The following is a 60,948-nucleotide window of genomic DNA, read 5'->3' as shown; positions in this document are numbered from 1 at the left end:
CTTCTTAACAAACAATACCAGGGCACCCCAAGGTGACACATTGGGCCTGATAAAGCCTTTATCTAATAATTCTTCCAATTGTTGTTTCAGTTCCTTAAGTTTTGCAGGTGCCATTCTGTAAGGTGCCTTAGAAATTGGGGCTATACCTGGCAATAATTCAATAGAGAATTCAATTTCCCTGTCAGGCGGTAATCCTGACGATTCTTCAGGAAAAACGTCAGGAAATTCTCAGATAACCGGAGTGGTATCCAAATTTATCTCTTTCTTCCTATCTTCTTTGGTATAGGCAAGAAAGCCTAGACACCCTTTTCGAAGGAGGCGATTAGCTCGAATACAAGAGATTAAATATGATGGAGAGTCTTCTTTGATGCTATTGAAGTAAAATACTAGTTGATCCAGAATACTAAAGGTAACCATTTTCTTGCAACAATAAATACTTGCATGTTATACAAAATGCCAATCCACGCCTAAGATTACATCAAAATCTTGAATTTCTTGGAGTATTAAATCAACGAACAGTTCCTTTTCTTCTATCTTTATTACACAGGATTTGTACACTATATTGGTGTCACTTGAATTTCTCATCGGTGTGGCTACCTCTAGAATGTATTCTAATTGTTCTGGTTTTACCTTTAAGTGGCATGCAAAGTGTGGTGATACGAATGAATGAGTAGATCCAGGATCAATCAAAACATGTTGTCACACTAAATTATTAGTGGAGAAGGTAAAACAATGTGCAAATATTTGAAAAGCATGTGAATCCAGTACAACTCGTCATCAGTGTGAGCCAAAGATCTCTATTCCAATTCTGCATCCACCTAGCAATAGTGGACTTCTTCTTCGCACTCCATAATACTAGGTTGCTATCAAAGTATACACAATAGCCACTTGTCGACCGGTGATCATCCGGACTACCAACCCAGTCCACATCAGAATAATCAATAAGGTTTAGTTGCTTTGGCTAAAAGTGAATACCATAATCAATCGTACCTTTAAGATATTGCAAAATGCATTTAAGAGCTACCCAGTGTGTCATGGTGGGGCTATGCATAAGCTAGCATACTTGATTGACAAGAAAAGCAATGTCGAGCCATGCTATCGATAAATATTGGAGACCACCGACAATACTGCGATACTCAGTACCATCAGGGAGTCAATCGCATGTGTCCTTAGATAATTTGCTACTAGCGATAGCAGAAGTCATGTAGGCCCAACTCATTTTGGATCGTGCAAGTAAGTCCGCAATATATTTAGATTGACATAAAGTCAGTTCTTTAGATGAACGATGTGCCTCGATGACCAAAAAATAATGTAAGGGCCCAAGGTCATTAGCGAAGAGGCGCCCAAGATCGTGGATCAAAATATTTAAGTGGATGTCATTATTGCCAGTAATAAGAATGTTGTCAACATAAATTAGAACAATGGTGATAGTACCATCGATCACACAGACAAATAAAGAGGAATCGGCATTGGATCCCACAAACCCGAGACCAATATTGTATTGTGGGAACCTCTCAAACCAGGCTTGAGGAACCTATTTGAGACCATACACTGTTTTTCAAAGGCGGCAAACATGAGTAGGAAATTTGGGATCAATGAACCCTTGTGGTTGCTGCATATATACTTCATCAGAGAGAACCCCATGCAAAAATGCATTTTGGACATCAAGTTGTCGAATTGGCCAATTATGATTGACAGCAAGCGAGAGAACCACTTTAATGGTCGTAGATTTGACAATTGGGTTGAATGTCTCTTAGTAATATATACCAGGTTGCTAATGAAAACCCTTGGCTACGAGGCAGACTTTATACCTTTCAATAGTCCCATTTGCTTTGTGTTTGATTTTATATATCCATCGACATCCAACCACATTTTGGTTAGACTTAGGTAGTACAAGTACCCACGTTTCCATTTTTAATGAGCACATCAAATTCACAAGCCATAGCCACCTTCCATTTTGGTAACTTTGACGCTTGAGTGTAGCAGGTGGGCTCGCTAGGAGTAGTAGATGTAGCATGGGCAGCTGGCATACGGTACAGTGTGGATAGAAGCACGTGTTTACAACGTGTCCCATCTTTACATCAGTTTATCATTGAGTAAGTGGATGATGCATTAGTGGTATTTAGAGGTACAAGTGGTTGGGTGGATGAGGGAAGGGATATGTTAGAGGAAGTGGTGTTAGAGGGATCATGTGAGGTGGAAGCGATGGGTTGTAAAGAGGGGGAATGAAGTGTCGAAGGAAGGTTGTTAGAAGTAGAGTTAGTGGGGGGAGAATGTGAGGTATTAAGGGGATTGGGTGGAGATGGAGGGGTTGTAGGGACAAGAGAGAAATTATGGGCAGGTGATGGAGAAGATCTATGAGGCACACGAAGTGGGCCAATGACCACAGACGAGGTGGGACTAGTGTGTGTATGAGAACTAGTGGAAATCAATGATGCACTTGGTGTAAAAGGAAACCACGACTCATCAAATACTACATGCCAAGAGAGAAAAATGTGTCATGTACCTGGATCAAAACACTGATAACCTTGACAGTTTAAGCTATATCCGGCAATAAACACATGAAATTGACCAAAAGGCCAATTTGTGTGTTATATGGTCGGGTATAGGGAAAACAAGTACAACCAAATGAGCGCAGAATTCTATAATCGAGTTGTTGCCGGAATAATTTTTCATATGGAGAAATATTGCCAATTACTTTATAGGAAGACAATTAATTAGAAAAAGGCAGTGCGGAATGCCTCCAACCAATATTGTTGTGGCATATTAGCATGGGCTAATAAAGAGAGCCATACTTCTATCATATGACGATGTTTGCATTCTACAGTGCCATCTTGTTCTAGCGTGTACGGGCATGATAGGCGATGAGAGGTGCCATTAGTAGAAAAAAATTGTTTGAAGTGGGAATTTGTAAATTCGCCCCCTCTATCGAATTGTAGGCTCTTAATTTTAGTTGCAAACATATTTTCCACCATATTTTTAAAAGCAACAAACACATCAAAAGCATGAGATTTGGGGACCAAAGGATAAAATCAACAATATCGACTATAATCATCAATAAAAACAATATAATAGCGATATCCACTTATGGACATAATTGGGGAGGAACCCCATATATATGTGTGAATAAGTTGTAGTGGTTGAGAGGCAATCGATGGAGATAGAGTAAATAGTAATCGCTTACTTTTACCCATTTGCCAATAAGTGCAAATAAATGACGGTGGACGAGAACCTTCAATTGGTAGTCCATGAGAGAGAATGTGTTGTAAGGTAGATGCCTCTAATAAATGTTCACACGTGCACATTAAGCTCTTTTTAGACTCATGTTTGTTACATGTGTGAAAACAAATCACACATGTGGGTGTTTTATTTGATTTTTATCTCTTTTATTTTGGGTCATTGGATTGCATCTAATCCAATGGTTGTGATATCGTAGGAACTTTAGAAACTAAAGGGATTAAAACCCTTAAAACTATTTTGTTTAGAGAGATAAAAGAATGAGAAAAAGATAGAGAGATTGGGTTGCAATTGAGTTTTCTTTTGAGGGCTAGCGTATGCTCTATTTTAGAGAGAGAAAGTGAGCAAAAACTTGAGCGCATTGTGGGTCTCTTGTGTACCTTGTTTTAGTGCGAGAATGTGTCAAAGAGAACCTATTTTTCTTGGTGCGTTGTTTCTAAGCCATATTTAGAGTGAGAAAGGGCTGCTGGAAATTGATGTTTTGAGGTTGATTTCACCATGTAATCTTCCCAAATCAGTAAGTAAAATCTCGTGTCATTCTCCCGTGGATGTAGGGCACGATTTTTACCGAACCACGTTAAATTGTTGTACTATGTGAATGCATGTTGCTAGATTTTTCATTCCATGTTCTTGCTTTGATATTGTGCAGTCTCTATTACTTGTTTATACTAATACGAATGCACAATGCCTGTAAATGTTATAAACCCATGCTGATTTTTTACCGATTAATCCCAACAACTAGAATCAAAGCTTAGGGTTTGCTCCTCACTCGATCTGTGAATAAAGGGTTTTTTGCTATTATGGTTATTTGCTATATTTTTCCTTAAAATAGAAAGGGTAATGGAATTCAAAAAATTAAACCAAAACAATTGGTCAATATGGAAAATGATGATAGAATATTATCTTATTGGAAAAGAATTGGATAGACCAATTCAAGAAAAAGAGGCTATGCCCAATGGAATGGAAGATCGAGAATGAGATATTCTTGATCGAAAATGTTTGGCAGTTATTAAACCATGTATTTCACCATCAATTTTTTATGTTTGTTAATGTAAAACATCTGTAGAGCTTTGGTAATCTTTAGAGAAATCTTTTGAGCAACTATTTGGTGCAAATAAAATGCATGTGATGAAAAAATTATTTCTTTTGAAAATGAAAGAAGATGCTACAATTAGATCGCATGTGAGTGAATTTAATTCAATTTTTACACAATTGATGTCTTTGAAGGTGAATTTGGATGAAGAAATTTTATGTTTGCTTGTGCTGAGTTCTTTACCTGCTAGTTGGGATACCTTGGTTTCTACTGTGACCAATATAATGGGTAACAAGTTTAATTTGAAAGATGTTGTGGCTTCATTGTTGAATGAGTAGACTAGAAAGATATCCACACAAATGCTTGCTAAGTCAAATCGAGCATCGGCAACAAGAGATAGAGGAAGAACCCAACAGAGAGATTAACCTTATGGATTTAAAAGGGATAAATCTAATAGTAGAGGTAGGTCCAAGTCATAAGACAAGACAGTTACTTGTTGGTATTGCAAGAAACCTGGTCTTACAAAAAAAAATGTTATGCTCTGAAAAATAAGCAAAAGGCCAAGGGTAAGGATGGTCATGCCGAAGGAAGTATAGTTTCAGATGGTGAAGATGTGGTCACTTTTAGTGTTGCATGCACATCACTATCTATTACAGAAACTTGGAATTTAGACTCTGGTATTTCATTTCATGTTTGCTTAGAAATATCATGATTTTCATCCTGCACAGATGTGGATGGTCGTTTGGTTTATCTTGGTGATGATAGGGCTTGCAAAATTTTAAGCACTGGAAATATTGTTATCTAGCAATCAGATTGAGAGATGTACACATTAGAAATAATGTTATCAAGCAATCAGATGGAGAGAGCACACATTCATAAATGTCATGGATGATTTTAAGAGGTTGTATGACAATGTTGAAAGGGCAAAAAGATCGGAGTCTCTCTGCTCTTTATGGCGCAACTCAAAGTAATGATGCTACATAGAAGATCGTTGTTACAGCTAGTAAGCAAGAGGACATGAAAATTTGGCATAGTCGATTGGGTCATCTCAGTGAGCATGGTATGAAGGTATTGCAAATTCAAAATCTTATTCTTATTTTTAAGCATTCTTTTTTTAATTTTGTGATAATTGTGACATGGGTAAGCAGTGTAGAGCTAGTTTTTTAAAAAATGAATATCATAGAAAAATCAAGCATTATAATTGATTTATTCTGATGTTTGTGACCCTGTTAATGTTAAATATCTTGGTGTAGCTTCTTATTTTGTCACTTTTTTAGATGATTATTTTAAAAAATGCTGGTTGTATTCATTGGCATCTAAGGATCAAGTTTTTAAAGTTTTCAAAGCTAAGGTTGAAAAAGAAACAAATAGATTTATAAATTACTTGCAAACTGATAATGGTGGTGACTATTGCTAGAATGCCTTTGATACTTTTTATAGAGAAAATTTTATTTGCAACGTAAAGACTGTTCTTAGGACACCACAACAAATTGGTGTCATTGAGAGAATAAATAGGACCATCATTGAAAGAGTAAGAAGCATGTTATTACAATCTAGTCTTGATAAGTAATTTTGGGTTGAAGTTGCTAGTACAACTTATATTTGATCAATAGATCTCCCAGTGCACCCTTGAATGGTGAAATACTTGAAATTCTGTGGAGAGGTAAAAGTGTGTCATATGAATACTTGAGAACATTAGGGTGTGAAGCTTATGTTTAAATGCTCAGTGAAAATAGAGCCAAGCTGGATGCCAAGTCAAGAATATGTATTTTTTTTGTGTATGATGGTGATGATATAGGTTATAGGATTTGGGATTATATTGCAAAAAAAGCCATCAAAAGTTCGGATGTTCTTTGCAATGAGAATGTAATGTTTGCTGAAAAGAAGCTGAAAGAGCCAAAACAAAAAAGGCTTGTTATGGATATACAAGAACCAAATCTCATTTTCACCTCGACAAATGTAAGAGAGTCAATCTTAAGCTCAAGACAGTTTTGATGGAGGTGATACTAGTTATAAGGACAATACTAAATTAATTCAAGATGAAGCAGGACTACCAGTTACACCTAAGCCAGAATTGAGAAGATTCACACGCCCTTTCAAGCCCACACAAAGGTATTCTCTTTCCCTATAATATACTTTGTATACTGATAATGCTGAACTTGAGTCTTTTCAGGATGCTATTTATTACCCTAATGCTGAAAAGTGGCATAAGGCAATGGAGGATGAGATTGATGGTTTGCATAAGAATGATACATGGGAGTTAGTGGAACTTCCATATGTGAAGAAAGCATTGAAGAATATATGAGTATATGCAATTAAGTGGGAGGCAAATGGTCTTATGCGGTATAAGGCCAGGCTTGTGGTGAAAGGTTATAGTAAAAATCCAGGTGTTAATTTTAAGCATAGCACTATTAGAATTGTTTTATCTTTGGTTGCTAAATTGAATTTGGAGCTAGAACAACTTGATATTAAGACTGCCTTCTTGCATGGTGATCTTGATGAAAAAATTTATATGTATAAACCTGAAGGTTTTGAGAACAAAGTCAATCCTAACTAGATTTGCAAGTTGAAAAAGGGATTGTATGGCTTGAAAAAAACATCTAGGTAATGGTATATGAAATTTGACAGCTTTATGCTGAGTGAAAGTTATTCTAGATGTGATTTTGATCATTGTGTATACTTCAAGGATTCAGCATATGATTCTTTTACTGTTTTGTAGCTTTATGTTGATGATATGCTTGTTGCTAGCAATAATCAAAGTAAAATCAAGCGTTTAAAGCTTGATATGTCCAAACATTTTGCCACTAAGGATCTTAGACCAGCCAAGAAGCTTTTGGGCATGCACATCCATAGAGACAGAAAGCAAGATAAGCTTTGTTTAAGTCAATCTAAATATATTTTTTAAGTTCTTGAGCACTTCAATATGATTGACTGTAAACTTATTTCTACACCATTAGCTGCATAGTTCAAGTTGGCTAAAAGGGGACTCCCCAATGAATGAGGTAGATAAAATTAAAATGAAGAATGTTCTATATACTTCTGCAGTTGGTAGTTTGGTGTATGGAATAGTTTGTGCTATAACTGATATTGCCCATGCAGTGGGAGTTGTTTCCAAATTTATGTCTAATCCAGGTTGGGAACATTGGCAGGTAGTTAAGTGGTCCTTCAGCATTTGAAGGGGACACGAAATATATGATTGTATTTTGGAAATTCATCATTGGAAGTTGTTAGATTCGTAGATGTAGATTAAGCAGGATATCGTAATATTAGAAGGTCTACCATTGGATACATTTTCAATATTGGTGGTGGTGCAGTCAACTGGATGTCAAGGTTGAAGGATATTGTTACATTGTCATCAACTGAAGCTAAGTATGTGGCATTGACTGAGGCAATGAAAGAAATGATTTGGTTGGGGAGGTTACTTGACCAGTTTGGGATGAAGCAGGATAAATATGTTGTGCATCGTGATAACTAGAGTATTATTCATCTGGCTAAAAATGCAGCTTCATGTAGAGGTCAGATACCCTTTTATTCGTTTGGCCCTCGAGTATAGAGATTTGCAGGTGGACAAGATTCACACTGGGAAGAACCTTACTAATGTGTTAACAAAGGTTATCTCAATTGAAAAAAATGCGATGTATAGAAGACATTCAAGGTTGGAGGAGACGTAACCTCGAGTAGATGGAGAATGGTGCATTAATGATTATTTCAGAGACTTTGTGATTTATCTTTAAATGGGAGATTGTTATATGTGTGAAAACAAATCACACATGTAGGTGTTTTATTTGACTTTTATGTCTTTTATTTTGGACCATTGGATTGCATCTAATCTAATGGTTATGATGTTATAGGAACTTTAGAAAATAAAGGGATTAAAACCCTTTTGCTTAGAGATAGAAAAGAGTGAAAAGAAGATAGAGAGATTGAGCTGCAATTGCATTTTCTCTTGAGGGTTGTTGTTTACTCTGTTTTAGATAGAGAAAGTCAGCAAAAGCTTAAACCCATTGTGGATTTGTTGTGTGTCATAGTTTAGTAAGTGAAGTATCAAAGAGAACCAATTTTTTGGTATTCTTGGTGCTTTTGGTATTCTTGGTGCCTTGTTTTTTGGCCATATTTAGAGTGAGAATGGCCGCTGGAAATTAATGTTTTGAGGTCGATTTCACTTTGTAATCTTCCAAAATCAGCAAGTAAAGCCTCGCGTCATTCTCCCGTGGATGTAAGTCATGATTTGTGACCGAACCACATTAAATTGTTGTGCTCTATGAATGCATGTTGCTGGACTTTTCATTTCATGTCCTTACTTTGATATTGTGTAGTTTTCATTGCTTGTTTATATTAATACGAATGCACAATAGTTGTGAATATTATAAACCCTAGCTGATTTTTCACTGATTAATTCCAACAACCGGTATCAGAGCCTTGGGTTTGTTCTTCATTATGTTATAAAGAAAGGGTTTTTTGTTATTGTGGTTATTTGTTGTATTTTTATTTAAAAGATAAAGGGCAATAGAATTTGAAAAATTAAATCAAAGCAATTGACCAATATGGAAAATGATGATAGAAGATTATCTTGTTGGAAAAGAACTAAATAGGTCAATTCAAGGAAAAGAGGTTGTGCCTAATGGAATGGAAGATCGGGAATGGGATATTCTTGATCGAAAATAAGCTATTAGACCATGTATTTTACCATCAATTTTATTTGATGTTTGTCAATGTAAAACATATGCAAAGCTTCGGCAATTTTTAAAGCAATCTTTTGAGCAACCATCTAGTTCAAATAAAATGCAAGCGATGAAAAAATTATTTCTTTTGACAATGAAATACGGTGTTACAATTAGATCGCATGTGAGTGAATATTATTCGATTTCTGCACAATTGAGGTCTTTGAAAATGAATTTGGTTGAAGAAGTTTTAAGGTTCTCAATAACCCCTAGCTTGTGGAATCGGGAGTCCCAAATGTCGGGATATCACCCAAGATCGTGTACATAATTGGCTAAATGTGATGTAGATAAATACAATTATAAATCAGGTGCAAGAAATAGAGCAAACATAAAAATCATATCACAACAACATACGATTTACATGGTTCACCCCATATGGCTAAATCCACGGCTTCGACAAGTAGAAATCTCATATCTCAATGAAGATTACAATTTGGGGTTACAAGAGATAATACTTATCTCTAAACATCGGTAAAATGCCATCATCGATCTAAACCCGCTCTCTCGATTGAGCAACACTGTCAATTAATACCTTCTTTCCCAACGCAATACCACAATCAGAATGATAACTTCGAGAGCAACCGAGAGATTTTTTCTCTCTAGAATTTGAAGCCTTATCAACCCAAAACTCATGGGAATATAGCCTCTCTCTGAGGCCATGTCTCTCTCTGTTTTGGAGACCCATCTCCACATTGGAGATCCATTCCTATGACCCCCAAAGGAGTGACCCTCAAAAGTATGGGTATTATGTCTTCTTTGATTCCTTTATATAAATTTTACTTTCTTGCTTCTCAAGAAACCCCTTCTCTTTTTACCATAATACCCTTAATATTTTAGTAAAAACATAGTTTTGATGATTTTAACTATCACCAAGCCTAACAATCTCCACCTTGATAGTAAATCACCATATTATCCTATCGACCTTCATTGAATAAATTTCTTGATTTCATTCTCACTTGCCTCCATTGTGGAATTTTCACAAACACTTTACCTCCATATTTCTCTACTTCAAACCATGTACCCATCTAACTTCCCCATTCATCTTTTTTTATATATACATACTTTGCCTCCATATTTCTCCACTTCAAACCATGTACCCATCTAATTTCCCCATTCATCTTTTTTTTTTATACAAGCCTTAGCCCCGTACACACCTTATCCTCTAATACCAATTGTAGGATTCTCAAGAACCCCTAGCTTGCGGAACTGGGAATCCCAAATACCAAGATCCCACCCAAGATCGTGTACATAATTGGCTAAATGTGAAGTAGATGAATACAACTGTAACTCGAGTGCAAGAAATAGAGCAAACATAAAAATCACAACACAACAACACACGATTTACGTGATTCACCCCATAGGGCTACATTCACAGCTTCGGCAAGTAGAAATCCTATATCTCAATGAAGATTACAATTTTGGGTTCTAAGAGATAATACTTATCTCTAAACATTGGTAAAATGTCATCATCGATCTTCCCTTCTAAATCCGCTCTCCAGATTGAGCAACACTGTCGATTAATACCTTCTTTCCCAACGTAATACCGCTATCAGAATGATAACCTCGAGAGCAACTGAGAGATTTTTTCTCTCTAGAAATGGAATTCTTACCAACCCAAAACTCATAGGAATATCGTATTTCTCTCTCTCTAAGGCCATGTCTCTCTCTCTCTCTCTCTTGGAGACCCATCTCCATATTGAAGATCCATTCCCATAACCCCCAAATGGGTGACCCTCAAAAGGATAGGTATTATGTCTTCTTTGATTCCCTTATATAAATTTCACTTTCCTGTTTATCAAAAGACCCCTTCACTTTTTATCATAATACCCTTAATCTTTTAATAAAAACATAGATATGGTGATTTTGACTATCACCAAACCTAACAGTGTTATCACTAAGGTCATATTTTTTTTTTTTATAAGTTAGTGGGGGAGAAGGCCCCTACCCATTTGTCATTAATAAGAGAAAATAAAGAAGTTACAGCTCATTACTTTACAACCCTATAATAAGGCACTTGGGACAAATCATGAGTTAAAGCAAGGGTAATAAAATCTGGTAGATGAGATCACCAAACTGTAGCTTCAGAATGGGTTGTGGCCCTCTTAGCAAGAGTATCTACCACCATATTGGCCTCACGAAAAATATACGAAATGGACCACCCATGCCTTGATAGTTGGTGTCGGCAATTTGCTGCAACCGTATACAACGTCCATGAAGGTCGGCAGCGGTCATGAATAATATTAATGAGCAAGGCTGAGTCACTTTCAATTTGAAGAAAGAAACATTGTAACTGATTGACAAGGATCATACCTTCTTCCAAAGCAAAGCATTCTATATAATTATTAGAGGCTATTTCGAAGGGTTTAGTGAACGTAGCAATAAACGCACTATCACAATATTTAATAACACCACCACCACCTGCTCGGCCTGTGTTATGTAAGGAAGCACCATCAATATTTAACTTGAAATGATGAGGACTAGGAAAGGACCATGCCACTGGGATAAGAGATTTAGCCTTTTGTTGATACCATGTGATCTGCAAGTTACCAATGATAGCTTTCCGACAAATGAAAAGCCCAGGTTTTAGCATCAGCTAACTCCTGAACATGAAAAATGATATGTCTAAGTAATTGTTCCCTTTTGATTCATCTTTATTGAAAAACTCTCTGATTACACTCCGTCCATAAGAACTATATTGTTGTGAAAAATAAAGAAGTCTAAATATTAGGAAAACCATCTGATCTGAATCTGAAAGATAACCAATTTCTGAACATAATAGGAATAAAAGTGCATAAATGAAACGCTTGCAACTCTCCCATGCAACCGACAATTTAATCATAAATGCTACTATTTTCTCACTATTGCCTATTAGTGAATAGCTTCAGGCACTATTTGGTTCCTCCAGCTATTCATTACATGTGGTTCTCTAACATGCCTATTGTCAAAAGGCCCCAAAAACCCTCACTCATCCACTAAAGAACTTTGATTTGCCCTAATTTCCTAATTAATCTACCCAAAAACAAAATGACAGTAGTCTGCAAAATGGGCATAAGTAGGCGCTCATGCGAATTGACTTAGTGTGTGTGGCACAAAGAGAGGGTTCGCACCTTGTCTGTAAGTGTTTGCTCAGTGTTCGTGTCACTGTTAGGAGGGGTTAGCAACAAAGTATGCGAGCACGCCGACTAGGGGAGCATTGATGTAAGTCGTGGGCTCTGAGAGGCGGAAGGCAGCACGGTCATCATTGTACTTGTCATCCTTCCCGGGGCCACCTACGACAGCCCCAACGTGCATGTTAGGGTTGGGGCCTGATGAACTGAAATACACAAAGCCCTCCTTGCATGCAATGAGCTGAGGGTGGTCTACAATCGATGGCAACGACGATCCACGGTGGTGTATCTTTAGGGGGTACCGATCACCGTATCCCACCATATACGACATGTTCATTGGGTTGTCACCCAGAATGTAGTCGACCTAGATATGAAAAAACTCAGATATATCAATGCTTAGAATTTGAGAGTGTGTTGTGTGACCCACTAGAATATAGTTATATGTTACAAGATTCGATGTGTTGTTTTTTATTGTAATAGTTGGCGGGGTTTTTTTAAAATGGGGCTCTTAAGAGCATTCGTTAGGGATGGCAAAGGGTCAGGCCTGGGGCTGGCCCACCCTTGGCCCTAGCCCGACCCTAGTACCTATAGCGCCGGCCCATGGCTGGCCCACCCTTGGGCCTAGCTCGGCCCTTGTACCATAGTGCTGGAATAGGCCTGGCCCAGTCTGGCCTTGATCAAGCCAAAAATGCCATGGCCAAGCCCTATCAAGACCGGGCTGAGCTAAATACAATAAGAAAAAATGAAAGAAAAATAACAAGAAAAAGAGGGCCGAATCACCCAATAGCCCCGTCTCGTACCTACCCTTGAACCATGTTGCCCAGCCCTTGGGCCACATTTCATGGCTTAGGCCATAATTTTTTTAGGGCAGGCCTAGATGGGCCACCTAGCCCATTGCCACCCCTACTCAACATTGGACAACGAGACTAAATGGTGGATGATACTTTGGAGTACCATTTTCCAAAGTTGAATCATGTTATAGCTTGTTTGGATTTCCATGATCTCACAAAGGAGTTTATGTGAATAGGTCGGTTCAACACATCATTTTACTTAGGAAAATTTTTCATGCGATGGGGACCGCATTTCTACATTTGTGGTCCCCAAAGTATAAAGCATTCATCTTAAAAATAGATGCAAAAAAACAATTGAAACTAATGGTCCCAATATCCTCTTGGTAAAATTATTTCTTTAATTTTCAAAATATTTTTATTTTTTCATATTCATGATCTCCACGTTAGAAATTACATGTATTTAAATATTAAGTCCAAAAATCCATCTCAAAAATAGTTTCTTAAGAGGTGGCTCATTTCTACAGGGACTCATAAAAGCTGTCCTTTTACTTATTTGTTGGTAGAGGGTTTGTTATAAGTATCAATAGTGTTGAGAGATAAATGACTAAAGAACTAAGGAAAATTATGCACCCCACCTCCTTCCCCCCCCCCCACGTCCCCAAATACAAAATTAATAAAATAAATTTTGTTGAAATTTTATCTCCCAATACTTTTAGTGTGGCACCCATGACCCAATTATTGCTTTTCTTGTTTTTACTCTCTACGTCAAAAAGTCATTATTTTAAAGACGAAACTATCCTTCCCTTCTTAACTCTACCCATTAAATGTTTCTCTCTCTACCTGTCCTCTCTCTTTTTACCCTCTCTCTATCTGCATCTGCCCTCCCTCTTTCTATACTCTTTATCTACCCTCTTTCTCTATCCATTCAGTCTCTACCCACCCTCTCTCTCTTCCTGGATAGAAATAGAGGGCAGGTAGAGAGAGAAAGAGAGAAGGCGGGTAGAGATAGAAAGACAGGTACGGAGAGAAAGAGAGAAGGTGGGTAGAGAGAAAGAGATAGAGAGAGGGTGGGTAGAGAGAAAAAGAGATAGAGAGAGAAAGAGAGAGAGAGAGTAGATAGAGAGAGATTTAATGGGTAGGATAAAGAAAGAGAATGACAGTTTAGTCTTTGAAACAATGACTTTTTAACTGAGTAAAAGCAAAAAAAAAAATAGTAATTAGGTCATGGGTGTTATACTAAAGAAGTCATGCACGTTGATGACAAAGAAAGAATGAGAACCACTACCATACACGACTGCAATGGTGGTTCGAACTCTCTATCCATCACCCTATGAATACGGTTGTTAAGACAGGGACAATCACCTCGAGAGAGAGAGAGAGAGAGCTTTCTCTGAATTGGCGAATAATTTTTATACATCAAAGGCCTAGGTTAGGCCAACACTGACTCTAGCCTGAAGACGGTCCTATAGACTGGGTCAGACCCTGACTCGGTCTTATAGACCTAAAGAAAATAAGAATAAGGAAAATGAAAAGGCTTTTCCTAAGGCTGTGCCGGGCCAGCCTAAGTGAGGTCCTACTCCAGGCCAGACATAGCCTTGCGTTGATACCAAGCCACATTTTGTGGTTCAAGCCTTAGTTTTTCATGGCCAGGCTAGGTAGGGCTACTCCGCCCATTGCACGCCCAACCGAATGGGTATGAAAGAGGGAGAGACGTTTACAATCAAAGAGAAAGAGAAAGAAGGTTACTTGTCTCTTGGCTTGGGCTCGTAGAGCGGCAGGCCCGACCATGAGAGTCCCACAGGGGAGGGTTTGAGAGGAGAGAGAGAGGTAGTTGGCATAAGCGAGGAGGAGGAAAGCGATGGCAGAGACGTGTTGCATGTTGCTGCCACCGGGCCTGTAGATGAGACCCCCGGGGGTGTATTGGATGTGGGGGAAGGTAGATTTGGAGATTAGGGTGCATATGAAGCTGTCTGCGTGCTCCTTGTACGATTGAAGAGACGTCACATTCCCTACAAGGTATTCCTATAACCAACACCATCAATGCATTTTTATTAGGAGAGAGAGAAAAGAGAGGGAGCTGGCTCACGTACGTGAATCGAATTACCTAAAGCTAAATCTAAATGTGTGCGTGCATGAGAGAGAGGGATTCATGTAAGGGAGAAGTTTATGTAGAGCCTAGGCTCTAAACAATTAAATTAACTCTATCTCTAAAATTTCACTAAAAGAGATTGTTTTGATGCTCAAATATCCTCAAATTAATCATCTCGACATCAAGATGCATTGACATGAGAAAAAAATGGATTTCAAGTTTTAGAAATAATGCATCTTGTAACGCATTTTTGGACCATCAATTTTCAAGATTTTCAAGTTTTTATAGATCTGCTTAACCTATACTATTTTTAAAGCTTTAAATTTTATAATTAAATATAGAAATATATTTTAAGTCTATCACAAAGATTTCTAGTGTAGAAACCATATTTTTCAACACTATTTGAAAGTGGGTTGTACTTTGATTGTTTAGGGCTCTCTCTATATAAACCACACCCTTCATGTAAACCTAGTGTTTTAAAATTTGGGCAGATTGTTTACCTACAAATCCATATTGAATCGCTAGATCAGCGATCTGGATCGTGTTTGAATCGGTTTAAATTGATGATCCAAAAAAAATTTAAAAATAAATGAAATAAAATAAAAATTTATGGGGTCGAGATTTAGAAGGGATGTAAGGAAACATTAGATAAGCATAAAAGTACAGAGAAAACAATTTATAACAAAAAGTTTTAGGGGGGAAGGCTGCCGGACTCATACCATCTCAAAACTAATTTTCCTATCAATTTTCATCCAGATCAACAATTCCTACCAGAAATTGGGTCTTAAAACACGATGTAAAACCAAATGGGCGAATGGCAACTCCAAGTCGGGCCCAATCATGAGAGGGAGATGGGCGGGGAGCATGTCTTTATTGTTTCTCAAGCGTTCTTTGACGGTTGAAAAACAAATACCAAAGCAGTGAGAATGGATATTACTGTAGTTTTGATAAATATAAATGAGAAAAAAAAAATAACAAAAAATAAAAAAAATTTTGAATTCCATAAAAAAAAATGGAAAAGGTTTCTATATTTCCTTTACAATATAGAAGTTCCATCCTCCCCCTACCATCCAGCCGTCTAATTTTGATCAAGAGAGCTACTCACCTTTTGATCTTAGATCCAACGTCTCAAAATATTTTTTGTAATATTTTTTATAAAAATTTTGTGAATGAAATTTGGTATATGTCATCTTCTCATTGAGGCACACCTATAAAAAATATTAAAAATAAGTTTTTTGATAAAATATAATGACCAAAATACCCCTTGAAACTTTCAGGGGGTATTTTGGTCATTTTATTTTATTGAAAATATTTTTTTTATAATTTTCGCTAGTGCGAGTTTAATAGAAAAATGGATGTCCAAAATTTCGTGTCAAAATAGTTTATAGAAAAATAAAATAAAAATAAAATAGTGTAGAAACGTGACATTGTGATTGGGGCAATCTTAGCCCTCCATTCAGAATGGAAGATTGGATAAGGGGGAGGATAGAACTTCTATACTGTAGGGGAAGCATAAAAAGCTTGCCCAAAAAAAATTATCTTGTTTTAGTGTCAAAAGATCCTAAAATTCATAACCTCCTCAACAATTATGGATTCGAAATATAAATCCAAGAAAATCAATGGATTTTCAATATCAAGGATTTTTGTCATAGATTGCTCAAATATCTTGTTAGGATAAACTATATAAAATTCATGGGTTCCTTGCGATCACTTCCATAACCATTGTTTGGTAACAAAACTTGATGCATTTTTTCTCTCTAAAATTTTAATATACTTTCTCGCTCTAAAACTCAAAATTTGGTACAATGTGTCTAAAATTTTTTGAGATTGTGTCTCTCTAAAATTTGATGTAATTTCTATCTCTAAAATTTTAATATATTTTCTCTCTCTAAATCTCCAAATTCGATATAGTTTATCTCTAAAACTCAAAATTCCATATAGTTTCTCTCTCTAAAAACTTGAGATATTTCTTTCTTGAATTTATTTTTGGCAGTTTCTCTTTCTAAAATTTATAATAATTTCTCTCTCTAAAAGTTTAAGAATATTTTCTCTCTCTAAAATTTTAAGAATACTTTCTCTCTCTAAAACTTAAGATTTGATATAGTTATTCTCTCTAAAAATTTTGAAGTAGTTTCTATCTCTAAAACTTTCTAGGTAAAATTTGATATAGTATCTTTCTCTAAAAATTAAAATTTGAGATTGTTTTTCTCTCTAACAATTTTGAAATAATTTTTCTCTCAAAAATATGATAGTTTATCTCTAAAACTTAAAATTTGAGATAGTTTCTCTCTCTAAAATTTTGAAAAAATTTCTCTCTCTAAAAACAATTTGATTCTTTTGCTCTCTAAAATTTTAGCATACTTTCTCTCTCTAAAATTTTAACATACTTTTTCTCGTTAAAAGTTAAAATTTGAGATAGCTTTTTTCTCTAAAAATTTTGAGATAGTTTCTCTCTTTAAAAAAATTTAGTACTTTCTCTCTCTAAAATTTTCATATCTACCAAATGCTCCCTATGTTTTGGGTTGAGGGAGCCAATGAGTGAAACTAGGAAATTCAAAAAAACAGGTTTTGGGGTGGAAATAAAATCATGGAAAGTAGGTCTTATTTTTATGATTTTGATTTTTTTGATTTTAAGTATCCTAATTATTAAATAATTCAAACAGTAGATTTTAACAATATCCAAGATATTAAAAATCCATGCTTTAAAATCCATGTACCCAAATAGGCCCTTTGGGATTTCCCATGCCCCAAACTCTCTGGGTAAAATTTCGAAATGAGGCTTCACTTTTTCTCATAAAGCTTAGGCCTTATAGAATCTATAAAAACTATATCCAAAAAAAAAAATATGTGCTCACGTAAACATCCTTGGTTCTAAAATTTGTTTGTTTTTTAAAGTTAAGAATCAAAATCCAATTTGAGATTGTAAATCACTCACTTTAAGTTAAAAAGAAGGTGAGTATTAGAGCTAGCAACGAGCAAGACAAGCACCGGTCCTAGCCTGCTTGGGACTACACCAGACGGTTGATGTCTTAGCCCTGTCCAGGACAAGCCAGGCCTGGACAGGTATAATAGAGCTAAGAAGAAAAAACAAAAAACCAAAAAAAAAGAAGAGAAAAAAAAAAACAACGGAAAAAAGAACCAGCTAGTAGCCCTTTCAACGCACTGACGACCCGGGGACCGTGGTGCCCTATCCCTCAGGCAACATTTATAACCCCAACTCCAGTTTTTTAAGGTTAGGATGACCGGGCCAGGCCGGGCTACCGAGCTCATTGCCAATACTAGTGGGTAGTTTAGTTGAGGTCATCAAAACTCATATAACGGACCTGGGAGATGAGAACATTGAACCCAGCGTGCTTATTATCCCAACCAAACTCGTTGATATTTTCATCCGCACCAAGGATCTTTCTATTATTTTGAATGTAATTGAGGTATGTCTCGTTTCCGGTTGCCCTTCCAAGCCATGCAGCTCCCCATAACAACTCATCCTACCACACAAAAACAAAAGGACATTTTCAAAAGGATATTAAATAAATTTATCTTGTGAATTTTAAATAGATTTTATATTTTTTTTAAAATATGGTTCCATACTTCCTTTGTTGTATGAAATTTGTTGTATGTAACAAAAAAAAAAGAATGAACTAAATAGACAATTCCTTTAAGGGCATGCTTTAATTAGATGGAGTTTATCAAATTATCTATCAGAGATGAAAAATTTAATACTTTATCCATATTTTTTATTTAATTTCAAAATGCTCATAAAATAACAATTACACAGTCTAGAATTGAAATAGTTCCAAAATAGTAATAAATTTCGCATAAATAAATGAATCATAGAAGTAACAATAAGTGGACAATTGGGGCATGCCTGATAGCCACTAAAGTCACAGTAAAAAGGGCAGACTGCAGATTTCAAGCTCGGATTATCACTATAAGCTCCTCTATGATTGTCAGCAAATTCAAACACTCGGACGGCATTTTGGAGCAATGTCTGTGAGTATGCCGAGTCTGAGGAACGGAAAGCAATGGAGGCGGCAGCTAATGCTGCAGCTGTCTCTGCGGCCACCTCTGACCCAGGATTCGCAGCATCGACACTGTATACAGTTCGAGGGGTGTCCATGTCCTCTGGTCTCTCCCAGCAATTGTGGTCCTTAGCTGGATCACCAACCTGTCACATACTAATAGGGTTTTTTTTTTCACTTTCACTTAGCCTTAAATTTCTATCCAAAAGGCCTGAGTAATCTTTTCCTTAGTTGAATAATGCAAAGTAATCAAAATATTGAGCAGGGGCTCAGCCTAGTTGAGTAGGGGCTCAGCCTAGTGCTCGGACTTGACCTAGGGTGAGGTGAAGTACCTCTGAGTTGTGTGCACAACTCGGGGGCATTTAAAAAAATTTAAAATTCAAGAAAAACATTAAAAGATACAGATATGTTACACAAATTTTTCTCTCATATGATTTGGAGGTACTTAGCACAAACTGTGAGTGTTTTTTTGCCATAATCTCTATTTTTCCTTTTTGGATTTTTTTAAGTGTCTTAATATATAAATCAGGTTCTTTAAAATCTATTTTATCTCTACTTTTTTCAACTTATTTTAAATTTTTAAAGTTGTTTTAGGTTTGACTATACTTCTGAGTTATATTTTTTATTTTAAAAAATTTTATTAATTTATTTATATTTTTTGAGAGCCTTTTTAACCTTATACTAGACTTGACCTAGTCCTAAGGAACTCACCTCGACCGGGGCCAATGTTGTTGTTTACGGAGACAGTAACGTATAAAGCGATGGCACATGCCTTCTTGGATAACTATTGAAAACCGATAAGATACATCAAATTTTAGAAAATGACCCAAAAACATCCTTAATTTGGGATTCCGTGATGCTTTGATTAATTAAAAACTCTCAATTACTAAATCTTGGGTTACTCGCAATAAAAAACAATCGATGCAATGTTAATCCTTAAAAGGAAAAGTTTATATAGAGCCTAGGCTCTAAACGATGAAATTAGAGCCTGCCTAAAAAATCCTATTAGAAAAGATTGTTTTAATGCTCAAATATCATCAAATTGATCATCTCCACATCAATATATATGAATACGAGAAAAAAATAGATTTCAAGTTTTGAAAATAGTATATCTTGTAACATATTTTTTTACCATCAATTTTCAAGTTTTCATAGATCTGCACTACTTTTTATAATTTAAAGCCTAGGCTCTATACAAACCGTGCCCCACTTTAAAAGGGTAAGAAAAGCGAGTGCTTTTCCGGATTAAGATATCCATATAACTATTTACTAAATGTGGGTTTAGGAGCCATAAGGGAGACCAGCAAACCTTTCTAATGAGGGAAAAGTTTATACAGGCACAATTAAATTTGAGCCTACTTCAAAACATTTACTAGAAGAGGTTGTTTTGATGCCCGAATATCATCAAATTGATCATCTCCACATCAAGATGTAAGGGCCTGAGAAAAAAATGAATTTCAAGTTTTGGAAATAGTGCATCTTGTAACATATTTTTCGACCGTCAATTTTTAAGATTTTCAAGTTTTTATAGATCTGATTGATCTACATTATTTTTTAAGCTTTAAATTTTATAACGAAAGATGAAAATATAATTTAAGGCTATCACCAAACTTTCCCATATTGAACCCTATTTCTCGATACTATTTGAAGGTGGACTCAAATTTGATTGCTTAGAGCCTCAGCTCTATACAAACCGCACCTTTCTAAATAAGTCTAAAGATTTCCTAATTATATAGCTTCCATTTACTCCCTTTCGTATAACACATGTTAGGAATATTTTTAAATCTCAAATTTAAGGGATGTAATCTCTACGACTCATGAACTAGTCTCAATAATAAAAAATTCAAACAAAAACTATTTATGTACTAGAAAAATAACAATGCTTCAAGATTGAATAGAAACTATCCAGTTTTTTAAACGACTCATAAATTAATCTCAATTAAAAAAATTCAGTAAGAAACTCTACATGTACTAAAAAAATAAGAGTGCATAAAGATTGAATAGAAACCATTCAATTTTTAAAGTGCTTAAATTAAATGTCACAAAACTTGAAATTCATATTTTTCTTACAACACAGAATATCTATGTTTCACCTACCATCCAACCGTTCAATTTTGATCAAATGAGCCACTCACCGTTTGATTTAGATCCAATGCTTCATAGTATTTTATTTGCAATTTTGTTTTGCACAGATTGTATGGATATGAAATTTGGTAATGCCATATTCTCATTAGGGTACATTGAAAAAAAAATATTAAAAGAATTTTTCGATAAACTATAATGACCAAAATACCTTTTGAATCTTTCAAAGGTATTTTGGTCATTTTATTTATTAGAAATATTTCATAAAATTTTGTACTCGTACGAATTTCAGGTAGGATTGGATGTCCAAATTTGGTGTTAAAATATTTTATAAAAAAAAATAAAAATAAACTAGTGTAGAGATGTGAGATTGTGATTGAGGCCACAGACACTGGGTTGGATAAATATATATATATATATATATATATATATATATATATATAAATTTTATGCTATAGGGGAAACAAAAGAAAAGCTTGCCCCAAACAAACACCCACACATTTGAAGAGATACACCAAAATGGGGTTTAGAGAGAGACAAATTTGGAGAGACATTAAATGAAATGGGGGTTTAGAGAGAGAGAAGGGGGTATAGCGGGAGAGAGAGAGAGTAGTAGGAGTAAGGGTATTGTGTGTGAGAGAGAGTAGATAAAAGAGCAAAACGTAGTGCGATAGAGAGAGAAGTTGCAGAGAGAAAAAAGGACAATTGCGAGTTTGATAGAGAGAGTTTGGATAGAGTGTGTATGTCAAAGAGAGAAGAAGAGAATAACAAACGTACAAAGAGAGACAATAAGAAAAGGGAGAGAGACCGGCCGACCGACCTACCTGCACGAACACCCGGCCAGGCTGCGAGACTGCCTTGAGGAGGTAGTCTGTGGCCCAGCGTATTGCGGCCATGGCATTGTCGACCTCACCGGGGGCCCCGAACTCACTCATCCCCCATGCCAACATCGTCGTCGTGAAGGCCAAAGGAAACCCAAACTTGACATTGTCCCCCGCATCGTAATAGCCTCCTTCCAGATCGACCCCGCCCGCCTGCCCATCAGACAACGCTGAATCGCCCCTCCACCGGACCCGTTGCCTTGCGGGCAGGCGCCCTGAACGTTGCCCCTCGAAGAACAGGATGCATTTCGACAATGCATCAGCATAGTCGTGGCCGGCGCCCAGTACATGGTGAAGAGAGAGAAGGAGAAGAGAGAGAAAAAGTGGGGAATGGTGGCAGTGAAGTTGGGGCATGTTTTGTGTCCAAGAAAGAAGGGAGACAGAGCTAAGGGGTGAAGATCAATTTCCCTTTATTTGGTTTTTGCTTTCCATTTATTTATAGAGAGAGGGAGAGTTAGTTTTGGAAAAGTAGAGAGAGAGACAGAGCAGTTATTAGTGCGGATTGGTTTTATTTGCCTTCGTGGGAGTGTTCATAAAATCAGGCCGAATAACAAAATTATGTAAGGTTTATATTATAGGTGTGGTTTGTATAGGGCCGAGGCTCTAAACAGTCAAAGTAGAGCGCACCTTTATATAGTGCTGAGGAATGTGTTTTTTGGATTGAAAATCTTTGTGATAGCCTTAAAATATATTTTCATCTCTAATTATAAGAAGGTGAAAAAAGCTTAGATAAGGTTGCAACTTTAAAATGTAGAATTATAGATGCACCACAAAATCCATCGGAAAATGTTAGTTTTAATGTTGAAAAACATCTAAACATAAAGATGTATGGATATAAAAAACAAAAGATTTTGAGCTCCAGAAATAGTGCATCTTGCAACACATTATCTAGACCGTCTATTTTCAAGATTTTCACATGTTTATGGATCTATTTGATTTTAACCATTTTTGGAGTTTAAAATTTTATAATTAAATATAAAAATAGATTTTCAGATAATCCTAAGATATTTTTATACCAAAATTGTACGTTATGATAAAATCTGGAAGTGCACCTTAATTTGATTGTTTAAGGTTGCAACCTCATAGAAACCGCACCCTTTTAAGATTTAAAGCTTCAATATGAAAACTTGAAAATCTTAAAAATTGACAGTCCAAAAATGCATTACAAGATATACTATTTTCAAAACTTAAAATCCATTTTTTTTTATGTTCCTGCATCTTGATATCGAGATGATCAGTTCGAGAATATTTGGGCATCAAAACAACCTTTCTAATGAAATTTTTGAGATGAGCTCTAATTTGATTGTTTAGAGCCTCGGTTCTACATCAAAATTTTATCCTACATATAGATAAGAGTGCGGTTTGTATAGAGCCTAGGCCCTAAACAATCAAAGTAGAACGTATCTTCAAATAGTATCGAGAAATGTGGTTTCAATACTGAAAATCTTTGTGATAGTCTTAAAATATATTTTCATATTTATTTATAAAGTTTAAAGCTCCAAAAATGGTGTAGATCGACGATAAATCTAGTAAAACTTGAAAATCTTGACAATTGACGGTCAAAAATACATTACTTCCAAAACTTGAAATTCATTTTTTTCTTATGTTCATGCATCTTGATGTCGAGATTATCAATTTCAGGATATTTGAGCATCAAAATATCCCTATTCAACAAAAATTTAAAATTTTTAGAGGCACGCTCAAATTTGTTTCTTTAGAGCCTCGCTCTATATAAACTTTACGAGCATTTAAGTCGCTTATTGCAAAAGGCTTGGTATCTCAACAAGAGGTTAAAGCATAAAATTCTGCCTGCACATTATTTTGTGACTGCGTTAGTTTTCAATTAAAAAAAGGTACTCCCCATCAAATCCTGCCTGCACGTCATTTTGTAACTGCATTTTTTTTTAAAAAAAAAGGATCCTCGTTTGAAGCATGGTTTATTTTTATATTTTCAATAAAATAAGAAATGAACCAATTTAATTGCACGTCAGACTGTATATTTTTTAATGAGAAAAAAAACCCCTTTAATTGTTAAGAAAAGGACCCGGTTTACGTACGTCCAGGCCCGCATATATAGAAATGCAAGCCTTTTAATAAATCTATTTTTTAGATAGATCTTTTGACTTAATTTTTAAGGACATGTAATCTCAAATATGGAGATCATGAATATGAAAAAATAAATAAATTTTGAAAACTAAAAATAATATTTCTAGTAAAAAAACATTTGAACTATTAGTTTTCATTGTTTATAGATAAAACACCAACTTGCATCCATCTTTAAGATGATGCTTTACACTTTTTGGACCGCATATGCAGTCGTGCGGTCCAACCCGCACGAAACAATTTTCCTTAAAAAAAAGAAACCCCCTTTAAGGTGGGGCTTTCTTTTTTAAAAAAATATGCATATTTTTTTAAAGAAAATGGTCTTACGAAATAAATTATTTTGGGCCGGACAAGGCATGGACTCATGAACGTAGTACCGGACCATGAGAAAAAAGTGTCAGACCCGCATGAAGACAACCTTAGGCCAATATTGCCATATCGGGACATGGTTATGTCAGACCGCGTGAACATATTACCGGACCCTAAGGTCCATGTGCCAAACCGTAGGCATATCACGTCGACTTGCCAAACCGAGAAAAGGACATGCCAACATGTCTGCCTGCCTTTAACATTTGCCGGACTCGAAATATGCGAGAATCAAAATGTGCTAGACCGCATGTATAATATGCCGGACCCAATATTTTTCCAAAACCCCTGTTGTCGGACCATCTTTAAGAATTGCCAGACCCCTTAGTTTTCCATAAACAATTAGTGTCGGACCGTCTTGATAAATTACCAGGCCCATTTTTTTTTTTCAGAACGCCATTGCCCGAGAGAGAGAGGGAGAGAGAGAGAGAGAGAGAGAGGCGTTTTATCTAAGGGAAGCGCATTTTGGACATTTTTTTCTAAAAAAACAAAGTAGGGGGGTATTTGTTAAAAAAGTATATTTTGGGGTAAATGTTGTAAAAAAATAACAAAAATAAAATAAAAATTGGGGGATGTTGTCTAGACAGCCTAAGTTTAACAAAATAAAAAAAGTCTATTGTTAAAAAAAAAATGAGACCAGAATCAAAGACATCAAGCTGCAAGGAGATCAATAATACCCAACAAGTCAATTACACACTAAATAAATAAGTATGTGGATAAATTATATCATACAAACAAGATAAATTATATTATATAAACAATCGTTACATAGTATTGGATTTCACCCTGAGATCGAGGTCGAGTAACTCGGCCGAGTCTGAGTCTCCTCTACCAACTCCAAAAACACTAGATACATGTTATTAGGGCTGGCAATGGGTCGAGCGACGTAGCCCAGCCCTGAAAAATAGGACCCAAGCCACAAACAATGGCCCGAGACCCTGGTTACGGCCAATGCCCACCAGGCCCTCTTTTTTTCCTTATTTTCTTTTTAAGTTTTATTCATTTCTTTCGGGCCTCGCCCGTTGCCACCCTTAGTTATTACTAGAGAGAAAAGAAGGAAAAGCAGTAATGTGGGTGTTTTCTATGGGCTAAGTTATTTACTTTTGTGAGAGTTTTGCAAGGGCCATCTGTTTTTTATGGATGTATATGTATTTGTGGTTATTTGTTGAAAGCGGTGTGGGGATCACGAGGCGGGGGGAGTTTAGAGAGAGAGAAAAAGCTGTGGGATTGTCAGTCACATGTTGTACAGTGCACCCACTTTTGGTGGACTCGGTGTTGATTGGGTTAAGAGTTGAGAGGAGGTGAAATGGTGATGATGGTTTGTTATTAGGTTGGTTGATTGTGGTCATGGCAAATGGTTAAGATGTTAGATTAATTGGATGCAATTTCAAACCTCTTTGGAAAAGGGGTGGGGTTGGGGTTGGGGTTGGGGTTGTGGTGGTAGCACCGCACATCTAACATGACCCCTACTAATGTTTTGAAATAACTCTTAATCTATTTAAAAAACAAGTAGGCCCGTCTTCTCCACTGAATTATTCAAAAACAAAATTTCAAACCTCTTTACAATAACTTTTCCTAACAACGCAATTTAACCAACCCTCTCTCTCAATTAGCCTTTGCTCACTTAACCTCACAACTAAGGTTGGCAATGAGCCGGGCCAGGGCCAACATCGCCGGGCCAGGGCCAGGTTGGCCCTGGTCCTCGCTCGTCCCCTTAGGGCCAGCTCAGGCCCAAATCTAACCCTATTCATTGTTGGGTTAATGTGTCTTTTAAAGCCTTGCGAGAGCTTGTATGAGCATTGTATATAGTGAAACATAAACTCTGTGGGAGTGTGGTTCTCTTATGGACCATATTAGGCAAATGCAATTTGCCGATACTCAGACTAGGCTTGACGTGTTAGGCCAGCCGACTTGGGAAACCCAAAGTACTTGGGCATAGAGATGAAACCGATGAGGGTTTAGCGGGCTAGCCCTTGATGAGGTTGGAGTTTGCCCGAATGATAGCCAAGGGACTGTGTTACCCTTGTGTGTGATGAATAGTCTATAGAGACAGGACTAAAACTTCATCGTTTTATCATTACATAGCATGTATATAGATAGTCGTAATGAGATAATAATTCACTATCGAAAGTGGAACGTGTACATGTGCGAGAGATTACCCCTATACACATAAATAAGATGGCTATCACTTGCTATCACTAAGAACAATCAACTTTATTAAATAAAGAGAATAGTAAAACAAGATTGAGAAATAATGGACTACATGAATAAAAATAAGAATGTCGAAATATTACCTCAACCGGTCTTTGAACACTCCACCGAGTCTCCTCCTCTAATGATGCGTGGGATCAAAAAATTAATCTCAAATCAGGAAAGCTTTAGCTATCTCCTGAGCGTGCCACCCCATACAATTTAATTTATAAGAGAGAATATTTAGGAGAGAAAAAGAAGAGAGCCTAGAGTGGGGCATGGCCCCTAGAGAGAAGGTAGGAAGAGAGAAGAGAAGGCATGAAGAGAATAGAAGAAGAGACCCCTATTGATAGGGTTTCTCATAGGAGATAAGGTTCTATAGAGATAGCCATGAACAAAATTTGATCTTGATATTCTAATCTTTAAGACCTGTGGGGTAAAAGATCTAAGCCATCCATTCTTCAGATCAACCATCATGATTAAAATGAATAGGCTAGAACCCTTATCAGGCTAAGCCGAATGGCCCATTGCTAGCCGTACTCCTGACGTACCTCCCCCCTTTGTCTCTCCTCATTCCTGTGCAAAAATATATGCCTTGGAAAATAAACGCTATGAATCCCAAGAAATATGTTTATTCCTCCAAAAAATGAAAGAGAGAACCATTTACTAAATATGGGGGGTAAAACAAAAGCTCGCTTGAGTGATATGAAGTATGGTTTTCATGGGCTTAGAGAACTAATGTCAATGCAATTCTTGCCTTTGTAGTTTATTTTTCAGCTATTGACACAACCACTGAAAACCCTACAAATCCAGCGTGAAAGAAATAAATGCTTTAAATCCTACTATGTTTAGCCCCCCGTGTTCAATAACTCAGACTCGGCCAAAGACTCGGCCCTTGCCCTAACCAAGTGGACTTGGCCGAGTCCTACGCAACCCCAAAATAGCTAAAATAAGGAAAAAAACATAAAAGAGGCAATAGAAATCATTACACGTTTAAAACGATAGGAAAAAAAAAAGCTATATAAAAAATAGATTATTGAAAATTTAGATTAGATCTTAAATATTTCTGAAATTAAAAAAATAAAATGAAATTCCCAAATTACCTTAAAAACTCAAATAATCCAAAAAACTAATTGTAAGTAATAAAGAATTGTTTTTCAATTTTTTATAAATTTTAAGTTTATATTTTTTTTTCCGAGGTGAGGCGAGCTACCATGGAACTCACCCCTACTCAGCCTCGCCAGTAGGGCGAGTCCAAATAACCCTTTCAAGTCCAAGTAGATACGGCCGAGTCTAGAAACACTGGTTTGACCACCATCATTCCTTCATTAGATGGACAGCATTGATGAATATATGGTATGACATACCATACAATAATGAAAAATGAGAATACTGGCGTTATCTCACAAAGCTCTGTACATTTGAAGGCATCTCCCTCCTATGTCGAATATACAAAAAGGGTGCAGCCGAAGCTGTAGTGGTAATGTGCACCTTCAAATTTTATCATGGTATACAATTTTGATGTAAAATGTTCTTAGGAATATCTCAAAATCTATTTTTATATCTAATTATAAAATTTTAAATTTCAAAAATGATTAAAATCAAGTAGATCTATAAACATATGAAAATCTTGAAAATGGACGGTGTAGATAATATGTTGTAAAATGCACTATTTATGAGACTTAAAATCTTTTTATTTTTCATGGTCATACATCTCGATGTTAAGATAATCAATCAAAAGGTTTTTCAACATTAAAACTACCCTTTCCGATAGATTTTTTGAGGTGCATCCATAGTTCTACATTATAAGGTTGCATCCTTATATAAACTTTTTCCTTACAAAAAAAACATTAATTAATTGAAAAGATTAGCACAAACCCGCAGGTTTCCAAAATTGTGGTTTAAATCTCATTGGACTTTGATGTCTCGGCACATGAAAAGCATCAAATTGATCACATGGACCATCTATTTTCAAGTGCTTGCATACCGGTTGGAGATGAGAATGGTGAAATGGGAAGATGAGAAAGGAAGTTAATAAACGCTTTGAAGAATTAAGATCTTTTTATTTTTGGGCAACTATTTATCAAGACAGTATTCGTCTTTTACTAATAAAAATTAATATATATCTAAATTCTCTTGGCAAATTGATCCTCAGAACACATAAAAACAAAAGATCTTGCGCTTTACTAATAAAAATCAATTTAAAAAGGTCAAATGCACAAGTTCAACAAGATTTAAAGCATGAAGTAGCCTTTTAGTCCTAGAGAACATGATACTTGCAACATCGTTTGGAACTTGGAATGCGAACCTCATAGCATCGTTGAGACAGGGCGACAGAAGCGAACCATTGTCCATCTATCAAGGGTGTTTTGGACAAATAAAGCTGGAACCGTGTTCTGAGACTCAGGCCGAGGTCACTCGGATGAGGCCAAGTAACTCGGCCTTGCCCAATGCCTGAGGCGAATATTAGGCGAGTAGATTGTACAGCATATTTTTTAAGTTTAATTATATAACTACCTCAAATTTATATCAAATGTGCTCCAATGATTTAGTAGTTAAGCTTGATGTTGCTCCAGTCGAGGTTCAAATCCCTCTAAAGTCACTTTTAAATACATAAATTTATTAATTAGTTTTTTTAGAGTTCCAAAATAAACATAGCCCATGCTAGGATGGAACCCATTTTGCTCCAGTCAGGGTTCGAATCCCTCTAAAGCCACTTTTAAATACGTCAATTTTTAAATTATTTTTTTAGAGTTCCAAACAAAACATAGCCCCTACTAGGGTGGAATCCAAGTATTACATTTATACAAGGGAGACTAACCAACACACTAGACTACCACTTTGTTAATAAAAGTATTGCTCATATTATATGTATGTAATTATTTTTTAGCTTTTTTTAAAAAAAAAAAAATGAGCTAGACTCGGGTGAGTTACTCAGCCAGGGCGCGAATGCCTTGGCCGAGTCAATTTTCTGAACATTGAGCTGGAATTTGAAAAGTCTTAAAATTTACATACCGAAAGATTTGTATTTGAATTTCTAAAATACGGTGTTTGATAATTTGTTTAAAATTTGAAAGGACTATAGAAGCTAGTATTTCATAAACTTGGGAGTTATCAAATGTTAAGTGTTTTAGTTTTGATAGCATGTCTAAGTATTTCGGTTTTTCTTTTGCCTTTTTTTTTTTTTTTTTTTTTTTTTTTTATGTTGGATTGAGCGAAAAAATTGGTTATATTCTCACCAACACGCACTTGTAAAAAATACATTAAAAATAAAATGATTAAAATACCCTTAAAACGTTAGGGGCATTTTGTTTATTTACTTTTTGTGAATTATGTTCTATAATTTTTTTTAGATGCACAAACCGTCATTACTTGATTGAAAAACAAAAGGACAAGGGTGAGCTTGTCATTCAATGAGAAGCTCACACTTCCATAGGGGAATGGAGTTACGAACTTCTCATTTTTTAGAAATGTGCACCTTTATGTTGGTGTATAAGGGTAGCAATAGGATGGGCTTGGGCTAGGCAGGGTCACCGCTAGCCCTAGCTCAATCTTTTTCCGCACAATGCCAAGCCGGACCAAACCTATCCGCAGTGGCCTTAGTCTAGCCTTCGGACCACAGTTTGTGGCCCAAGCCCTACTTTTTTAATACTGGCCTAGCAGGGCCACCCAACTCATGGCCAGCCCTAGTGTTGCAATACCTAATTGTCAAACTAGGAACTACTAAAACACATTGCAAGTTCCAGCTTTTAATGCCAAAACTTCTAGTCGTTAAACACGCCATAAAAATAGTCTTTGCAAAATTCTGTCCTCAATTGGTCCAACGCTCACATACACCCCAATAGCATTGTTTTAAGACCTGAAACTAGGTTATGAATCATCCGATACCGATCCAGATCAACAACATATGAATATATAAATGATATCATAATGAGAGGAGAGGGAAGATCCAAATCATCCACCTACCACACATCGGCAATTTCCGACCCAGACAGGCACCTAACCACACTTTTCTTTAGGACAAGACCCTTTTAGTGAGAAGAGAATGAATGCCCATGCACGAGTGTGTGTGAGAGAGAGAGAGAGAGAGAGAGAGAGAGAGGAGGTGGGATGATTCCAAAGGCTTCTAATGGCTCCTGTGGAGAGTGTGTTACTTCTTTGCCATGTTACTTTTAAAATGCCTATCCTACCCCTTACAGAGACCATCTCTTTGGCATCCACCATTAACCTTTGCTCCTTTTCCGAACCTTTGATCTATCTTTTGAAAACTGCCATGAACCTTGTTTCCCTTTGCAAAAACCAACAATGGGAAGGAGGGAGCTCTCTACTCCACACATTATGGGGGCATCCACCATTCATTCCCTGTGAAGGAGGGTTGACATTCCTCATAATTCTCGATGTTCCGAATTCACTCCTCTATGATTAACCTCTTCAACCCATCCATTAAATTTAATAAAAATAAAAGTCCTAATTGCACTTTTTATGTACTTAAAAAAAAAAAATGTCTTGAGATTGAATAGAGACCTTCCAATATTTAGATGGTGAAATCTAAGTGCTGAAAAATTCAAATTTAAAATTTCTTTTAATAATCATCTAATAATTCTTAAGTGGTTCCCAAACTTTTAGACTGAAAAAACCCTCCCAAGTAGGTCTTGGGACTGAGTGAGTGGAAGTAAACTATGCTCCCTCAGGAGCATAGTATATGTGGTGAAGAGTATATGCTCACGCAGGGCAATATTGTACACTTGCTCCCTTGGGTAAAAGAACTTTGTAGTAGTTTTTTGTTTTGTTTTTTTTTTTGTTTAATCTAAGGGTCTAAGATCCACGCGAGAATCTCTAGAAGATTATTTTTAAAAAAAAAATAATTAGCTTTCAAGTTCTTAAATACTTAGATTTAACCATCCCAAAATAGGGACAAATCTTTTCAAACTTATGGCATTTTTAAACATCGATATTTGTACTTTCATTTTCTCTTTTTTATAACTACTCTCAAGTGAGTATTAGAGTGAATGCTCCCACGGGTGCACAGAACCTCTTGAATAACTCTTGTTTTCTCGTGATGATGTCGGACTCATCAGGCTTTTCACAAGTGGGAGGAGAGAGTGAGCGGTGGAAGAGTTGAGAGGGCAATTGAAGAAGTAGGATAATATTAAATAAAAGACACGGATAGCATGCGGCCAGCCCGTATATCGTAGAAAGATGGGTTTGGCAATAAATATACTTTTTAAATACAATTTGATCTTAATTTTCAGATAATATATAATCTTTAATATGAAGATCATAAGAGTAATGATCTTATGAGACCCGCCTATATCTATGTGCATAAGATTTTAAAAGATCATCATTAAATTTGAGACCCTCCTATATCTATGTGCATAAGATTCTAAAAGATCACCATTAAATTTGAGACCCTCCTATATCTATGTGCATAAGATTCTAAAAGATCACCATTAAATTTGAGACAGATCTCTAAAAAAGTTATCACATGGTGTGGGATTTGATTTTTTTAGATATCTGTGCCAAATTTAATGAAGACCCTTTGGAATCCTACACACATGGGTATGGGAGGGTCTCATAGGATCATTACTCATATCTCATAAATATAGAAAAAAAATTGAAAACTAGAAATAATAATCATATTAAGAAAACGTTAAATCATTAGTTACCATTGTTTTTAGACGGACCACCTATTTGCATCCATCTTTAAGATGGATGTTTTATACCTCTGGACCGCTTATTGTAGAAATGCGGTCCAGCCCGACATGAAACAATTGTTCTTAAATAAATTCACCCAAAAAAAGGAGAATATTAAATAAAAATAACCAATATATTTAGTTAAATTGGGTGGTAGAAATAAATGCATGTTGAGAGGTGGGTTTGTTGTAGTGTAGTGCTGTGTTGGATCTCGTTTTGGTACACTTTTTTGACCTTTTCTCTCAAGCCAAGGGCCCGTGCATGGAGATAAATGTAGCTTGGACTCCTTATCTTTGTTTTCTCACTTTTAGAACCTATAACCAAAAAAAATAGTGATTCTCACACTCATTCATTGCAAGGCTAGGCACTCAGAGAGAGACAGTGGTGCTCGGAAGGGGGAAGAAAGAGAGGGCCAATTTTGAAGGAGATTTACTTAACGTCATCAATTAGTGTAATAAGGTATCTAAACCATTATGACGATTTAGATCTTTTTGCCTACAAATAATGGATATAACATCATCTTGGTAGGTCAGTTTTAATCATATGTATAGAGAGACAAATGACATTGCTGACTGGTTGGCGAAGAAAGGAGTGGATACTTTGTTATTTTCATCTATATTGTAAAAAAGAAAGAGGAACAATTTTGCCAGTGGTGCTTGGAAGGGGAACATTTGGTCTCACTGTTTCCAATATTATTTAATAAGTGAAGTTTACTACCACCACCCGAATTCGGGCTTATTGTTTTTAACAATGTTCAAAAAATTGTCGATTCCGGATCGGAATTGCCTGATTTTAGACTGACTTACAGTAGCCCAATCTAGATCATTTAAGACTGATCCACAATTCCCCAACAGAATTTTTAAAATCAAACAATTTCACCCAAATCACAAGATCAAAACAGGCTTTCTTTCCCTTGCAAACTCCGACCCAAAAGGTTTTGTCATTCTCTCTAGTTTTTTTTTCTTTTTTCTCTCATAATTGTTGCATTCTTATCTGCTCTAGTTGCACTACAAGACCGACAGCAAAATTCTTAGGATCAAGACCCATAATCATTGAAATCGAAAGATCAAAACACCGGGCTTTCGCCTTGTCCTAACCCCCACCCTTGATCTTCCTCTCGGTTTTCATATATTTTCTTTTGATTTTGTATCACTTTGATCATCTCTCGTTGATCTGTAAGATTCATATTAAAGTTTTAGTATCAAAACCCCCTAATCACGTATATCATAATTCGTATGATGTTGATGATCTCTCATTGATATTTTCCTATTTAAAATTTTAGTGTCAAAACACCCTAATCACAAATAGCAGATAAATAATTGTAAAACAAACTATGTAGTTCGAAATATGAACATCTATATCAATTGTTTTTCAGCTAATTTTGCTAAAATAGCATAAATTTCAATCTTTTTTGCTTTTTAACTTAAATTTCAGACATTTTTCTGATTTACACTAACTGAAAAGAATTCAAAACAATTGTTGAATCAATAGTTTTATTTTCCTACCTTCAGCTGTTTTTCCATTAGTTTTTTATTCAAATTGGTAAATTACCCAATCCATTCCACCATTCCGCATATTGTTATGCTGGTTTTCAATATTATTTTCACTTGTGAAATTTGAGGTGGCTCATAATTGCATGAGGACAATTTAATGTAAGGCGAATTCAAGACCTCCACTGACTCTAGGGCTCATATGGAACGAGTCAAAAGTATACGTGCATAATAACTTTAAGGTATTGCTGGATTGCCTTTTTTGCACACTGTATAACTGTTAAAGTAGTAGGATCCCAACCCCTTAAATATAATGCAAAATGCTGCATATTAGCAGAGCTTTTACATTAAAAGTGTGGTATTCTAGAAGCTTTCCCAACACACCCTTACAAACGGCTACTTTTACTGCAATAACTCGGACCAGGTCCTTTCAGCTGTAGGACCTATGATCCCAAGCCGCTTTGTACTGAGACTCTTCCAGTAAGTGAGTCTCACCTAATCTGCCCCACATTTTTCATCCCATAATAATAGGGTGCTTTACACCAAAGATAATCGGCTCCCTAGGTTTCAACTGCCATTTAGTTTCCCCATTCAGTTAGAAGTAAAAATAACAAAATCAAAAACTAAATAGAGATTTATTTTGGAGTAATATAGATCAACAAGAAACTGCGGTTTGGAACCTCCGATGCTTCAACCACCACCTGATAAGTTTATATACACAATTTTTAATATAACTATGCAATGACTGCATGCTCAGTTGCCATAATCAGGCCTTTTAATAGCTTAATTTATCATCTGATAAAGATGTAGGGATAAATTATTGTACAAACTACAAACTCCAATCTGTATTCATGTAACTCCTACAAAATTTCAAGCCAACAGAGGATAATAGAGAAGAGGTGGTTGTTCAATTATTTTATCCACTCGCCCCAGCTGCAGTCCTCTCTTGCTCTCCTTGTTGCCCCTCCTTTGCAAATTCCTCAATCAGCATGCGCTGCCTATGAGTCAGATTCCTGAAAGGAGAGATGCAAAAGATCAATACTCAAGATCAATACTCTCTCTCTCTCTCTCTCTCTCTCTCTCTCTCTCTCTCTCGCACAAATTCAGGTCATAAAAGCTGAAGATCAGTATTCTGACAAAAATACTTACATCGGGATGGTTACTCTAAAATTGACATATTGATTCCCATATAATGATGAGCCCCGGGACTTTATACCTGCATGAGTAAAATTAATTCATACAAAGTAGAATTAATTGACACGGGCACATGAATCCAGCAGAACCAAACTAAAAATAATACATATAAATCCCTACAAACAATCATTTTTTGAGCATAAAGACCCATAGTCAATGCTTCACAGGGATTGGTAGAACTTAACTGCACAATCAGAAACTCAAAAACGACGACTTTGCAGGACTAATAAATTACTAGAAAGTTTATGCCATTTTATACCTTTCCCTTTCAGGACAACTTTCTGACCATGTTGAGTGCCTTGACGAACCTAAAGACAAATTTGCAAAAACAAAAGACCATTGTCATAACACCAGCAATTTATAGAAAAAAAGTCTAACTGCAAAGAATTAAAGAGGAAAAACAAGAAAGAGACCTTCAGAACAACATCTCCGGTTAGAGTTGGGACCTGAATGGTTCCACCCAAAATTGCCTGTTTGTGAACAACAAAGAGTTCAGTAAAAATCACTATAGAACATGCAACAGAATCATAAAGAATGATTTCCAGGACGCAATCCACATTTGACTCGTTATAAGAAAATACAACATTTATAATGAGAATTAGGAAACACAATATGACTACATATATCTACTAGTCATCATGTTTGGGCCTAGCACAAGCTATTCATAGAAGGAAATAGTTCCCAAAAACATGTCGCTTTGTTACATTTTCTTCTTTTTTTTGACAAGGTTACAAAGGAATGGAACTTGAGACGTTGTGCTATGAAAACCCATGTCAATTGTTACATTTATCATTCCCTAAATGCTTCTAGATCTCAACACAAAAAGTGAGGATTTCAGTTCTTTTGCTTCAAGATAAGAAAAATTCAGCATGCGGAAAGAAATAACAATGAAAGAAGCCACAAACCTGAGTGAAGCTGATAACTGCATCAACATGAATGTCAGGGCCCTCCCTCCGAAAAACTGGGTCCTCACGGACCTGCAAAAAGTCCACACAGTAATATGATAATCCCAAGCTCATGTGATATCTCCCTCCCTCACACATGCCTACACACACGTGCATGTGCACACACGCAGTCGCATGCATGCATACACATGTATAAAACTGGTTGTCAACTACATACGACACACACACGCACATGTCTAAAACTGGTTATCAACTACATATGCATGGGAAAGGTCATTACTGAGATGTTACCTTGATGGTTACATAGAGGTCCCCAGGTTGATTGCCTTCAGGATCAGCACCACCACTTCTAAAAATCCTCAAAGTTTCATTATCCTCAATTCCTGCATGTTTTAAATATAGGGGAATAAACAAAACCGGAAAACTTTTTACCAGCTGGCATCTTAAAAATATCAGTCTTTAGGAACAAGAAAGAACAGGGGTTCCTCATTTCATATACTTAACTATGTTAATGTATAAACAGTGTTTCAAAAACGCTAAGTGGCACCTAGGCAGCCGGAGGGGTCCAGGCCACCCATCACCTAGGCGGGCACCTAGAACCTGAGCAGCCCAGTGCCCAGTAAAAAGAAAAATGTTTGTAGTCCAAGTGTCTAAGTCTAACGGTACAACTATGTAACACATAAAGCATCAGCCATATTTCCACGAATGAGAAGAATTTAGATAGTCCATAATCCATATACAATGCTAGAACCATACAAGCATACCCACAAGAGTTAGATAGCATAAACTAGAAACTAAAAATTAAGAGAAATAAAATATACAGCCTAAGACTCAATAGTCAACACCAAGAATCAAGCGTCTTCATTCTTCAATCATCATCATCAGGAGTAGGGTAAGCCTCATCATATGCATCAGATGCAAGGCCACATCATTAGAGTCATCTCCCTCTTCAACGTAACACTTGTCCTCCTCTGTTTCTTTTGAATCTGCCTCTTCCTCCTCTTCTTCTACCTCCCTCCTGATTTGTGCAAATGAGCCTCTAGGAGTCTTGGTTGTTCTACCTAGTGCCTCTTCACCCTTTTCTTTCTTTTTGTACTTCCCTGAACTCAAATATTGTAAAATCTCCTCTTTAGTAGCCTAAAGAACATTTTAACATAGGGCAACATCCCCCTTAATACCAGTAAGGTATTTCTTAAACCGATAAATACCCCTTCAGTATCATTTCCACAATAATTACACCAATACGATTTGTCATTCGGATTCGGGTTATGACCATACTTCCAACTTGGATCACCACTTCTAAAAGAACCTGGAGAAGATATTTCCATAGAACAACACTCATTTTCTTCCTTTTTTGGTTCTACTAAATTCAAACTGTCTAATTTCATCCCGAATAGCTCCAGGAACCTTTTTACAAGAAGAAACATTCCCTTTAATACCAACAAGGTGTTTCTTGAATCGATTAATACCACCATTGGTATTTTTTTACAAAAATTATACCTTATACAATTTTTATCGTTTGGTTTCGGGTTATAACTATACTTCCAACCTAGAATACGTCTTCTAGTAGAACCAGAAATAGACCTATCCAAATGACCAAGGATATTCCTGTTTATGTTTTACTGAACCCATATATCAGTTAAATCCGCTCTCTGATAGCTTCAGGAACATTTTTACAAAAGGCAACATTCCCCTTAATACTGGCAAGATGTTTCTTAAACTGATTTATGCCCCCTTTTGTATTCTTTTCACAATAATTGCATCTGATGCAATTTTTATCCAAACAATTCGGGTTATATCCATATTTCCAACCCGAATCACCACTTTGAATAGATCCTGAAGAAGACGTCTCAAAATAATACAAGCAATCTAAAAAATAAAATTTTGCACTTACTTTGATTGCTTGATCTCCAAACTTCCACCTCTGAGATTATTCTAGTGTTAAAATCAACAAAAACACCCTATAATAGGCTTAAAAAAACTCCAAAACTAAATCTAATCATAACGTGTGATGTTTGAATCCATTTCCCATAACTTTGAGAAACACTTCAATCCAATGAAAATCACAAAATCTAGTTTTCTTTAGGTTACTCTCTCTATAAAATAGGCTCTAATGGGTTTAGGTTTCAAATGAACCTAAAACCCACTTTTGAAAACCATTGTTTTTCAAAAAAAATAAACCAAAAAAAACCCCTCGACAAAGGGCATTTCCGCCCCTGGGCGGGGCGCAGCCCAGGGCTAGGCGCTAGTCGCCCGCCTAGGCAGGTGCCCTACCGCCTAGGCGGCTGCCTAGGGACAACCCGACTAATTTGGCCACCTAGGCCAGGGAGATGCAGCCAGGCCTTCTGGACCGCCTAGGCGCTGGGTGGTCCGCTTTTTAAAACATTGTGTATAAACTGTAAAAATGATATCTAAATAACTTCATAATGTTGAATGCAATTCAATGGGCAATAAAGAGGCAGCAGTTCCTCAGAAAGTTGTCAATTAGTCGCAGAAGTTATGGAATTGAGTGGACATGGAAATGCAATATTTTGCCCTTTTTTTGGGTGGGGGGGGAGATTGACAGGCCTTGTAATGCCAATGAGGTGGCAGATATGTTTGCAAGGTGAGGTTCTCCTCCATTTCAGTTTGTGAAGATGTGTTCGCAAGGTGTGCTTCTCCATTTCAATTTGCTTTTCCACTTCTTAGTTGTAAACATGACTCTCAAGTGATTGAATGGCAACGTCCTACAATCAGCAAAGCTTCTAACACTGGAGATTCCACTAACTCTGTGCAGGTAACAAGGGTACTATGTCGACAAAGGCATTTCATTCGAGTGTTAAAAAAATCTAGGCAGCCAAGGGCTGTAGACTCATCGCCTATGGCCAGGCAGGTGCCCATGGTAGAGGGGCCTCTAGGCACCCACCTTGGTAGCCAAGGTATGCTTAGGTGGGCCAGGCCAAGAAGAAGAAGAGAAAAGGCACTGCTTTGACATGATTTATTTGCCCAAACGGAGCTGGGAGTACTATTGACATTTAACAAGAGAAAAAAGGGAAGAGTGTACCATGATTTGCAAGCTACAAAGGGAAAGGGAGTGCTGCTTGACGTGATTTGCAAGAAAGAAAGGGGTGGGAGTATGATGAAATGTCACAAGAGACAACAGGGGAAGAAGGTAACGGTGGAAAACGAGACAAAAGGGGAAGGGAGCATGATGATTCGTAAAAGAGACAAAGGGAAGGAAAGTACATTCATGTGGCACAAGAGAGAGTGGAAGGGAATACAAAGATGTTGCATACTCTCAGCCCCACACCACACACACACCCTCCAAATGGCCTTTTAGTCAAGGCGCCTTAGTCATGAGGCACCTGCTTAGGCGGGTAAGGCCCCACCTAGGCAGTCAGGACCCCTGCCACCAGCAGCCCATCTCCGCATTTTTTAACGCTTTCATTTCTATTTCACATTTACAATAGAAGCCCATGTATCAGCAGTCTATATCACAAGTTCAAAATTGATAAAATGAAAAACTCCAAGTACAAACCTGTTGAAAGTGTTTTATGTTTCTTTTGTTTTTCAAAAGAATACAAAGAAATATCAATGTGAAGCATAAAAAGAAATTACTTACAAAAAAATTATAAATAGAACTTCTAAAAGCAATAGAAATTCTAAAGTACACAACATGTTGCTTAATCCATTGGGATATTCATCAAGGCATACCTGGAATCACATCTAGTCTCACTGTCTTAGATCCCTTTACCACTCTATCCCCCTTGCATGACTTGCAAAATTCCTAACGAAGAAGGAATCATGAGAAATATAACAAAGAAGCCTCAAAAGTACATAAATGAAGGACCACTACTGGTGATCAAATGTAGCAGATCATATGGGAACACATATAATCAAGGTTACATCAACCAAATATGCTGATAAAATACTAACTCCTCTGGTTTTGATCCAATTGGACTTTGTTTAAAATGTTATGTTTAATTGTTCTTGTTTACATGTTACATTATTATTCTACTATAGAAGGTATAGTATTAATTATACTAGGATTTGTGTATTTTTGGCAATTGCATATTTATAGAGTTTGAATGCTCAACATTTTGCTCACAGTATTGAAGCTATATAACAATAGTCACATTGTCAATTTGTTGGTCTTTAAATTTAGTATCTAAAGTAGTTAGTGTGTATAACTCTATATACCTTATGCACCACCAAGTATACTCTCAAATGAATTGGGTCTGCAAAACAGAAAAAGAGGTGTATGCTTGCTTCATAATTTCTTTTAGTTCATGAAGAACATGATTTTCAAAAGTTTTAAAAACATAATACAGAATCACATTATCAATGATAAGAAATAAAACTGCTAGCTTTGGCTCGAACTGAGAGTCATAGGGGAGAAAACATATATATCAAGTTGCAACACATGACACAAACAAACAAACATGCATATGAGAGGGAGACCAAAATAACAATAGAAAGAGACCACCATATACACTAACCAAGCTAGACTGTATAATCTATAGATGACATAATAACATTTCCTTTTCCTAGAGTAAAGAAAATATTATTTCTGTCCATCATATATTTTATATCTTCAACAATTCTTTTAATTTTTAATATTTTCATCTTTTCATAAATTATAATCCACCTAGAAAGCTCGGCAGCCTGCCACTGCACCCACATGTAGAAACTCCACTGGGGGCAGGGACAGGAGCAGGAATAAACGGCTCAAGACATCATAGAGCTCCTAGGTATGGAGCACATTCTGTAAAAAATTTAAATTAATAATTTTTTTTTTTTTGATAGAATGAATTAAGATTTTTGCGTAGGCATTATTAATTTAAATTAATAAATTTATTAAAAGATAAGTATTTCCAATAATCCCACACTAAGCAATAAAAAAAGGGAACACAAGAATGGCCAACAAAAAAGTAATTATTACTTGAATTTTATTTCATGAATAAATAATAATTTATATTCTTTCAGGATTAGTTAATGTAATAATAATCCCACAAAATACAAAAAAAAAGAAAAAAAATTTAAGATATGCCAGAATAACAGGAAGCAGATTGTTTATTCACTAAATTCCGATTTATTTACAACTTCACACTTTACAACATCCAAAAGCATAACATAACAAGCTGCTTTATTTGCAATTTAACACTTTACAGGTTTGACTACCATTATTTTAATGAACAAAAAACTTTAATGGTTTAAAGTGCCTCAGGCTAATTTAAAATTTTCCCATATTCAGCATTCTTTTATGTAAAAACATTTGCCCCACAATTTTGAAGTTTTCATTACAAAATCCCCAAATATTAAGGCTAGAATTACTTTTATATGACACAGATTTCCTATGTACATCCCCACATGTTTCCGGCTTAGTTACAGAAATGGACGATTAAGATCAAATTAAGGCTGACTATGGGATGCACTAAACATGGTCCAAAAGACCAGCATGAAGCTCCACCATCCATGGGGGTTTGGGAATTTCTTGAGAAATTTCAATATCTTAGGAAAGATTTGCACTAAAGGTACATCTAATATAATAGGCATGACAACAAAAAGACAAGTTATACCTTAACAGTCTTTCCACTTCCACCACACTGTGAACAAGTCGACTGCAACCTAAAAGGACCTCTTTGCATAAATATCTGCAGAAGCAAAGGAAGAATTCACAAGCCAATTCCATATACAATTACTCTAAAAATCTTTAAAAAATTGGGAAAGCAAACGCTTAAGATGTGTGCTAACCATTCCAGAACCTCTACATGCCCTACAAGTCTCCGGTCTAGTTCCAGGAGGAACACCGGTTCCATCTGTATAGTAAGTGAAAAACATGAGCATCTTAAAATTCTTAAAGCCTCCAAAATATACATCATCAAGTAAGACAATAAATCAGAATAGCCATGCCATACACTTCAAAATATCTATACTCAACAAAGGAAGATAAACAGAACAATGGGAGGGAAGAAACGCCCATACCGCAAGTTTCGCAAGGTACAGCAGTCTGGAACGTTACCGTTTTTGTGCACCCTTGAACAGCTTCCATGAATGATATTTCGAGAGAAATCTGTCACCAAGGTTTAAAAAACCCGGATAAACAGTTTAAATTTTATTGCTTTCATTTAGATAAAAGAATATCTATGAATAGCTCTCAAACAACATTTTGTTTACCAACCTTAACATCTTGGCCACCAAATGCCTTTTGATGAAACATGTTCTTCAAAGCCTGCAGTGTATCATCACCAGCCAAAAAATTAGCCTCATATACTCTAAAGAAGATACATAATATAAAACAAAACAAAAAAAAACCAAAAAAAAAAAAATTTTAAGCTAACAGAAATCTACAGCAAGTGAAGGTAACAGGTGGCATCGCAGCAACAAATGGAATAATATACAGGATCCATTTTATTGACCATCACTGCCATAAACTTCTGAAGATCCATCAAAAATGGCTCAATCAAAGTACACTCATCATAAAGCAGTTAGCCATATTAAACAAGGTGCAACCACTTAAGCACATAACAAACTCAAACAAATTATTCAACATTTGAGAATATTGTATTTGCTAATTATTTATAAAGTCCAGACATTCTAGCACCTAACATTGTGGGAAATTATCGACCTGTTTCAGTAATTTGAAAGCACTAATTTGGAGTGCACTTGGAAAAAATCAGAAAATCACGTGGTAATTTTGCATTTCCTGTTGGCGAATGACCTAAATTATTTGCAATAGAAGACAAATTATTTATTTCCATGCAAAGCATTAAGGCATAAACAAAATATGTTAGCAAATCCCAATATACATAAATAAAGAGAATAGTTTTCTATGTCTGAATTACAGCTCCTAGGTACTCCTGAGCATAAACCTAGAGATTGGTGCATTCACCGACTCCAGGCCACTAACCGCTCCTGACTTGACAAACATATGCCAAGGTGATTTCACATAAAGTTGTCAGGACCAGACTATAGGTCGAATCAGTGAGGGCACTCGTTCGGTCAGACCGGCTCACCAGCCAAACTGGTCAAAAAATCAAAAATCAAAAATAGAAAATACAAAAATTGTAAAAAGAAAATAAGGAAATTCAGAAAAAAGAGATTTATTAGGAACAAAAATAAAATAAAATAACATAAACTCAAAAAAAAAAGAACAAAAATAAAACTATAACACATCATATGTCCATATCTCATGATGCACTCCAATTAACTCATCAAGCAATACACAATCCATGATATTCAACAATTTTTATCCATAAACATTACCCCTAGTTCCATTGAAGAGTTAAAGAACCAAGAACAAACTAAACAAGTAAATAATAAAAAACCTAGTATTTATGTGCAAAACAAATGCACAACAAAAAAGCAAAAAACCTTCAACATGAAACTATTACAGCAAAAAGAACTATTAATTTGAATAAAAGAAACAACTATTTCATTGGTTTGAAAAAGAAACTCATTTTTGGCAAAACCCTTAAAAATCCAAAAATTTTATTTTTAAAATATAAAAAATAAATAAAAAAGAAAGAGGGCCGATTGACGGCCATAATCCTCTCCAAGGGTTGTTGGGTAATCAATTTTTTAAACCCCCAAAACCTCCAAAATATTAAACACAAAACAACTCAAGATATTTCTAAAGGATGAAATACTGCTAAAGAAAATGACCAAAATTGACCCGAAAAAGGACAAAAAAAGGAGGTTTGTTTCAGTATTTTTCAACCCATGTTAGGACCGGCTGGTTCGATCCATCCACCGGTTCAAGCTGGTTCAATGAACATTCCACTTCAAGGGGCTTGAATCGACAGGAATGGCCACCGGTTAGGCGGCCAGTCCAATCGAGTCTTAGAAAACTTTGATCTTACAAACCTCTTTTTGAACAAGCTATGTTATTTAAAATTATCCATTACAAATTCGGAGAGTAAAACCCGGGAAAAAAAATCCCTCGCATAAAAAGTCCTTTTTTTTGGGGGGGGGGGAGAGGGGTATCATCTTTGAGTAACAGGAATATTTACCAGAAAAATCAGAAAGATAAAGGTTGATTTAGTATGTTGTTTGATGACAAATAATCAAATTCATAGCAAAACTTAAAAAAAATTTATATTAAAAAAATATTGCCATAGGCGAATGTCGACTGTGCACCTGCTGATATTTATTAGATCTGATAAAATGGATGTGTCCAAAATATATCTTATCATCAGTAACTAAGTTGGCTAACTGGCACTCTTATTCAAGGGGAACCCAATGAAAGAAATGACATAATGGTTGCCCAGTTCTGTCTAATCAAAATATTAAAATATCTTTAATGATTATTTCATATTAGAACATTTATTAAAGAAACTAAAAAAGTGAAAAATGTTATTGAAGAATAGAAAGGACTAGTATAAATAAATATGTAAATGGAAAACACATGATAAAACACCAACATCTCCAAAGCCAAAAGGAAACCTAATCATTAACAATAAATAATCCAAAAGAAACCTTATTAACAGAGCCCGAAACTTCCCACCCTCCCACATTCCTTCTCCAACAGCAGATTCCCATTTGACCCCAAGAAATTAGCCAACCTCATAATGTCACATTTTGCAAATTTGGTGAACTCCAAAAGTTGCCGTTCAAGTAAATCGTATCAAGTTTTTTAGTAATTCCTGTTTGACTCAGTATGGAGAAGCTGGAAGCCGATGAGAGCGAAAGCGTGAAACTAGCGAGAAGTTAGAACTACTCTACAACAGAAAAACAGGTTTGGTTATAGCGACTAAACCACCACTACGCTCCTTCATTGCGTCGAATGTGACCACATAATAAATCAGCTATGACCATTAAACCAATCCTGCAAAACCTTCACTAGAGTCCCAAAAAGGCTCACAACATTTCATCTGCAACAAAATTCAACAGTACGATATTCCAACATGATTAACGTAGCCTTTAGCTCACCTGAACCTGATCGTCCTACAAGAAAGAACACAAGTTTTAGTGTAGCTTTCAACTCATATTGAACCTGACCATTCCAAAAGAAAGAACAATTGAACAGTGTTCCAAAATTCTGCTGCCCAGCCGCCTAAGCTGCCAATCGCCTAAGCAGGACACTTAGGCAGCTTGTATCTTGGCGCCCGCCCAAGCGGACAAGGTGCCGCCTAGGCACTGCCTCGATGCAGCTTGCCGAGGCCCTCGACTTTGGTCAAAATATTAGTTCCCGTTTTGGGGAACATTCTAAACCCCCAAAACCAAATCTGTGCCATCTAAAGAGAGAAAAACTCCCCAAAAAGCTCTATTTTGTGATTTATCAAAAGATCGATAAATGTTCTATTTTTTCGATTTCTTTGTTAGATCTGCCATGTGCAATCTTAAAAAAAACGTTGGCGCGTGCCTAGGCATTTTGGGTGCCTAGCTGCCCACCATGAATATTTGATATCCCAAAACCAAATATTATGGATATTAATTAATAAATAATAATACTATTATAACTTATATCTTAATTCTTATGTGAATAGTCCCTACTTGTCCTTGTTCTTGGGCGCCCGCCAACGCTTTTTTTAACATTGCACAAGGCAGATTGATGTCCCACAACAACATTCTTCTTCCACCAACTTGGCCCAATAAACCCCTCTTTTCTTCCTATCCTAATGCCTTGAGGCTCTTCCCTTCCCTTCTCGCTAACTCACTACCTTCAGACACATCAAAAATCTGAGACAACTTTTCCATGCTTCCACTGTTACTACTACATTGACCGTAAGTAATCCCCACTAAATATTCCGAAGAGGCGGGAGAAAAACAATACAAGGACCAGGCAGCCTATTCTCTTGAATACCCAAGATTGTAACCATTGACCTCTTCAATAAATAATAAACAATTTTTCCACAAAGGCATTGACAGAGGCATACAGATGCCCTGGAACAATCATATATAAGCTGTTTACGCAAAAACCATAACCACCACTTCCTCTGACCCAAACAAAAAAAGATGTACCTGACATTGAACTGACAACATCACCTGCTCCTCATCCATTCGCCCCAACAGCATCACAAAAACCAAAAAAACCATCTCCCTTCCATCCAGAAACCCTAAGGACCATCAGTGACACCTTTTAATCCTGCGACACAATATGCTGCTATGTTACTGGTAAATATCTAGCAATCTTGTCAAATGACTGGCTAATAAATATCTAGCAATCTTGTCAAATGACTGGCTAACCCACTCTCCCGCCGCCCCCCCCCCACCTCTCTTCCCATTCCTCATGCATGGCATAACCTGGTAGAATCTCCTCCATTCCCATCCTTCCCCACTCATACAAATGGGACCTATTGTTACCACCTTGTCTACTACACCCACAGGCCACACAGGTGTAGTTCTCCCTTGACGGGCAAGTGAAACCATGTGCATCGCTCCAGACAGAATAGATAACCCTTCAAGTGTCTTCTAACCTGGTCATTCTTAAGGAACGAGATTAATACATAAAGTACTATCTAGCTAATAGCCAGACTTTGGACAGCCACATCAGAGGGTTTGCTCAAAAATGACACCCTAAACATTTATAACTAAACCGACTGAGGTCCCATGCTTGAAAATTAGATTAATAATGTCAATCGAGGACCACAAAAAATGCCCAATAACCACAAACTACATGAGGCAGGGTAATAGGAGAACCATGTCATGAGGCCCACCAATTGCCTCTTTCCCTCCTTGCCACCCCATTGATTCCATCATGGATCCCACCTCGGGGACTCAAAACAACAAAAAGGAACACCATCCTGGAAGGAAACCCCCTTCCAACTTTCCTCGATACACCAAAGATTTTAAAGAAAAACTTCACATGAACTAATACTTAATCCCACTAAATGCATATCAAATACTTGAAATAAGTATAAATTGAGCATAAGAAGGAGAAAACAAAGGAGGAATACTATCGGCCACATATGATGCAAGATTTGGAAGCATTAGTTTCATAACAATCTCCAGAAAACCAAGGTAAACCAACTTGACAAATCACTCATAAAAAAATTATAAAACTGATATAAATAATGGCTTGACAACTTGTAAAAAATTATAAAACTGACATAAAAAATTATAAAACTGATACAACTTGACAAATGTGAGAAAGTAATGTCTACAATCAAGGCTTCAGAATCAGATACAAAAAAAATAAATGAAAGCAAAAGAACAACTGCAACAAACACTGTTTCAACAAGTTTAAGGCCAATATAATTCAATAAACAAAAGCCAATATATATGATACAGGTAAAAGGCATATCAGCCCAAGTACATACAACCACATAGACTGTGACATCCAATGATCAGAAGCAAAACGATATGCCCCCTTGAGAAATGATGACAAAGGCATATACCTCATTCATTCCTCCACCAAAAATATCTTCGAAACCAAAGCCAAATCCGCCACTGCCAAATCCAGGATCACCTGGACCACCTCCTGCGGCAGCTTGTTCAAATGCATCAGGACCCACCTACAATCACCCCCATAAAAAGGAATTGTGCTTTATAAGTACAAAAGCAACTACAGAAAAAGAACAAATTGGTTTCATGCTAAAACTAAATGAATTCCTATTGTAGTCAAGATCTATAGATAACAAAGAAAACAAGTAATATAGAAAATCTTCCCAGTTTGATGCCAGGTATCTGAGATCTCTTACATCAAAAACAGAAAGTAAGCCATTCTAGGTCAGTTTCGGGAGCACATTATCTACAATTACATTTAACAAAAAAAAAAAACAAACAATTGGTTATACATAGCAACACGAGAACAAGACGAGATCCACTGACATGTGATCGACCTTAAAAAGATTTTGAGAATGACTTGTGATCGATATTAAAATTATGATGTGTTTCCTACCATAGTAATTCAGAAACAGAAACAGGTTCAAACTAAATCTAAGAGTTGTTTTATGTTTTTTAAATGAACCATAATGCAGAAAATTAGACGACCAAAACAATTTCTTCCTGGAAAGAAGATACCAAACGGTGCACAATGACTACTAAGTTACCGTATTTTTTTAATTTATATACTGGGTCATTGAATTCAATTCAGATTAATAGAAAGTACATAAAATCGACCTAGAAGCTAGGTATCCTGTGAACTACTATCCAAGAAAAGACCATGATTACAAGGGTTGTTGAGAAGAGGGACTTTATTTCAAACTTTCAATAGTCCACTTCTTGATCCTAAGGAATGCCTTGTCCCAAGTTACCCCACCCCACCCTCGGCGTTTTTTTTCCCAAGTTACCCCCATGTCCGATAAACCAAACACTGGACAGGTGGGTTTTTTGCATTCTCTCTCTCCCTCCCTTTCTCACACCCATTCACCCAGTCTCTCTCTCTCTCTCTCTCTCTCTCTCTCTCTCTCTCTCTCATACCCATACCCCAAAACCCCATATTTAGAGTGGAGAGAGCAGGAGGCTTTGTCTCTCTAGTGCCAATGAGCACTGGCCCAAAAAGCTGCTGGGATGTGAAGAGAGAGAACATGAGAATTGTGGGTCTTCTCTCTCTTGAAACAATGAAGAGAGAAGAGATTCTTGTGCAGGAATCAGGGGGCGTTAATGGCAGTTCAGAGAATAGAGCGATAAATTCGAAGAGGTCGCTCTATGAGATCACGAGATTAAACAGGTTTAATAGCAGCAGGGCCATTAATGGCGATAAAAGCGAGGAGAAAGGCAAGAGATGGTTTGGTTTGATAAGGCATTGGCTCGGTAACAAAGAAAATAGCAAGGTGAGTTTCTTATTGCTCCATTAATCGCGGATTAATACTAGAAAACCAGAGCTCCTTTGAAGTTGCAGAAGCCAAAACCAGAGAAAAAAATACCCCAATTTAGCTTTAACTTCTTATGAGTAATTATGAAGAATTTCAATTAAAGAGGTTCCTAAAGACATGAAAACCCCCTCTTTTTCTCCTCGATCAAAACCCACAAATATTCAGAAGTTACAGAGCTGAAGGCCCAGATAATGCTCGTCTTTTTTCCGAAATCTCTCTTTACAATTTTTCGATGCCAAAAGAAGGCGAAATTTCAATCATTTCGTTCGGAGTTTGTTTTCGATAAATCACTTGAAGGGGAAAAGTGGGTGCAGAGAGATACAGAGGAAATACACTTGAAAAGGGTTTGGACTTTCAAGACTCGATCTCTCTCTAGCTCTCCCACGGATCTAGACCCTCTATCTAACTCTATTACAGACACAATACCCATTCTCTCTCTCGACCGGAAGTTCCCCAATCTCTTTCCAATCTCTTGCCCCGAGCCCCATTTGCAAATTTATCGAGCTTTGATTGAGACCCATCTTCCTGGTTCTTCAGCTCCTGATCTTTGATCGCTTAAACAAGAGAACTTTAACCCAGTGAAGTAACCACTATGCCATGGATGGCTGCTCTGGGCCGTAGAGAGAGAGAGAGGAAAGAGAGAGTCAGATAGGAGAGAAATGAGGGAAAGAAATGGCAGAGTTGGTTTTGGGGATTCAAAGAGCTGTCTGGTATTTGCATTACCGGACAGCTGTTTTTCGTTCAAACTAAAAAACACACTTGTCCGGTATTCGATTACCACACAGGGGGGTAACTTGGGTGAAAAAAACACCGGGGAGGGGGGGATGCCACCCGTAATTTGGGACAAACGTGCTCTCATCTTATAATTGACCCCCCAAATATAGTCCGTACATAAATTTCTCAAGAAGATAACTCAAGAGCAATTTTGTCAGACCCCAACTGCTAACCGAAGAAGTTGGACCGGACGGACCGGACTAGTTCACCGTCAGACTGGTTAGAAGATTCAAATATTAAAATAAAAAATAAATAAATAAATAAAAAACTATGAAGAAGGAAAAAGGCAAAAAATATGTAAAATATGTATAAATCTAGAAAATATATATTAAAAAAAAAAACTACGACAAGCAACAAATAAGTGAATAAACATCAAGCAACAATACATCAATACTCAAGCACAAAACAATAACATGATAAAAAAAACAATAACATGATAAAAAGAACTAGACCAGACGCTCAAAAGAAGGAATAAAGTAGTACAACAATACACTACTATTGAATTTTTTCTATTTCCTTTTTCTAATTCTACTTGTTGAGGGCTTTTACAGATTGTAGCCCTTCAAATTCAAAACTACGATTAAGCAACCAAAAATACATAAGTCCATAAATAACAAAGTAACGATTTCTTTTTTTTCTTTTTGTTTGTAAAAGCCCTTAAAAAAAAGGAAAAATCGAATAAAAAAATTTGTTTTGCCTTCTCTGTTCTTGCATTTTAAGGGTTTATACAATTCGTAAAATCCCTTAAAAATCAAAACTAAAAAATTAAAAATTAAAAAACAAATCATTTTTCTGTTTCTGGTTTTAAGAACGTTTACAACTACACAATGGGAAAGCCCTTAAGAAACCGAAAATGAAAAAAATACAAAATAACTTTTTGTTTTCTACTCTCTGTTTTTCCCATTAACAGTCCTTACTTTTCCAGGGTTTACAATTTACATTTTGTAAAAGCCCTTACAAGTTAGAAATACAAAACCTAAAATAAAAAGAAAATACACGAACAACTTTTCTTTTTCGAATATTCTGTTTTCCAATGGTTTTTTAAAAATTGTAAAAGCCCATTAATTTTACAAGTCCCTTTAATTTTGCAAATTTTACTATTTGTAAAATTTTGTGAAATTCATAAAATTTTACAATGCCAAAAATTGCAAAAAATAAAATAAAACGATGCATGAAACAAATTTTTTATTTTTTTCTCTTTTATTTATTTAACAGCTTACCTATATCTTTTGATTTAATATCAAAATACCCATAAATATGGACAACGATGAGTTGGAAGGGTAGAAAAGGGGCAAATTGTTAAATTCTTGAAACATTAGGAATATTTTGATAAATTGCCCTTTTTTGCATTTCCAATTATACTTTTTAAAGGCTTTTATAAATTGTGAAAGCCCTTCAAAAGAATAAAAAATAACAACCAAAAATGAAAAATTCATAAACAAAAATCTTTGTAAAGGATCTAATTTCCTAAACCCAAACAGGAAACAAAGAAATTATTTGCCCTTTCCATATCCAAAACCAAAGAAAAACTCACTTGGGAGTTGTACATGGATTTTTGAAAAAGGACCGCAATAACTGACCTTTTTCTTACTCTCTTCAGGACCGGCCAATTCGGTCTTAAACTAGTAGCTTGAATGGTTTTTATCCGTATCTTTTTATTTAAATTTAAAATACCCATTAAAATACACAACCATGACTTGGAATCATTGTTTTAAATGCAGCCCCATCGCCGCATAATGCACTATACGCCTTGAAGCGCATTGCATAGGGGCGCATATGAACTTTGGTGGGATGCGCATATGCAGCCTCGTAGTGCATAGTATATATGGGCCTCATAGCTTGTGGGCGAACATAGTGCACATGACTTGTCTTGACTCTTGAACTCTTCATAGACTTTTAGTAGTTGTATATTTCTTTGCTTTGGAATTTGTAACTTTAAATTGCGAATTTGTGATTACAGTTTTTGGATGTTTATAAATTATGATAATTTGATGACTTCTAATGTCCTCTATATAGTAAGTTTCAAATTTCTACTTTCTATTTCTAATGTCTTCTATCAGAGGATTCAGAGTCTCCAATAGCTGATAATATTGGAGTTAATGAATAAATTAAATACCTACTATCACATAAATCACCTTTATATTTTTATTTTTGAAGGAATAAATCACCTTTATATTTTTTCCATGCATTATTTTGAGATTTTTTGGCATTTTTTATATTTATTGACCACATCGGGGTAATGGATGCAACACATCTGGACTGTATCGCCGCATTGGCCCCCCGACCACATCCCGTATTTTGAAACACTAGTTGGAATAGTTTGAAAAGGGGCAAATAGTTAAACTCTTGAAACATTAAGTGTATTTTGATAAAGAGCCTTTTTTTGCATTTTTGATGGTGCTTTTTAAAGGCTTTTACATATTGTAAAAGCCCTTCAAAAGAATCAAAAATAGAAAAAAAAAAACATTGTTTTCTTTGCCTCGTCCAAATCCAAAACAAATAAAAAAACACTTAAGAGGGTTGTTACTGGATCTCCAGAGAAGGACCACAATAACGAACCTTTTTCTTACTCCTTCAGGGCCGGCCACTTCAGTCCTAAACTAGTGGATTGATGGATCCAGACATTGGACAGGCTGGTCCATCAGCCTAAACCAGCTCGATGAACCAGCCAGTCCAAGAACCTGAATGGACCGGAAAAGGTAATGGTTCCTGGTTCCAACCGCCCAGCCCTATCCTGTGCAGGAGGGCCCTGGATTGCCAAAACAGCACTTCCAAGATAGTTTCAATCCGTTACCAGCAGAGTCCTCAAGGAGGATCTGACAAGAAAGAGACCCACATTGTCCTCTTTCAAATCCTACCTAAATCTCTTTATGTGATGGCCTCCTCACAGATTCATCAAAAACAAAACAAATAAACCCTCTTCATGGACCCCAATAGTCAATCTAATACCTCTATTTCTATGCCACTCCTTTAAAGCAAGGCACTTGACCATCCAATCCCCACACCACCCAGAGTCGCCTTACTCAATGCCCCAGGGGGAACAAGTTTGCATTTACTTCATAAGATTTGGACGTGTTGATGACAGTTGCATAATACAAGGTAGGTCATCTTGCCTTTGTTCATCTCAAATTCTTTACTTTGCAGTCGTAAGTGAAGAATTCACTAATATTCAACAAGTGCAAATGAAATTAAGGATCTAAAGCTCGTGCTTATGGCAACCCACAAAACTGAAGTATCTTAGAATGATCCAACATAGGCCTCTATGGACATTTTAGGGAATGTCACAGATTCAAAAACCAACTTGGAAATCTCAACTCTTCTTCTTCTTGGAAAACTGTTGCTCGGCTATATCATAATCATGGAATCCGGATCTTCAAGTCATATGACACAACTCACTTCAGGCTACTCTAACTCCTCGAAATATAGAAATCAATTCTTGTAGATGGATATGATTTCAAATTCTATTTGCAAGCATAAGGGATGTTCCTATCAATTTGTCAAAGTGTATTTCATGTTCCCAAATAAAAATCAGATATAAGCCTTCAACCCAATAGTTAAATAACCAAATCACTTAATGTATGCTGCTAATTTTCATCCCAATGGTTACTTTCTGATCCAGAAACCAAGGATCAATACTAGTTTGGACAGAAAATGATAGTTAAATTATCAATCAAGAAAAGGAGACATCTGATCATCACTAGAGAATCTATGTCCTCTACACATTTCTCAATGCTCCTAGTACATGTCATCCCCAGTTCTCGTCACTTTTTTGCACAAATATTGCGAAATCAGGCATTTCTATGGTAAACATTTTTCTCTCCACAAAAGAATGCTCCTCATAACTATTCCATGTTGTTTTCTCTACAAGTTTTATTCCCTTAAGGCTATTTTGGACCTATGTGTTGCACTATTCTCTTCCTGTACACATAAGAGCACTTTGATCATTTTGTTAGACATAAGAAAAATTCAAAAATTGCCAAAGAGCGTATTAATTCTTTGCTCATTGTAGGGCGCATGTCATGGGAGCCACTATTTTCGAAGGGAACCACTCGATAATACTAAAGAATATTAGAGGCATAATACATGCTTACTATGGTTTTGTTACTTCAATGTATATAATTGATCAGCATTTTTTTTATTGTTTGTTTAAGTGATAGGAATTATAAAGTAATGTTATCAACTGACAGAAAAACCGAGGTTTAATATTAATCAAACTCCAAAGTAGTTCTTCTATAGATGCCCCAAATCATGCAAGTGTGAATACCTCTGACTATCATTCTAAAAACTAACGTAATAATTTGCAAAAAGTCCCACTGACACCCATACTGAACAGAAATGACAACATACATGCACATATCTGTGAGAAGCAAAAGATAACAGGATTAAAACAATCCTTCCATAAATGAAGCTAAAACACCAGAATATGAAGGACAAATCCAGAAATAAAGCAAGATAATCTGAATTAGTATGACCATACCTGATCATAAAGGGATCGTTTTTCATCATCCTTCAGAACCTACAAAGTAGCCCAAAGGTGTAAAGGTCAGCTACTTTGACAAACCTTTCATTAAAGATACATTTCTAAGCTGAAGAACCACCTCATACGCTCGTTGAACCTCCTGAAACTTTTTCTCAGCATCTGCGTCATTTTTATTTGTATCGGGATGGAGCTTCTTCGCTAGCTACAATCCGTTCAAGAAAGCAGAGAAAGATAAATTAGAAAAAGTCATGCATAGATTAATATTTCAACATATAACAGCTTATGATTTATATTTTGTAACCAAACTTTTAGTGAGCCTAATGTTACAAAGTATTGGCTAATTTTCTCTTAATTCCCTTCACTTGCAGTTTACAAGAAAGGTGCACATAAATTGTTCTTCAAGTATAGCACATTTCCATTATAACATCCATTGGTGGGGTAGAGGTGGTTCTTTTGCCCAGGAGAAAATAGAAGGCAATATTCTCTCAATTAAGGATTGTACTCCCCCCCCCCCCCCCCCCCCCCAGTTTCCCACCTTTTTTTCATCTTTATTTGTTCCTTTTATTTCTGGATGTGTTTTTGTTGCATGCTCTGTGAAACCGATGTAATCTCTTTACTTAAAACGGCTGTTCAGAAAACGAGAATGTCAGTGTCAATGAAGTAGTGAAAGATGTAGCCTGGTCATGCATTACCTTCAAAAAAAAGTAAGGCCATGGGTTTTCAAGTATGTGGACTATTTGGAGTTTTATTTGCAAGGAACTGCAACTTATATCCTCAACCATGTACTACTAGTTTCATTTCTTGAGCCCTCACAAATCATAAACTTAAATTCTTTCGAGAATTCCAACATGATATGTTATAAAGAGAATAGCAACATGATATGTTATAAAGAGAATAGCAAGAAATAATGGATATTCAATAATAGAGCAATTTTTATGTTAACATATTCAAAACATAATAATAGAGTAATTTTTTTTGAGAGTATCAACCACAGAGCAAGACGTGTAGTAAGAATAAAAAGATGACACTAACCGCATAATAAGCTTTCTTTATTTCTGGTGCAGTAGCATTTTTGCTCACTCCAAGCACTTCATAGTAGTCCTTTGCAGGCATGGAACAGGTTCCTGACATATCATTAGAAATACCTCAGCTGATTTCCAGGAAACTCGAAAACAAAATTGTCAACCCTATACGAGACACACCTGTAGCATGAAACAACCTAATTGCTGCATTTCTGTTTCCATGAATTGCTTGACCCCAAACTCCACTTCTTTGGTTGACTGCATAAGAAAGCAACTTCACAAAATGTGAATCCAAATGCACATATTCAAAGTGCAGAAGAAGTTATTCAGGTGTCCCTATCCACGGCATGATAGCAGCAAATTTCGTATGAAAAGATATCCCCGGGAGACTGGTAGCCAAGAGAACTTGTCGAATATAAAGAATAAATACGGTGATAGAGTGTATCCGAACATGACAAGAAAAGGTAATGAAAATAATATAATCAACAATTGTTCTAAAAGGACTTTCCTACATAACAATGGTAAGCATTGATCCACACTTATAACACAGACTTCTAGTTAGGAAACCTACAAAAAAAAAGAAAGCTCACTTCCTCATTGTAGAGTTTATTATCACCTCTTTGCAATAAAGAATATCTTGCAAAAAATTTCATTTTCTCCCAAACACATCCTTTCCAAAATCCAAACAACCATTCTACCACATGAATCCTAGTTTCGATGATGAGTACTCTTTTATCGCCCCACATGTAGTGGAGAAGTTTTAAAGTCCATCTCCTTTCATGCCAACCAAAGAAAATTGTGCCATCCAATCAAACTTCTCAGCATTAAATAATCTGTGTAAGACACTACCCACCATAAAGAACACCAGAAGAAACAAGCTTGGAAGCCTCCAAAGAGAAACCAAAAGTAAAAGCCCAACTTTTCTATCCGAAAAATAAATAAACAAACAAATAACTATAACTGAGAAAACACATTATAACCCAGAACCACTTAAAACCCAAAAAGGTAGAGAAACCAAAAGTAAAAGCCCGACTTTTCTATCCAAAAAATAAATAAACAAACAAATAACTATTGAGAAAATAGTATATCCCAGAACCACTTAAAACCCAAAAAGGTCTATTTTCTTTTTCATTGTGAAGGCTCTGTATCTACACCTTTCAAATGGAACCCTTTTTTTTCCTTTTTTCAAATCAAACCTATGTAACTCATCTAACCAGAAATATGTAAACTCATTAAACAAAAAGCATGATATGTAAACTCATTAAACAAAAAGCATGAAACAAAATCTAGTGCGTTGAATTAAACGCTAAAACGTGTCAAATTTCATTTCCACTTTGTAAACCAAGCAAAACCCCGGCCATTCCAATTACGCACCAGTATCGAATCCCCAACCGCAAGCTCCAGAACGAGCTCCAGAACGAGCCCACGAGCTCCAATGCCGGGTCACATCCTTCAACTGCAAGGACAATAATGATTCATGAGAGACAAACCATCAGGACAATAATGATTCATGAGAGACAAACCATCAACATTAGAGAAGATAGATGAAAGTGGAATCTTTTCATAGAAGATGAACAGATTCTAAGGCGTACAGGATTTGAAGGTTGGACTACGAATGAGCAGCCATTAGCGGACCTTCGAGCGACCAAGTATACGAGCCTGAGCCCATTGGAGCGGGCCATTGAATGTCAATTGTGCACCAGAAAAGAAAACCCTAAAAAACACAGTGATCGAGTGACTATAAAACCTAGCAATTACGGAGAAAAAAGATACTAGGAAGGGTCATGAAGGGGCTTCGTGTTTATTTCGCCGGAGCGTTTATGCCGGAGGACCCTAAAGAAGCAGTAGCTTTTGTTTAGCCGGAAGAGCTGCATGAAGGGCCGAATAAATGAGGACCCCAATAAAGCACGAGTGTTTATTTCGCCGAATAATTTCGCCGGAGGTTCCAGCAAAATAGAAAAAACCGCCCGTCTACATAGAACCGGGCGGTTCGTAACGATAAGTCGCCCCGACTAAAAGCCGAATAGATAAAGTGATTCGGTGATTTCAACCGTAGAAGTCGATGGTTTAAAAAGCACATCGATGACCCAGATCGGACACTTCGATCCGGATCGATAAATCGGCAATTTAAATCGAAAATAGGCTGAATCAATCGGATTAAAGTTTTAAAAAAATTCAAAAAAATCATTAAAATATTATTTTTTAAGAATCCAATAAGAAATGAGGGTACTATATTATTAACTTTCATTTTTTTCATCAATTTGTGAATAGTGAGATACTCTACATAAACTTAAATATTAATTTGCATCACATAAAATAAAATCATAGAATTATCATGGATAAAATAAATAATTATACCTGGACTATAATAAAGAAGAGACTAAATCAATGAAAGAATGGCCATTAAAATCTCGTTTTGGCAAAAAATCCTAATCCGCTAAAGAAACTCAAATTATTACAGCCTAACTAGCTATAATCCAAAATTATTACTACCTAACTAATTATAATATTATATAATTAATAGTTTACATTTTATAATCATTTTATTAGACAAATAATAATAAATTAAAAATATTTTATAATATTATCTAATTTAAAATGTATTATTGACAACTGTTAGAAAAATAGTACATTACATGATTTATAATGTAAAAATTAATAAATAAAATAAAAGATTTGGTTATCAATGTAAAAATGAATAAAATGCATAAAAATTTTGGAAATAACGCTTCAATTTTTCAAAAATTTATTTTTTTAGGTTTCTATAATAAATTTAGTGAAAGAGATTGTTAATAGAAAGATGGAGATTTCAAATAGAATAAACTTTTTATTTTTAATTTTTATTACAAAAATAATTATACCACTATATACAACAAAAATTAATTGCTATACAAAAAAGTAACTTTTTTATTTTTTATTTTTTATGCCTTTTATATTATTTACAAAAATATTTATACCACTATATACAACATGATAATCAAAACCTGGTCACGATTTTCACATCTTTTAGGAAAATCATAATTTTTCAAAAAATTCAATCATGGATAAAAATAAAAATAAAAAAAATAAATAAAGTACAGCAAACTCAAACAATAAAAATTAAAAATATGGTTTCATACCTCATGATAATCAAAACCTGGTCACGATTTTCACATCTTTTAGGAAAATCATCATATTTCAAAAAATTCAATCATGGATAAAAAAAAAAAAAAAAAGTGCAGTAAACTCAAACAATAAAAATTAAAAATATTGTTTAACACCTCATGATAATCAAAATCTGGTCACGATTTTCACATCTTTTAGGAAAATCATTCTTTTTCAAAAAATTCGATCATGGATAAAAATAAAAAAGTACAGCAAACTCAAACATTAAAAATTAAAAATATGGTTTAATACCTCATGATAATCAAAACCTGGTCACGATTTCACATCTTTTAGGAAAATCATCGTTTTTCAAAAAAATCAATCATGGATAAAAAATACAAAATAAAAAAGTACAGCAAACTCAAACAATAAAAATTAAAAATATAGTTTAATACCTCATGATAATCAAAACCTTGTCACAATTTTCACATCTTTTCGAAAAATCACAAATTTTCAAAAAATTCAATCATGGATTAAAAAAAAAAAAAAATCTGTTCTTCACAGAGCCACCTTACATCAGCCATTTGAACTCAAAAATCCACCTTCAAACGAATAAATTACATCCAATTGAGTACATGTTTTGATAAACAACACTATAAGGTATCAAAACCCTAAATTATGAACACATTATCATCAATAAATCAAAATCAAATCGATTAAATTGAGCAAAAAAAAAAAAACGTAATTCTTCACAGACAACAGTCATTGAAACTAAAAAATGAAACTCAAATTGAATAAATCAGATAAAATTGAATACATCTGATTATAAACAAGACTATAACGCTTAAAAGCCCTAGAAATCTTGTTTATAATATATCGTGAACAATAGATTGAAAGGCGAAAAAAAACAAAAAAAACAGCAAAAAAAATTTTTCACAGACATCACTGTGTTCTTCTAAAAACTCAGACATTAATTGAATAAATTAAATAAAACTGAATATGGTAAATGATAAAAGACACGATAGAGATTTCAAACCCTACAAATTTAAGTGATTATTTTCAAAATATGGATTGAAATTGATCAAATGGCAGAAAAAAAAAAAAAACTCAGAGTTCTTATTTGGTTTCGTGAACCCGTAGCTTCAATTTCCAAATTAATATGTTTTTCTCAAAGATAATCACAAATTCGTAATATAAATTTCTAATGAACACATGTACTATCAATATGCCTCAAAATTTTCACAGATTCATGCCCTATTTGACATGAAACAAAAGGAAAAGCGGAAACCCTAAAACCCGCAAGTTTCATGATCCAAAAACATGAAATTTTTCCACCATTTAATGCATCAAAGCCTGAAAAAAGCTGCATAAAGCCTGAATATTTGATCACATGAAAAAAAGCAGAAGAAAAATGATAAAAAAAGGACAAAATTTGAAGAAACCCGTGAAGAACATGCAGCCCGTGTTCTTCATAGGACTCGCCAAGTCCATACGGTGACTCGTCGATTCACTGTACAGAATCGCCCGGTTCTCTCTGGAATCAGGCGATTCCGTGTAAAAGGCTGGAACCGGCACAGCCAGTGCCGATTCCCGAGTCGAACCGGGCGAGTCGGGTTTGACTCGGTGTTTTTTTAAACACTGATAGAAGCATTGCTTTAAAAAACGGATTGGTGCCCCGGATCGGGCATCACAAAAACCCATTTGGACAGGTGAATCGACGATCCGAATCGGGAATCGACTAAATCGATCGCTTTAAAAAAAAACTAAAAAAACTATCAAAATTTATTATAAATATTGTTTTTTAGGAATCCAATAAAAAATGAAGGTATTACAATATTAACTTTCATTTTTTCATCAATATGTGAATATTGAGATATTCTTTCTCTGTATGAACTTAGGTTAACTCATAAATTTACATCACACAAAAGAAAAATAATAGAATTATTACGGATGAATTATACTGGACTATAATAAAGAATGGATTAAATCGATGAAAAAATGGCCACCAAAATCTCGAATTGGTGATCCGCTAAAAAAACTCAAATTTTAACAACCTAACTATAGTATTATATACTGAAATTGAAATTGTTGATTTATATTTTATAGTTTATTTTATTATACAAATAATAACAAATCCAAAATACCTTATAATATCATTTAATTTAAAATGTATTATTGACAATTGAAAGAAAAAATAGTATATCACATAATTTACAATGCAAGTAAATTAAAAAATAAAAAATAAAAGATTTGGTTATCAATGTAAAAATAAATTCTAAAGTGCTATGAGTTAGTGTTATTTTTCTCTCTTAAAATATCCTCTAAACTAATATTTTTTAATATTCAATAAACTAGAATTATTATTATTATTTTTTTAATATCCTATGAGCTAGTACTCATTTTTAATCTCAGTTAACTACTTAATTAATTATTAATTATATAATAAAATAATCTCATGATATAATAGCCTAATAGAATTTTTATGTTTTATTTGGGTAGGTAAATTTAGATTTTTTTGGTTAAAGATAGGGGTGATGAGCACCCAATTATTATTATTATTAATTTTCCATTTTTTATCATATAATGTAATTACCACCACCGAGTTGACTCATTGTTTTTTAAATCCCGAATTATAACTATTAATTATAATATACTATTACAATATTAAATCAAAATAATTTAAAAATATTAGTAAAAAACTTTCATATAATTTAAAAATAATTTACTGTATATAAAAATAATTATATTGACAAAAAAGTAACATAATTATATTTAAGTTATTCACATAAACAAACAACAATTTCATATGATTAAGTTAATTTTTGTAAATTATTATATAACATTTTATTTTTGTAATTATATATAATTAAATATTATACGTACTTTATATTTGTATATCATAATAAATAAATAAATATATAATTAATATTAAAAAATATTAAATCTTAA

The 60,948-nt window shown here is 35.5% G+C and overlaps 2 protein-coding genes across 5 annotated transcripts; both read right to left on the bottom strand.

Moving 5' to 3' along the window:
• Positions 1-10,884: 10,884 nt before the first annotated feature.
• On the bottom strand, positions 10,885-22,534 carry LOC18439034 (endoglucanase 23). 4 transcript variants are annotated; one of them, XM_011626906.3, is made up of 6 exons: positions 21,904-22,534; positions 18,844-19,143; positions 18,302-18,463; positions 14,636-14,911; positions 12,099-12,462; positions 10,885-11,591 (listed from the first exon to the last, which is right to left on the bottom strand). In XM_011626906.3, exons 1-5 carry the CDS (start codon positions 22,312-22,314, stop codon positions 12,136-12,138), a joined length of 1,476 nt encoding a protein of 491 aa, XP_011625208.1. In that variant the 5' UTR covers positions 22,315-22,534; the 3' UTR covers positions 10,885-11,591; positions 12,099-12,135. The 4 variants fall into 4 exon arrangements, with proteins under 4 accessions (XP_011625208.1, XP_088702605.1, XP_088702607.1 ...); XM_088846479.1 differs by lacking the exon at positions 10,885-11,591 and having other exon boundaries at positions 11,716-12,462; positions 21,904-22,533; XM_088846481.1 differs by lacking the exon at positions 10,885-11,591 and having other exon boundaries at positions 11,716-12,462; positions 18,844-19,130; positions 21,904-22,018.
• An 11,887-nt stretch (positions 22,535-34,421) lies between these two features.
• On the bottom strand, positions 34,422-56,771 carry LOC18439032 (chaperone protein dnaJ GFA2, mitochondrial). The gene is made up of 18 exons (XM_011626889.3): positions 56,508-56,771; positions 56,290-56,371; positions 55,096-55,173; positions 54,926-55,017; positions 54,012-54,095; positions 53,891-53,929; positions 47,221-47,337; positions 42,063-42,113; positions 41,867-41,954; positions 41,636-41,700; positions 41,461-41,535; positions 39,596-39,668; positions 36,194-36,285; positions 35,903-35,974; positions 35,411-35,467; positions 35,257-35,305; positions 34,953-35,019; positions 34,422-34,816 (listed from the first exon to the last, which is right to left on the bottom strand). The coding sequence occupies exons 1-18, from the start codon at positions 56,595-56,597 to the stop codon at positions 34,720-34,722; spliced, it is 1,368 nt and encodes a 455-aa protein (XP_011625191.1). The 5' UTR covers positions 56,598-56,771; the 3' UTR covers positions 34,422-34,719.
• Positions 56,772-60,948: the final 4,177 nt, after the last annotated feature.

Source organism: Amborella trichopoda, chromosome 9 (genome assembly GCF_054954075.1).
Source record: "Amborella trichopoda isolate Santa Cruz 75 chromosome 9, AtrichopodaSantaCruz75HAP2 v2.0, whole genome shotgun sequence".
NCBI classification, from domain to species: domain Eukaryota; kingdom Viridiplantae; phylum Streptophyta; class Magnoliopsida; order Amborellales; family Amborellaceae; genus Amborella; species Amborella trichopoda.
Note: the sequence above shows the minus strand (reverse complement) of the source record. Positions and strands in the feature narration are given on the sequence as shown.

Coding starts and splice junctions, on each gene's coding strand:
- LOC18439034 (XM_011626906.3), bottom strand. CDS start 22,314: ATGCCCCAACTTCACTGCCACCATTCCCCACTTTTTCTCTCTCTTCTC. Junction 18,464..18,843: donor GTGACTTTAGTGGCTATCAG/GCATGCCCCAAT, acceptor TTTGTGTGGTAG/GATGAGTTGTTATGGGGAGC. Junction 12,463..14,635: donor GAGCCCAAGCCAAGAGACAA/GTAACCTTCTTT, acceptor TTTCATATCTAG/GTCGACTACATTCTGGGTGA.
- LOC18439032 (XM_011626889.3), bottom strand. CDS start 56,597: ATGGCCCGCTCCAATGGGCTCAGGCTCGTATACTTGGTCGCTCGAAGG. Junction 55,174..56,289: donor CGGTTGGGGATTCGATACTG/GTGCGTAATTGG, acceptor TTTCTTATGCAG/TCAACCAAAGAAGTGGAGTT. Junction 41,536..41,635: donor CATGTAGAGGTTCTGGAATG/GTTAGCACACAT, acceptor TTGCTTCTGCAG/ATATTTATGCAAAGAGGTCC.